At 35.9% G+C, this 72,089-nt stretch overlaps 2 protein-coding genes across 2 annotated transcripts in view; both read left to right on the forward strand.

The window, feature by feature from the left end:
- The first annotated feature begins 21,995 nt into the window (after positions 1–21,995).
- On the forward strand, positions 21,996–47,542 carry LOC114620385 (vomeronasal type-2 receptor 116-like). The gene is made up of 6 exons (XM_028766472.1): positions 21,996–22,213; positions 32,248–32,542; positions 32,870–33,661; positions 34,376–34,591; positions 37,195–37,318; positions 46,605–47,542. Exons 1-6 carry the CDS (start codon positions 21,996–21,998, stop codon positions 47,540–47,542), a joined length of 2,583 nt encoding a protein of 860 aa, XP_028622305.1.
- A 19,661-nt stretch (positions 47,543–67,203) lies between these two features.
- Positions 67,204–72,089, forward strand: part of LOC114620334 (vomeronasal type-2 receptor 116-like) — a 28,617-nt gene continuing 23,731 nt past the window's right edge. The window contains exon 1 of the mRNA XM_028766426.1: positions 67,204–67,421. Within this exon, the coding sequence (XP_028622259.1) occupies positions 67,204–67,421 (218 nt within the window). The remainder of the gene's footprint in view (positions 67,422–72,089) is intronic.

Raw genomic sequence — 72,089 nt, forward strand, 5'->3', positions numbered from 1 at the left:
ACTAATTGCAAAGCCTGATGGGCTGCAGGGGTAAAACTTCTGGGTGAAGAAATATGTGGGTCCCCTTCAAGAATGGTGAACAGAGGCTTAAGTTCTACTGTGGGGATCTTTAAAAATGGCCTGATCCAATTTCTATCTCCCAGCAGTTTTTGGAAATCATTAAGGGTGCGGAGGCAATCTCTGCGGATCTCAACCTTTTGAGGACGTATACAAGTGGGAAAGATAGATGTTCCTAGAAATTCTCCCGTACTAAACAGTTGCACCTTTTCTGTAGCTATTTGTAAACCCCATCGCCCTAACAGGTATGATAACTGTGGATAAACCCTCTTCAGAGTCTGAACCTCTTTATGAGCAATCAAAATATCATCCATATAATGAAGAATAAGAATGGCAGGAAATTGTTGTTGTAAAGGCTCTAAAGCAGCTTGCACAAAAGTCTGGCAGATGGTGGGGCTATTAGCCATGCCCTGAGGCAAAACCTTCCATTGAAACCGTTTATCTGGGCCAGCATGATTAATAGCAGGCAGTGTAAAGGCAAACCGAGGTCTATCTTGAACACACAGTGGAATGGAAAAAAAGCAGTCTTTAATGTCCACTATGAGAAGAGACCAGTCTTTTGGAAGAGCAGAAAGGACGGGGAGCCCTCTCTGCACTTGGCCCAGCAAATTCATCTGTTCATTAATTGCCCGGAGGTCGTGTAACAACCGCCATTTCCCAGATTTCTTCTTGATTGCAAAAATGGGTGTATTCCAAGGCGAAGTGGAAACTTCAATATGGCCAAGGGTCATCTGTTCTTTTATTAATTCTGTGATGGCCTCTAATTTTTCAGAGGATAGTGGCCATTGAGGAACCCACACCTGATCCTCTGTTTTCCAAGGTATGGGCAGGAATCCCTCAACGGCCCCTAGGAAAAACCCAGACCTTTTCTATCTTGTTTGTTGGAGGGTGAAATAAGTTTGACCCTTCCTTGGCTAAACTTGCCCAAACCACTTCCTTGTTCGTATCCCATTCTCGTCATCATTGCTTTAGCCTGTGAGGAATACGAGGTGATATGGGGTGACTCTATAGGATATTCATTGGACAGGGTGAAGCCCATACCTTGTAAAATATCTCTTCCCCAAAGATTAACAGGAAGAGGGAGCACATAAGGAATAAATCTTCCTTTCCTACCATCAGGTGCCTCCCAATACAAAGCAGTAGAACTGATGGTAGGACTAGATTGATACCCTAGCCCCTGTAGGGAATGGGAGGACTCAGTAACAGGCCATGTTTTGGGCCACCATTGTGTGGATATAATACTTTTGTCCGCTCCGGTATCCATAATTCCCTCAAAGCTTTTTCCCTGTACCTTTAGGATTAATTTGGGTCATTCATTTAATGATATCATCAGATAAGCAGAATCATTTCCTGAGGAGCCAATCTGTCTTGTGTCTGTTTCTGTCTCATCTTCCATACCTGGCATAAGCAATAATTGGGCAATACGATCACCCTTGCTGATGGAGAACACTCCTTTTGGGCTAGAGGCCAAGACTTGCAATTCAGTAGAATGTTGAGTGTCTACTATGCCTGGCAAGACTATCAAGCCCTTTAGTGTAAGTGACGCTCGGCCCAATATAAGTCCCAGGGCCCCAGGGGTTAACATTACAGGTTCAACTGGGACTGGCTGGACTCCCATCTGAGGGATTAATAGGAAATCGGAGGCGGCGCGCAGGTCCAATCGGCACGGTCACCCTGGGAGGACTCTGATCGTTCTCTCTCCTGAACTTCCTGGGTTTTGGTCCAACGGATCCCATATCTTTGAGGGCCCTGGGTCCGAGGGCCCGCCACTCCGTTTTTTTTGTCATCTAAAGGAGGGAGAAGCCGGCCCTTCATGTCTCTAATGGAACGGCATGAACTGGCCTTATGGTATCCTTTGCCACATCTGTCACAGAGCGAGGGAACACCTGGTTTCCTGTTAGCCGTGGGGCAATCTCTCTTAAAATGACCAGGCTTGCCACACCTATAACAGACCTTAAGATTAGTTTTATCAACTGGGCGTCTCTGTGACTGGAGAATGGCTGCCGCCAATCCGGCGTTAGTAAGGGGTCCACCAAGCTCGCGACAAACCCGCAGCCAGTCTTGTAACCCCTTATGTTTTCGTGGGGCAATGGCTGCACGACATTCTTGTGTGGCTTGCTCAAAGATTAATTGTTGAATCAGAGGCTCCATCGGACTAGTATCTCCAAAAATACGCCCCGCAGCCTCTGTCATTCTAGCCACATAGTCTGAGAAAGATTCTTGAGGCCCCTGAACTATCCTGGTAAGTTGTGTGTTGCCCTCTCCTTTCTTGGAGAGTGCCTTCCATGCCTTAATGGCTGTAGCTGCAACCTGAGCGTAGGCTCCCCAGTGGTAATGGGTTTGGTCTGCAGCATAGGCTCCCTGGCCTGTCAACAAGTCCATTGTCCATTCCCTCGGTTCAGGAGTGAGAGCGACAGCGTTGGCGCGAGCCTGTATTTGTGCGGCTTCGTACCATAACGCCTTCCATTCCATGTATTGACCCATGCTGGGAAGGGCTGCTTGAACAATCACTTGCCAATCTGCGGGAGTTAAGGCATTGCTGGCAAGTCTATCTAATTGTACCAAAGTAAAATTGGCGTTGGGCCCATATTTACGAACTGATTCGGCCAATTCTTTTAGTTGAGTAAAGTCTACAGGAGCGTACACTCGCCCTCCATTTTCTGTTTCAAAAACAGGGAAAGCTGTCCTGAGCTTCTTCCTGACTTTCTCTGAGAGCAGGGAATATCCCGAGTGAGGAGCGTATGGGGGAGGAGGAATTGAGGGGGCCGAGGGAACCGTTTTCTTAGGGGGCTTCCTCAGAGGCTTTCTGATTCTACGCTCATCAGGATGGTATCTCTCTGCCTCGTACTCTGCTGCTTCCTCGTCTAACTCCGCCTCCTCTGTAGAATCTAATGACTCCTCACTGGAGTCCCCAGAGGAACTCTCTGCACTGTCGATAGTCAGTGCCTCTAGGTTGGGGTAAAGCGAGCTTTTCCCATTAGGGGGTATCTCTCCTTTTTTAGGAGGGTTCTTTTCTTCAGCTGAAAGGTGTTCCTTTTCCTTTTGTTTCGGTACCTTTTTCCTATGCGCGCCCATCCTCTCACTGCGTTTGGTTTCTGACATGCTATCCTGAACATCTTCTAGCGTAGCCTGTCCTTTCCTTATGGCTATCTTACAGTTTTCATCTTGTAGGCAGTTCTTAATAAGTTTCCAGATCGCAACTGTGCCGTTACTCAAATCGTTGTCATCGCGGTGCCTAAGTCCTTTCCCAGTTTATTCCAAGAGGGGAGAGCCAAAGACCCAGAGACGGCAAACCAGGGGGCAACGCGATCCACCTCTTTTATGAAGTTCCTCAAAGTCCTGTTAGCAATTTTAATATCCCGCTGTTTGAGTACGGCCTCCAAAGTAGTGATTACTGACTGTGATGAACCCATGACGGCCGCGGCTTATCTACGTCCGCCTTAGTACCGTCTCAAAAGTGAAAGTAACAGCGGCCCAGCCCGCGGCTTATCTACGTCCGACTAACGGCCGGGAGTCAAGAGGAACTTTGTCCCACCTTTATCTACAGGAGGGAGAAAGAGACAAGACCAGTGTCACTGGCTATTTACTTCAGACTACTTTGCTACTAACAATGGCCACCGCGAAGACAGAGCAAAACAAGCACCATGAAAATGACAGCCAAGCACAACCCGAATATTTCAGGAATAGACATACCTCTCCGAACTCACCCCTGCAGTTCTGAATCCTCCTCTATCGAGGGGTCCTCCAAGGTGCTGACGATGGCAAGGTCAAGTGTCCCGGGTTTCTGGCACCAGTTGTCCCGCGCAACCTCCCGCCAGCAGGAAAGACGCGGCACACTCAGGATCCTTCTGCAGTATAAGCTTTAATGCATCTTGAGAGGGAGAGCATAAGCTTCACAAACGAGGAGGGACCCCAAGGGCCTAAAACCCTTCCCTTATATAGGAAGCTAAGCTCGCCTGGGACGTGGCAGTCTCTGATGGGCTCCTGTTGCCTCAGGCCACATGATGTGTTCCAACTGTCAGATTAATAAAGGCGGGAAAACCTTCCAGCGCATGCACACAGACTTGTTAATGGCAATGATGTGATAAGGATAGCTTCCCACAAAAAAGAACAATACAAAGTGCCCCGGCCCCACGAGGATTCGATGAGACCCTAGGAAAGGGGTGAAAGAATGAAGGGAAGGAGACACAAGAATGGACAGCAAGTCTGGGGTTCTGATCAAGCTCTGAAATTTTAATTTGGGGTGCAGGTTATAAAGACACAGCAAACCAGGAAGTTTGGGTGAGGGTCATTGCTTAGGGCTATCCCACTATTGAATGCTTATTGCCCTAGACCATCCCACTGTCATATGCTTATTGTCCTAGACCATCCCATTGTCTTAACCAGCTCCCAGGAAATGCCAGACTTTCTTTAAGTTCCTGGGGCCTGAGACCTAAGAATGTCCTTTCTAAACCTTGTACTGACTAGGCTTTCTAGAACAGCAGGTAACTTCTCGGTTTTCTTAGGGAAACAGGTAGTCTCCTGGGTTTAGCTCCAGGCAACAAAGAATCAACTAAACAATAGGTTGGTTCTTTGAGAATGTCAACTAGATACATCAATCCTTACTCAAGTTAACTAAAATTAGTAGAGAGAAAATGAAAACTAACAAGATCAGAAATGAAACAGAAAAAGGAACACAAAGGAAATCCTAAGAAACTTTGAGTATTATTTCAAAAACCCGTAGTTCAGACATTTGGAATATATCTACAAAATGGGCAATTTTCTTGGTAGATAAATCTGATGGTTTGTATATGCTTTGCTCAAAGAGTGGCACTATGGGTGTGTCATTGATGGCTTGAGCTTTAATACCCTAGTCCTAGCTGCCTGGAAGCCAGTATTCTTGAACTCACCCTCAGACGATGATATAGAACTCTGTTTTGCTTGAATCATGCCTCCCTAGATGTTGTCATGTTGCTTTCTTAACGATAATGGACTAAAACTCTGAGTCTGTAAGGAAAACCCAATTAAATGTTGTTTTTATAAGGGTTGCATTAGGCTAATATCCAATTTTCAGTGAGTACATACCATGAGTGTTCTTTTGTGTCTGGGTTACCACATTGTAATGGTTTGTGTAAGATCAGCCTATAGAGTGACACTATTAGAAAGCATGACTTTTGGAGTAGGTATTTCACTGTGGCTGTGAGCTATATGACCCTCTTCCTAGCTGCCTGGTAGCCAGTATTTTGATAGCAGCCTTTAGATGAAGATGTAGAAATCTCAGCTCCTTTTGTACCATGGCTATCTGGGTGCTGCCATGTTCTGACCTTTATGATTATAGATTTAACCTCTGAATCTGTAAACCAGACCCAATTAAATGTTGTTTTTATAAGAGTTGCCTTATAAAAACCTCATGGTATCTGTTCAGAGCATTAAAACCCAAACTAAGACAGAAGTTTGTTTCAGGGATTGGGTTATTGCTATGATAGGCCTGGCCATACTTATGTCTAGAAGAATGTCTCTTTTGGAGCTTTGAATTTGGAAAGCAGTGGAAAGCTTTAACTGAGGGTAAATGTGCTATTCAATTAAGAATATGAAAGACTTTGTTGCTGAGATTGATTTGAATGACAAAGATCTGACCCAAGGGTGTTCAGTAAGGAAGAATTTATTTATATGACCTAGTAACTCTTTGTGTGTGTGTGTGTGTGTGTGTGTGTGTGTGTAATTTTGTTGAATAACTTGGCTAATTTCTGACCTCATCTGAGGAGTCTACCTGAGACTAAGCTAAGACATTTATATTAATTGCATTATCAAAAGCAATCTTAAAAAAAGACAAACAGAAACTTTGTTCTCTCCTTAAGTCTCATGAGGAGCATTTTGAACAAGCATAGAAAGCCTAGAAAGTAAAAATAATAAATATATAGTGTGAGTGTTAAAAGGGTACCAGTAAGTGAAAAGAAATCCTGTACTCTGGGATATTTAATTAAAGTAAGTATATGGTGACCTTGGGGCAAGATTCCCACCCAAGTAAGTTTAGAAACAAGAAGGGTAGTACATGGTTTTATTTCTAGGAGACAGAGGAAAGCAGATGTGAGGTCAAAGTCTCTCTAGGACTAAGCAAGTTTTAGATCCAGGCATAGTAGTACACACTTTCAATGCAGAACTTAGAAGACAGACATGAGTTCAAAGTCACTCTACAAAATAAGTTCCAGCACAACTAAGCTTAGTTAGTGATGAAATTGGAAAACAGAAATCTTTTGATAATGTAATATAATAAGGGGACCATACTCCAGCCCCAGGAAGCAACAAAACTCTGCAGCTTTGCTCATTTGGCTCTGGCTTTGTAGTCAAGAGGAGAAAGAGACTACTGGTACAGTTGATGCTTATTAGTTGGAGATAAGAAATTAGTGCTGATTAAGTAGAGATTAGCATCACTCAGGTGAAATCTTCATGGAAGTATTTTCTGATAAACCAAAGAAGGTGTGTTCCAGAAATGGCCAAGTTTGTACTTTGTGCTTCAGATATACAGGGTAATGAGTAAGAGTCATGTAGGTGTTACTGGATTTTAAGGCATCAAAGAGTCTCGAAGAGGAGCTGAGGCTCAGCATTGCAAGAAGCCATCGAAAGCCATTGGTGAAGGTGCGGCCTCAGTTGCAGTTGATGATCAAGGACTGAAGGGTTAATGCAGAGAAAGTGGTTGCATATAAAATTAACTCAAACAAATCAGTAGCCTTCCACTACTAAAAGAATAAATAGGTTGAGAATGGAGTTAGGGAAATGACACCATTCACAATAGTTACACATAATATAAAATACCTTGGTGTGACTCTAACCAAGGAAGTAGAAGGCTTTTATGACAAGAACTTCAAGTATATGAAGAAAAATATTGACAAGGATCTCAAAAGATGGAAAGAACCCCCATGCTCATGTACTGTAGTGTCCCATGGCTCCAGCTGCATATGTAGCAGAGGATCGCCTTGATAGACATCAAAGTGATGAGTGGCCCATGGTCCTGGGAAGCCTCCATGCCCCAGTGTAGAAGAATTCCAGCATATGGAAGAAGTTGTGGGTTGGTGTCTGGGTGAGCACTCTCGTAGAAGCAGGGGTAGGAGGATGGGATAGGGGATTTCCAGAAGGGAAGTCGGGAAATATAAATAAATAAAATAGCCAGTTTTTTTTTTTAAGAAGCTGATGTTTAGAACTGCGAATTGGATTTCTGATTATCTATTGTTGAAGCATAGTTCCAGCAGAAGATAACAGCTTATTGTAGATGCCAGTACCATGTGATGATCACCAAGAAGAGCAGCAGCAATGGAGTGGATCAACCTGAATATAGAGTGCTACAGAGGGCAGAGCTCAAGAAGTGACACCATGTAGCTCCCAGTCACTAAGAGTCAACTGGGTTCACCTGAAATAGGGCTGGGAACGGAAGGTGGACACAATGTGAAAAGAGATGAAGCCAAGGCAAAGTTCTCTGATCAAGGCTCAATGTTTTAATGTCCAGCTTCTCAATTTAAAGGTGAAGCTGTAGAGTGAAAAATTATAGACACTGGGTATATAGAATCCTTTTTAGACATATAAAATATTCTTTAGGCTTTCTTTATAAGGACATGGAAAATTTTCTGAGAAACCGAGCCATAAAAACAAGTTAAGAATGTGGAAAGGCCAGTCACTGTTACTGGAACCAACCAACCTCAAAGGAGGAGGAAAACGAATGCAAGTTAGTTAGGTGGAACCGAGAAGTTGATGACCACAATGATGGGGCAGGGCTGTAATGGCAGGGCACGAATACATTCTTGAGAAAGAATAGTCTGTAGAATGTTTCACCTGACCCTGACTCATGTAGGTTGAGTTCCTTTGGAAAGTTCCGCTATTTTTATGTTATGCCACCTTAGCAACCCCTCATCGCCCTCCCCATTCCTTGGTTTGTGGTTTTTCCCTTTAAAAACCCCTCTCAAACTGGCTATCGGTGTCGATTCAGCTCCTGCGTGAGCAAACGAATTGACCGGCAGCTAGCTGTCACATGCCAGAATAAACCTCGCTATTGCTCCAGTTCATGGTGTCTTGAGCAGATTACTGGGTGATTTTGACCTTCTGAGACTTGAGTGAGGGTCTTCCCTCTGTGGGGGTCTTCAAAGCCACAGCCTGAACCCTTCTGAGTATCAGCAAGCGAGATGGGTGGAATAATCAGTTCTTGGTCACAGATCGCTGCTGGAGATGTCTCAAGGCAAGCTCAATAGAGGACACAACAAGAGAACACCATATGTGGATCCCAAGGTTTTTTTTTTTAAAAAAAATAGCTCTAACACTGAAGTTGCCTAGGAGACATCAAGATGTTAGAGATGCCAGATTTGTGGGTTATCTGCTGAGGAAAGCTGCTAACGTATAGTGAATCTAGGCCAGGAGAGAGATGTGTGTTGTAATAAAAAAACTGGAAATAGAGTTTGTTGTTGAAAGACTGCTTTGACATCAGACAAAGATATTCAGATTCTGGAGTATGTCCAGTTGGTTTCCTGTTTTGATTTGGGGATTACAGTGATTGGATGAATCTCAGAAGAGACTGAACTTTTAGCATTATTGAGAATAATTTAGACTATGGTGACTTTTGGAATTAAATTCAGTGTATTATGCATTATGCTATATTTAGTTATAGCCCCCATAGACTAATGTTTCAACATGACAGTGAGGACCAGGGAGTTGAATGTTATGGTTTAATTGGGCCAGGGAGTGTCTCTATTAGGAAATGTGGCCTTGTAGGATTAGGTGTGGCATTTTTAGAGTAGGTGTGTCACTGTGGGCTTTGGCTTAAATACTCTAGTACTAGCTGCCTGAAAGACAGTATTCTGCTAGTAGCTTTCAGTTGAAGATGTAGAACTCTCAACTCTGTCTGTACCATGCCTGCTAGATAATGTCATGCTCCTCCATTAATGATAATGGAGTAAGCCTCAGAACCTTTAAGCCAGAATGAATTAAGTGATTTTATAAGAGTTTTCTTTGTTTTGGTATTTGTTCACAGTAGTAAAACCCAAATTAAGGCAATCACAGTTATGAAATATAAATCAAGATCATCTTGTCAGAACCACCTATGACTTCCTCATTTGGGTTTATGAAATAAAAAAGAGGAAGAATTGGAGAGCTTTTGGGGCTCCCTGGCAGGAATCTGACATTGGCCAAGGACAAGGAAATGGGCTGATTGGAAGGAATCTGACTTTGGACAAGGACATGGAAATGAACTGCAGGCAGGAATCTGACTTCAAGTTAGAACAAAGAAGTCATTTCAGGCAGGAATCTAAATCCTAGGCTAGAACAAAGAAGTAATTACAGTCAGGAATCTAAATCTTAATCTAGAACAAAGAAGTAGGCTTCAGGCATGAAAACAACAGTGAGCACAGACAGGAAAGTATTCTCAGATATTTTGGTCATCCTGATAAGCCCTTAGAAATAGTAATCAAGGGAGTGATCTTGGAACTCTGTTTATTGTCCTGCTTCTTCTTCGACTATCTGGGTTTATTGTCTTGCTTATTCCTTGACTATTTGCATCTATAGTATCGCTAGTTTCTCAACCTAGAACTGACTTAAATACTGGCATGTAATTTAAATTACATAAAAGCAAAAATAGGGGAGAAGAGATGGAATAGTGGGTTAATGAGGGGGAAATGGGGAAAGGAGACAACAATTGAAATCTAAATAAATAAAATATTGGAAAAAAATCAAAGTAGTTATTAAAAGTCTGACATCCAAGAAAAGACCATGACAAAATTGTCTTAGCACACATTGCTACCTGACTTTCAAAGAAAACCTAATACTATACTCCACAAATGAAAAACAAAGTAGAAACCAAAGGAACACATTGCCTAATTAATTATATTAAGGCACATGTACCCTGATATCTAAAGCACACAAAACACAAGAAAAAAAGGAGAGTTTCAGATCAAGTATACTTATGAATATTGACCCCATAATACCAGAAAAACCTGATAAACAGAATCTAAGCACATAACAAAAAGATAATATAACATGATCAAATGTATTTTCTCAACACAGAGATGCAAGTTGAAAAACAAATGTCTCTCAATTTAATCCACCATATAAACAAACGTGAGAAAATGACCATCTCATTAGATTCTGAAAATGGTTCTGAGAAAATCAAATCCACTTAGTGATAACCTTCTTGGAGATATCAGGGACAAATTATATATACCTCATCTAAGGAAAGACAATACAAATAAGGCCATAGTGAATATCAAATTAAAAAGAGAGAAACTTAAAGATCTCCATAAAAATTAGAGGTTTATCCCTAATTTTCACAAGTCTTTTCACTCTCTACGAATTCAATATTGAACTTTAGTTTTTTTCCTAGATTAATAAGACAAGGTGTTGGTATAGGTCCAAACTCAGTGTGTCATCATCCTCATCTGTATAACTAGGTGGAGCTTCCACGAGCTCTCTCTCTTTCCTCTCCGCCATCTTCGGTCTCCTGTCTCCCGCTCTCTCTCTCTCTTACCCTCTATCTTTAATAAATCCCATCTAAATATTATGTTCTATATACTTGCTTTCTTTTTGCCCAGATAGAAGAGTATTGGTCTTTTCAGATACATATACTAGGTTCACAGACCAAACACTTCTTCTACCAACACTAGTTCCTACAAACAAGACCCGCAGGATTCCAGCTGTGGCGCTTCAGAACTGATGGGTGCCAGGTGTCCTGACAGCTAAAGAAGGTTATTATCTCTCTCTCTCTCTCTCTCTCTCTCTTCCTCTATCTTTAATAAATCCCATTCCTATGGAACCAGTCTTGATGCTTCTTTTCCCATGGAACTGGTAGCAGATCTTGGTCGCAGATCTTACATAAGGGGCATAAGAATTGTAAAATATAAGTCAAAATACAAGTTGCAGATGGTAGAGTAGTATAAATAAGCAAAAGCAAAAGTTGAACAAGGAACTCCCTCATCTGAGAAATGTTTTCATCCCAGTAGACTGATACTAAGTTATCTCAAAACTATTAGTAGCTCTCCTTTTTTCAATTGATTAATGAGCTCTAAACAGAATCAATGAAACAACAGCCTTCACAGTAGCCACAAATAATTTAAAAATATCTTGTATCTCTAACCAAGGGAGTATTAGTCCAATATGACAAAATCTTCAAGTCATTGAAGAAAGTAAAGATATCAGAAGATTAAAAGATATTCCATCATGGTTTGGAAGGATTAACAGTAATAATCGACAAACTACTGAACACAATATACAGATTCAATTCATTTCCCATCAGAATCCCAGCACAATTTATTATACCATGAAAGAAAAACTCTCGGTGTCATATTGAAAATAAATATCTCAGGACATATAAAATAGTCATGTACAATAAAAGATCTATAGGTATCACTATCCCGATATCATGGTGTTTTACAAAAAAAGAATAAAAGAATTACATTGTATTAATATAGGAATATACATATTGTTCAATAATATCAAACAGAAGATCCAGAAATAAACCCATATATATAGGGACACTAGATTTTTGACAAAGAAGCCATAAATATTCAGTGATGAAAAAAAGCATCTTTGACAATTTGTGCTAGTCTAATTGGATCCCTGCATGTTAAAGAAAGAATACAGATTCATATTTATCAAGCTGCAGAGAACTCAAGTCGAAATTGATCAAAAACATCAAGATAAAATGTGATACAATAAATCTGAAAAATTAGGGAAGACCCATGGATATATTGGGATAGGAGACAATTTTCTAACAGAGCATAAACTACACAGTCAGTAAGATCAACAATTAATAAATATAACTTTACAATCTCAAAATCTTTTACTAAGAAACAGACAATGTCAAAAGTCCAAAATGGCAACATAAATTATGGGAAAAAGCATTCTTTTTCTCTTTTTCTTAAGTTTTATTTATTTATTTATTTGGTTGTTTATTAACTTATTCACTTTACATACTACTAAGTGTGCCCGCTAGGTAAGATCCTCCTAAAATCCTTCTCCCCATTCCACCTTCTCCTTCTACTCCGAACATAAGTTTGCCCCCCACTTAATATCCCACAACCCAGGCATAGCAATCTGACAGACTATGTCTATCTTCTCCCATGGAGGACAGTCAAGTTAGTCTAGTTAGAAGAACATTTTTGCTATCAGGCAAAAGCTATTGGGATCCCTCTCTCCAATTGTTCAGGAGTCACAAAAAGATTAAGCTGCACATGTACTCTAGATATGCAGGTAGACCAACAACTAGACCCTGTATCTTCTTTGGTTGGGATTCAATCTCTGAAAGCCACATTGGTCCAAATAATTTTACTCTATTGGTCTTCCTGTGGAGTTCTTTTCCAGTTGAGGGGCTCCCCATCCTCCCTTCTATTCTTCCACAAGAGTCCCCAAGATTCATCTACTGTTTGGCTGTAGGTTTCTGAATCAGTCTAATTCACCTTCTGTGTGGAGCCTCTCACAGGACAGGGAAGTGAGACTTCTGTCTGCAAGCATAACAGAGTATCATTAACAGTATCAGCTATTTGTACTTGTCAAGGGGATGGGCATCAATTTAGGCAAGTCTCATTATTCTCTATGTCTCTGCACCATTCTGCATCCATGTATTTTTGTAGACAAGATTAACTTGGAATGAAATGTTTTATAGGTTTTATACCATGAGAAGATCTAATCTAAAAATAATTGGAGAAGAATCCCAGATCCAAAGCCCTAAAATTAATTTCAACAAAATCAAAGAAGAAATTTTTTCCAACCTAAGAAAAGAAATGCCTGTAAACTTTGGTTTATAGAAAACCAATTATGTTGGACAAGAAATGACAATTTCTGACAAAATAATAATAAAATAATAACAAAAAACCTTCACAACAAAGGAAGACTATTTAAAAAGGTATGGGGAAAAGTCCAGGTAACATACAAAGGCAGATATATCAGAATTACACCAGAGTTCTGAAGTGATACTCTAAAAGCTACAAGGTCCTGAATAGATATTTTTTAACCTCTAATAAACCACATGAGATATACTATAATACTATATTTAAAAAACTCTCAATCTCCATACATAAAGACAACAAGGCCTTTTAAGATAAATCCAAAGGCAAACAATATTTATACACAAATCTAGCCCTACACAAAATACTAGAAAGGAAACTCCAACCCAAATAAGATAACTACATCCAACAAAATACGGGAAATAAGTAATTATATACCAAGAAAATCAAGGGAAGCATACAGGTACATACACACACACACACACACACAAACTCACACACACAAACTCACAGACACAAACTGACACATACACATGCACACACACAAACACACACACACACAGATGCATATACACTCACACACATGCAAACATAAAAATACAAACACACACACTCATACACACACACACACAAATTTGAATTGACAAGCACTGCTCATTAAAATCTTTGGACATGAATGGACTCTATTCTTCTATTCTTCAGTTAAAAGACATTGGCTAAAAACTCAGATATGAAACAGAATCCTTCAATCTTCCACATATAAGAAAAAAAACAGCAGCAAAGATAAATGTATCCTCAGAGTAAAGGGGCTAGGAATTTTCTTTTCAAGCTAACAAACACAAGAAGCAAACTGGAGTAGCCACTCTAATCTCTAATAAATTAGACTTTCAATCAAAACTAATCAAAAGAGACAAGGAAGCTAGCTTTATACATATAAGAGTACAAACTACTAAAATGATATGTCAATTCTGAACATCTATGCCACAAAGATAAATGTAAATACATTTGTAAAAGAAATATTGCTAAAACATAAATTGTTCATCTAACCTCAAACAATAATAATGGGAGGCTTTAACACCACAGTCTCACCAGCAGACAGACCTTTCAGACAAAAGCTGAACATAGAAATAACGAAAGTAGTAGACATTAGAATCAAATGGAACTAAAAGACATCTATAGAATATACACAATCCAAAAAAGTATATACGTTTTTATCTGAGTACTTCACGGTCCTTTCCAAAAATTGATCATATTGACTGTCACAAAGAAAACTTCAAAAAACTTAAGATATTTAAAATAATTCCTCGTATCTTATCAGACCCCCCTGGATTATAGGTGGACTTCAACAACAACAGAAATTTCAGAAATCCTGAACACTCATGGAGAAATATTTTCACTAACTACACATTTACACAGAGTGATGATTTAAAAAATGTATAATGAACTCAAGAAAATAGACACACACTAATGAAATAACACAATTTTTGAATGAAAAATTATAAATGGCCAAGCAAAGACTGTGTAAAAGGTAAGAGGGAGAATGGAAATTACAAAATTGATTTTATTTGAAAACTATCATAAAACTCACTCATTTATTAAAGCCACCAAAAGTGTCTAAAAATGACAGGAATAGCCAGCAATATGGCTCAGCTAAGTTAGAGCACTTGTTTCTAGTACAGTGATAGTAGCACTTACCTATAACCTTTAAGAAATTTCTAAAGGATCTGAAGATTTTTTTCACCTGTACTGGTATGTATGCTCATGATACAATTACATTTACCAAGTAAATCATTCATGTACATGAAATAAATATGAGATTTTTTTCAGAAAAAAAAATAATTGAGTAGGATAATGTAGCTAATGAGTTAAAATCATTTACTTGTAAGTCTGAGCACAATTTATTGTTAAACAAGACACACAGAAGTAAAAAACTGTCTCCAACTAATTGCTCTATGATTTCTATAACAAGGAACACACACACACACACACACACACACTCATATAAATAAATTAAAATAAAAAACAAATTATTTCATTTAAAATGAGTCTACAAGGATAATTTCCCCTCTTTTTGTAAAACTGAGAAAGTCACAAAATCAAGTACTCAAACAAATTTGTTCTCCCTAGAAAAATCAAACAAACAACAAACTGAAACTGTAGAGCCATTGAGAAAGATATTTATCAGTAATGTTTGGCTTATACACAAATGTAAGAACAGTATTCATAAATATGCATAAATAGAAAATGAAATGAAATAAAACTGGGCAAGCTACATATTTAACATTATGTTAAAACTTTTAAAAAATGTTTGTAAATTTCAGAAAAATTGAGAGAAAAATATTTATAGGTCCTTTTAGCATTCATATACTCCCACTCAGTACTATAGTCATTTACTAAAGAGCAGTCCTTCACTTGCTTTGCCTTATGGGGACTCATAGTATGCCTCTTTACTTGTCTATTGTTATAGTTGAAGAATAAGTGACTGATGATGGATGATGGGTAATTCTTGATTATTTTGTGCAATGGAGAGTCAGATCTTGACACTCTTATATCAGATTACCTTGACAGGGTGGTGTCCCATTATTTGCTGCTGTCAAAAGAAGCATTCTAGCCAAGTGGCATAAGGGAAAGGTATTTATTTGGTTTAGAATTTCGGATTATAGTATATAATGACAAAGAAATTAAGAAACCATATCCTAAAATAATGATGTCTGCAGTCAAGAGTACAGAGACATAATTGTACTACCACAGTACTCTTCTCTCTTGCCTTAGATAGAATCTCTTGCATAGACTGTCTACCTTTCTCTTGTACTCATCACCTATAGGTCTACCACAATTTGTTTCCAATGACTTGACAGGCAGAACAATTGACTTTCATTGGTGTATAATATCCTTCCTCTTTTTCTCCAACCAGATGTTTTTGTAATGATATGCTGTGCAGCAGAGAGTCCAATTCTCTCAATACATCTCCCATGATTTCCATATAATCAACCGTCAACTTCAAGTAGAAAGAGTGTGCAGGACAAATATTATATGATGAAATAATAAAGTTAACACATAAATATGTCATCTTCCCAATATGTCCTTGTGTGCAATCTTGAGACACACAATATATATATCATTGTGTTGTGAAAGATGAGTAATAGATATGTATCTAAGTCTAATGGATTGAAAAGGAAAATTTTAAAGGTATGAGGAAACAAGTATTTTGACTAACTTCTATAAATGATTGGGGAACTATGTTGAAATTAAAATTAGTTTAACACTTTGAAGCCCTATTGGATATCAGGTCAGATATATAAACAACTTCTCAGGGGTATTAGTATCCATCTTGGCTTCTTCAAAATGTATCTTTACAACTGTTAGGGATTGTCACAGGAAAAAAAAATGATGTGTCTTGTTGAGACATACAGTTCTTGAGGTATTTATAGATAAACAGTGTTCAGTTGCCCCATAGATAAGTGACAAACTAAAATAATATTATTTTTATTAGAACCATATCAGATACAGACCATATAACATGTAGTTTCATGTGAATAATTCTTTCTACTCTACTGGTTTGAATAACCTTGCACCAGGGAGTGAAAGTATTAGTAGTTGTGGCCTTGATGGAGTAGGTGGGGCCTTGTTAAATGTGTCTGTCATTATGGGCATGGCCTTTCAAACACTTACCCTAGCTGCCTAGAAGTCAATCTTCTTCTAGCAGCTTTCAGATGAAGAGGTAGAATTCTCCAATTCTCCTGCATAGTGCTTGCCTGGACACTGTCATGCTCCCAACTTGATGATAATTAACTTAATCTCTGAAACAGAAAGCCAGTTCCAATTAAGTGTTCTCATTAGAGTTGCTTTCGTCATGTTGTCTTTTCACAGCAGTAAAACCCTAACTAAGATAACTTTATTGCAGTAGTTAGAAAACAGTTTTTTAATCTCTTGTCTGATAATATTTTTGTATAGATGTCTCCATGTTTCATTTTTTCACAACACCTAAGGGCAATATAAACTCTAGTTTTAATGCAAAGAGAAGTTTACAGGAATATATGAGACATGAAAAAGGCACACAGAGCTTATGAATGTGTTCATCAGAGAAATATGAGGAAATTCCTTAGTATTTCAAACAGCCTGGAAACTTTCTTCTGGATCTGACAAAAATGACATGAGCTATTTGTTCGCCATGCATCATAGAGAAGCTATTCAGAGAGCACCTTGAAAAAAATAATGCCTGATATGACAGACTGATGTGCTCTAAACAAAACTATATGTGACCCATTTGACAAGGACAGAGCAAATCTAATGAGTAGAAAAAGAGATTTAAAGGTATAGAAAAATATTTTGGCAAACTCTCAATGCTCTAAACATCTGAGACCAAAGTTAAAATTACAATTAGATGGAATTGGGATTGAAGTTCTACTAAATATTAAAGCAGATGTAATGATAATTTTAACAGACTCTTGGGATTCAATTTGGACACCACAAAATTATTTATGCTTTAGTTGGGGATTGCTACATTTTCTCAGATAAAACAGAGACTAAATAGACTTAATGTATTGAACCAAAAGGTTAGGTATTGAGATGAAAGTTATATGTGGCAGATATTGACATGGAATTATGTGGAAGTAATCTATAACAGTGGAAAGAACAAACAAATGTTTCTGCAACTTCATGAAAAAAGCCAGAAAATAAGGCATATTCTTGATAAAGATTGAAAAATGTTATAAAAATAATTAAAGACTATCCATTATCAGGATATGGGATATTTTGACTCTCCAAATGTGTGGAGTGGGTCACTTCCTTATTCCATTCAAATGGTTAACTTATAAACATTTGTCATGTAGAACAATGACCATTAACTAAGAAAAAAATTACAGGCCAAGAAGTAGAGAAGACTGAACATATAGAAGAGTTCACCTGATCTTAGAAGTATTTATATATCATTTAAAAATTCAGAAAGTTGTAAATTTTAACATATTTAAGAGCTATAATTAAGGTAATTTAGCCTATTTTTTCTGTGTAAATAGATTGTCCTTAATATTTTTTGTACAAATCACAGTATATCTTAGTGATTAATTTAAAGATTGCTTTTTTTAAGAACAAAATAAGAAAAATACTCTCCACTGTGCCCACATTCCTTAATAAAAGATTCTACAAAAAGATATCAATAAAAACCTATGGCATAAGGAATATTTAAATTAATTTTTTGTTGGTTATTTTATTTACATTTCAGGTGTTATTCCCTAAACAGACTTGCCATTTCTCAATAATTTTTAAAACAGACACAAAACCAGTAAACAGCTTTCCCACTCTATAATTTATCATGAAATAGGTGCTATAATTTTGACTAATCCCAATACTGATACTTTAAAATATATACTAATTGAAAGAAAACAATTTTGCCTTGTTGGATTTTACAAATTGTTTCAGGAAAAAAATACAAAGAGTAGAGTATTAACTATTTAGAATATAAGAGAGGTCTACAGAAAAGTCAATAACAAAAAGTACAGTTTAGGCATGATCAGTTATACACTGTTATTTATTACTGGGAGATATTATATTATTAACATTTTTCTTACTTAAGTCACAGTATATCTTAGGGATTAACACTAATCCTTAGATCACCATGGAATTAAGTTCTCAAGAGGTATTTATGACTGTCATTGAAAAAACTTTACACATGAAAACTGATAATGGCCTGGTTTATGTATACAGTAAAATGAAACATTTTTTAAATATTGTAACATAAAACATACTATGGCATTCTGTACAATCCTACAGATCAAAGAGTTGTGAAAAATCTAACTTATTCAAATAAAATAATAATAAAACTGAAGAGGGATATGCAATCTCCTAGACATGGATTACTTAATGCTTTAATAACTTAAAAATTTTGAATGTCAGTAAATCAGTCTTAAATCTCTTGACTCCTGACATGGAAAGTACAACGGAGGAGACCCAGAAGATAGTAAAGCAGAGGAAGATGTGAAAGTTGATCCCCTTACATGCGAACAGCTTGAAGAGAGGTGAAAAAACCTTTGAGTACTTATTACCTCTTCATGATTATGATATTTGTGGTAATTATACATATAACAGTGGTCAAATTTTTTTTCCTGAACACCTGCAACTAGCCATGGAATAAGTGGAGGAGACATAAATGTCTCTCCAGTAGCTAATAAAGCTTTTTGGCAACACTGGATTACTTGATTTATTGTTGCATGTCATCCATTCATAAAGCATTATTGTGGATATGAACCAATATTACAGTTTCTTTATGTAGTCCAAAATGCGTTAAAAACATGGACAGGTGTTACTCATATGCTCATGCATAGACAGACCCAACATTTGCAGTTAGTGCACAACACAAATTTTATACTATATTAATTTTAAAAAAGTCCCTACAATGTGACTTTTAAAATTTTGTGGATTTTCAGAGCAAACCCACCAGACACAAATAAAGTTAATATCATCCTGAAAGATTTATCTTGAAGATGATAAGTTCAACATCTCTTCCTCTGAGTCTTGCCTGGTACTAGTATTTCCTACAAACCTGCATATAAGGCAGCTTCAAAGAGGCTAACCTTAAGTGTTCCAGCCTCACAGAGTGGACCAGGTAGGCCTGCAGTTTACTAGTAACAGATGGTACCCAAAAGCCTGTATATTGAATGAAAAAGCCAGGTTTCCCAAGAATTAACCAACATCTCAATTTAAGTTTGGTGTCCAAACATATTGTTGCCACCAGACAACAGGAAGCTTTCCTTTGAGAGGTGGTGTGAATGGTTCCTGTTGTTAGTTTTTGGTAATATAGGAAGTTTTGTTGCAAGTTCTTAATGTTAAGGGATGAAAGAAAAAAATATATTCAGGGATCTGTTTCTCTCTCTCTCATTTCTCTTTTCTCTTCTGTCTAGTGTTAGGGCATGAAATTGGGGGAAATTATGTGGTAAAAAGGAAAAGGAGGGTAAAATATTTAGAATAATAAAGTGACAAAAGTATGGAATATCTTAAATTGGTAAGGATTAATAAAAGATGGCTAAAAATTTAATATTATAAATACCTAATTGTAATAACAGTAATTAATTTAAGACGTATGTCTAACTACTTGTCTTTGCTAATTTCTCATCACCAAGCTGTTAAATATATGTTTGTTGGTATCCTCTTTCTCAAGGTTGGTGATTTATACAAAAGACCCAATCCATCAGAAGTTTGAAGAAGGTGCCGGTTTGCTAAAAAGGGAGTAATTCTCCTTATTTCTGGGAAGAGGATCTCATGTCCTTTCCATTAATGTAGGACTGGTACTTGTTGCCATGTGAAGGTTAATGCTGGCTACTAGGACTTCTCCATGATTTTTAGGAAGACAGTTTTGTCAAATTAGTGTTATCCTATTTCATTTTACCCATGGAATGATTATTTAGGTTACTTCATTATGTATGTTCTCACAGTCAGTTAAGTGGCCTATCTCCTTATGGACTGTCCCTAAAACATTTGCTTTGATAAAAAAGAGCTGTATTTTAAATTCCTTATTTTAAATTTCTAGACATATAAAAGCTACTATTATAAACTGTTAGTAATAATTAAGAAATTCACATTGGAAATCAGTAACTTTATAAATAATAAAATCCTTTAATGCATTCATTAAATTAAATCCATTGTAATTATGCTCTGAATTGATGCACTTAATTAAATGAATAAGCCTTACATTGTCTTTTCTATGTGTGTTCCAGCTTAATCTTAGGAAAATTAACAAGAACCAAGCAAATGTTTTGTATTTAGATAGACTTTAGATTATATTGGTAGTTCTTACACACTTTAGGAATCTTCAGAATGTGACATTTAAAATAGTTTAATTATAAAAAAAGCTATTTGTGATAGAGAGATACATCAAGTTATAGATGCACTCTGAATCTTTTCATAAGAAGATGATGTGTTAAAATCAGTCTACACTTTGTGTTTGCTACGAATGTGTCAAAACTGGTCACTTGGCTATAAAGTGCCCTTTTCCTTGATGAATGACAGTAGAGGCCAAATGGTTGACAGACAAGATACTAAATAGTCAGTTTCCTGAAGTCCCCTAGACAAGGTAGGACACTCTTCCAAAGTTTCTGCTTCAATGTCAGGTCCCTCAGAACTTCTTTCCCTGGCTGTCAAAGATGGATGTCTCTACTGCTATTGATAAACTTTTGTTGACTGTCCAAGTATCTAGTAAATCTCTGTCATTCTATTTAACACAGAAGGTCCTTGGTTACCACATCTTGCTTACTAAGGTATCATTTATCCCTCTCAGGTCTTTAATTGGTTTGCAAAATAGAATAATGATAGACTTCATAAGTTCAGAACTCAAAATTTATCATTGAAGTTTTGAAATCATAGTTATAGTCACTAGCCCCAAATCTAAAATTTCGTCTGTTTGCCTTCTAAGTATAAATTTTTAATGGAGTTTTTCATGTGCTTGTTAGACACAAACCCTCTACAGAATTTAGGATTCAACAAGATAGAATAGAGTGCAGAAGCACTATGTTGAAAGTTGTTAAATACAAATGACCTTGGCACTGTAATAATAATACTTACACTAAGACTTCTCATGTTTTCTTATTGTATATGTTTACAGATATTAGAGATAAAGTCCTTTTCTTGGACTAAAAACAGGAAATGTTGGGATAAGTTACACCAATGAATATTGTATACAGTGCCTTGGACATTGTTTCCTATAATTCATACTTGTTTGTTGTCATTAAAAAACTTTGCAATGTATTAATTTTTATTGTTTGTTTTATTTTACCTGCAATGCTTTCTTTTTAGCCTTTTCCTTTTTCACTTAGTTGGCTTTTTATGATGTAACCTGTGAAGATGAGCTTAAATTGTTTTTCATATTAAAAGTTTCTTGCTTCATATCGTTAGCCAATTCATCCCAAGAGAAGGTCAACCCTCAGCTCGTGCTGTTTATAGTCTTTGCTGAAGTTATACTGCCTTTGGCTAGTGAGGAATACAAAAAACCATATTTGTGAACTTGTTGTTCACTTGAATAGAGGGTTCATCAACACAGTCCACAAGAAAGGGTAGTTTCAAAATTCCCAGTGGCTTTTCCAATCCCGAAGAATGATTAGTGTGACAGACTGAGTCATCAACATATTCAAAACATACATGGTCAAAAAAACATGAACAGAGTATATCTGTGCTGGACACTATGTTCTGCAACAAGAAGACCAATGTACTAGTAGGATGTTCTCCTGGATTTTTATCTTCTGGCTCCTGCAAAATCCAAAATTTGTTTCTGCTATTATGTTTAATATCAGTAGATGTTATTACATAATCACTGAAGAGTTTCACCATGAAAGAGATGTTATGATTGGTGCATTTTTCCCTCTTCATACTTTCTACACTGGGAAGAAAATACCACATTCAACTTTGCCATATGAATATTTAGACAATTACATACAGTGAGTACAGTTATTTAATTTTTTGAGTTCTGAATTCTTATGATTTAGAGGGTATAGTCATTAAAATTTGCTTATTATTTATTTTTATTTTGGCAAATTTACTCAGAATTTTTAATACATTTTTAACAATTTTATTTTGGTATTGAGTTATATTCCTCACTCAGTGGGAAATGAAGTATTAACATTAACTGTATTCATTTTAGTAAATGATTGATAACAATAACATCTTATTTGCCATACTTGTTATGCCCCAATGTCTGAATAGTTTTCATTGTTATGATTTCAAAGAAGGATGATTTATTATATGTCTGATATTGTTCATAGCGTTTTGGAAGTCCTGACTGTGCCTGTGATATTAGATGTTGTTATTGAATGCAATAAGTTCTGAGTGTTTATTGTGATTCTAGAGTGAAGAGGCCATGTGTGTTACATACAGCTGATTCCACAGTTAGCAGTGTCACAGTTAGAAGTCGTGAATAGTTCTGTTCTACTTAGATATAGTATTTATCTCATATTTTACTATAATTGTTTGATAATTTAATTTTTATTCTCAGACAGCTTTCCTGTGTTTACCTATTTACTCCATTGGTTTGCAGTATTTATTCTTCTTTTTATATATGTGTCTAGCATAATATAGTGAGTATGAATGTTTCATCTTGGTGCTTTTTCTTAACTTGAGTTAAATAACTCAGGCTAATGGATAATGTAAGACAAGTATTGATTAGTAAATATTCATGTATGTTTCTTAATAAAGTAAATAAGATGTTTTTATCTAAACCAGGCCTTCCTTTCCCTAGAATATTTTCTTATATCTGTATGGATATAGGCCGTATGCCATGGAAATAGAACAAATGCACTTATATATACCTGAAATACAAGAAGAAATGTGTTGGAAATCAACAAGTAGAAAATGACCAAAAATACCAATGAAAAATTTTATAATCTCTAAAAGTAAATTTGTCAAAATAACTTTAAAAAAATCAAAGAATGTTTGAAGGTAAATTATGCTCTGTATGACAATTCTCTGTGGTTGGAAAAACATTTCAAGGTTTTAAGGCATTACATCAAAGAGAGTGGAAGAAAAAACTTTTTAGATTTAATTAACACTTAATGGTTTATTTCTTTGACAGATATATTTTGAATTTTAAAACATCAATCACGGTTAGATAAAATATCTTATTTGGATAAAAAATTTCATGGTATTTCTACTTTTTTAATAAGTCAAATTTTGACTCAAAGGAAAAAATATTTTCTCACATGCATAATAGATGGAATAACTTTTGTTGTTGGGTGGGGCCTCTTTTACTTCATTATAATTAATGGTCCTTATAAATCCTAATGGATATTTATGTAAACATTCACTGTTGTAAACTTATATTTCAATTTATGGTTTCATTTTATGTGTGAACCTGTGGTGAAATTTTTAACACATGATCATCATGTATCCTGAATGATGGATAAGCACTGAGGACAAAGAGAAGAGTCAGAGGAACTGAACCAAGGACAACATTTTTAGATAGAATACCTTGTAAACAACGAGAAACTAAAAAATTTCCCCTTGCCCCTCTTAGGATCTTTCTGCTTTTCCCACTTTCCTTAGATAACTTTCATTGGAAACATTTGACAACTTAGAAATGAAATCTCTAATTACTTTGCAAAGTGTTCCTTTTTCTTCCTGAGACATTCAACTAGCAGACTGAAAGTTATACCTGTGAAATTCCTACTGAGATAGATCAAAAGCCACATTACTTAATCCCTATTTGCCAGGTTACAGATGTCAATCTTCTAAACTAGAAGATTCTTGCCCTCAGAAAGAGCTAGAAAGCTTTTAGCACTTTTAAAATTTATCACCATCATTTCAGTATAGGTAGAGAGCTAGAATACTCAGAGACCCTAAGAATTTAAAGCCACACTAGGGTCCTACTCTGTGCCCTGTTTGTACTCACTTCAAGCCAAGAAGCTCCTGGCATCTAAATTTGAGCCTGGTAACAGAGATTTTCCTGGAAAATGGAAAGTAAGTCCACAGAGATAGGACTTTCAACTGGGTCTTGCAAAAGCCTCTGGCCATGGACTGCATGTTTAGATGTGTGAGACATGAGAGCTTATATTGCCTACTGCCATCAGTAGAGGCTGATATTGGGTACCATCAATACCTGAATTATGCTGGGAGCCATCAGCTCTGGGTTGAATTGCTTGCTGCCATCAGGCAGTTCTTTCTTCACTTCTGTTGGAAGCTATCATCACCAACCTTAGATCAGGAGCCATCAGCTCTGGGTTGTGTGCATTTTATGTGTATCTCTCAAGATGGGACAAATTGAATCTATTGACAGAAAGTTCTTTAAAGATGTTATGAAGCATACATGTATGACAGGCCTATTGCTGAATTTACGCCTATGGCTGATTTTAGGCCTTCAGTGTGTAAGCAAGGCTGCCCCTGACATCTCCCTTCTCTAAGTATAGAAGGGCTGTGGCAATTCTAAACTTGTGAAGGCGGGGATAGAGGCCTGACCTCCAGTATTTGAAGGGGACCTGGTAATGACTACAGTCCCCCTGTCATTGTCCAGTGAGGCATGAGGGCCATCCCCATGTCTTTTTCCTGGAGAGGGGATACTTTTGACATCAACCCCTATGCAGTCAGGCTTGTCCCTCAGGGAACCCAGATAGATATTTTTATCTTTTATTTATATTCCCTTGCAGTGCTTAGCCTCACAGCCTAAGCAAGAATTCAGATCTCCTGACAGAGGGGGCTCTGGGTGGCCCATCTCTGCTTGGTCTAGGGGAAGAAGTTCCCCCTTTTAGGTTGGGTGGAAATGGGTTTTGGAAACACCCTGTATAAAGTAACAACCTCATCTTGAGTCTCGTGGTCCTCCATAGCTAACTTGGGTCTCAGTGGAAAAACATTGAAACAGATGGCTATAAGCTAATGTAAACAGGCAGCTTTTGTGGAAATTTACAAGCCTGAGTAGCCATAGACCTGGTAAATAGGTAGCCTTGGCAGATAATACCAACTTAGATAAGGACAAGCGAGTCATAGGCAGAGTCATAGTGAATTGTCCCCTGAACCTTCACCCAGCCGATACCCGGTTCTGAAGTTATCTGTATTCCCCCTGAACACCCACACTCCAGTGTCATTCCCTTCCCCACATCCTGTCTTTCTGTGTTTATAACCCCTGTATGAATGAACTACGATTTGAGAAAAAATAAATTAAAAAACAGTTGTAAATAAAAAAAGATGTTATGAAGCATACTCTTTTTAAAAAGGGAATTAAGGCTGGCATTAGCAAGCTGATTGACTTTCTTACGTTTGTACAAATGGTTAGTCCTTGGCTTCCATGAAGGAGAATTGTTATGTTATATATCAATACATGGGAGAAAATAGGGTTAGATATTAAAAACTGGTTTACAGAGAACTGAAGATTAGCCTTTGCTATTTACAGCCTTTGCTATTTGGACTGTGATCAGGAAGGCATTGGCAGATTGCTGGAAAAAAAAAAAACAAAAAAAAAGAAAAAGTAAAAGAAAAAAAGCCATATGTGCTAAGGGGATATTAGATTCACCTCCTTGTGAGGGGAATCCCTTACTATTGTCGCAATCAGGATCTAAGAACAATGTTTATTCCTTGACATAAACATCTGAGAAAAGTAGCTCAGGAGAGGGTAGTAATAAATCAAAAGAAGAAAAATCAACCTCAGAGGAGGAAACTAACTCAGGAAAGAAAGTAACAAAATATGAATATAAGTGCCCTACTCTGAAGCATTTAAATATAAGTAATTTCATAAGATACCCTGAAAAAAAAAGGAAACCAAAGTGGCCTATTGGATCTGCTGCTGTTGTACTCCCAACTCAGCATCAGGGTAAATAATTAGGTTGTTTTCCAGTGAGTATGAAGAATAACAAATAGGATAAGGATCCCTTTTAAGAACCCTTGCCATTTAAATTGCATATGAGACTTCATGATAAATTTGAAATAACCAGTGCCTACCTAACTAAAGATGAAGTTTTACTATGTCTGTATACATATAAGAACTTGGCACGAACAGGGTTATCTAAGATATCTGAAAGAAAAGAGAAGAATGAAAGTGTTAACATATAAAATGTTTATGAGTATAGGGAATGGTTTGAAAGAACAACTCATTGACAAATGAAAAAGGAAATTCTAACAAAAATAGTAACTTGAGCTCTAGAATCATGGAAATGCTTGTGTAATAGAGATACAAATACCTAAAGGCTTGTTAATGTAGTACAGAAACAAGAAAAAATGTTTATGACTCTGTTGCTCAGCTGATAGAAGCTCTGAAGGAAAAGATGTTGTTTTAAATCTGGCCTTTGTGAATGCTGCACCCACTTGTCAATCTTTTCTGAAGACAACTGAAAAATCTGGAAATTAATTTTAAGCATGTGCTGAGGTTGTTACTTCATATTTTCAAGGTGAACTCATTACAAAAATCTCACAAGGCCAGAAGACTACTCAAAATCTTACTAAGGTTTGATTTTTCTGTGAATTGTTCCTTCAAACCATTCCCCATATCCATAAACATTTCACATGTTAATACTTTCCTTCATCTCTATTCTTTCAAACATCTTAGATAACTCTTTCTTTGGTATTTTTTATTGGATATTTTATTTATTTGAATTTCAGATTTTATCCTCTTTTTCTATCTCACCCCCCACCCCATTAAACCCATATCCCATCCACCATCCTCCTTTCTGCTTTTATACCATTTTAATTTCATCAATTATTAAGGTGAGTTCTAGGTTGAGGAACTAGTCATACAGTAGATACAAATAGTCAAGGAACAAACAGTACAATAAACACCAATCATCACAGAACATGCAAGGCACTAAACAGAGTTCCATGATCATGCCCTTGAACACAATGTCTAAGGGCTTATCAGGATGACAAAAATATCTGAGCCTACTTTCCTGTCCTATCCCAAAGTGATTTTCATTTCTTAAGCTTATTTCTTTTTTCTAGCCTAAAATTAGATTCCTGTCTGAAATTACTTCTTTGTTCTAGCCTAGGATTTAGATTCCTGCTTGAAATTACTTTGTTCTAACCTAATGTCAGATTCCTTCTAAGCAGCCCATTTCCTTGCCTTGCCCAAGGTCATTTTCTTGCCAGGAAGCCCAAAAACCACTCCAAATCTCCCAATTTTCTATTGCATATATAAGACTGAGTCTGTCTTAGGTAATTCTGACAACCATGCTTTTCTTACCCATTTTGGAATATGCATTATCAAAAACAGTGCTCTTGTGTCTAAGGTTGGTAAGGCTTTGTGCAGAATCTTACTCGTCCTTGGTTTCCCAGCCTATTAAATTAATAATATTGTCTGAGGGTATATTTTCTGTTTCAAGTCATCCACTTCAGTTGCCAACATGTTGATGTTGTTGAAGACAAGCTTTAACAGGAGAGGCAGTTATAAAAGTAATCTCAGGCTGAAAAGGACTAGCATCATCAAGCAATATGTTCCATTATTGAAGCTTACATTGTATGAATAAAGCAGGAGGTACTATAAATTTCAATGCTCCTGACCCCACTCAGAGAAGAAATCCAACCAGTTGTCCTCTTTGTCTGAAAGGGTACCAGTGGCTTAAGAGTGCTAAACTTGCTTTTATAAAAATGACACTACCTTTTATTATGCTAATGTAATCACTAATAATACAGCAATCTTATTAAACCCTGGAAACTGTGTAAGGAACCTACCTCAGGCCCCTCAAACAGAGGTAATTAAACAACCTACTGCAATCAACCCATTTTTCTTTATGTAGAATTATCCAACAGCTGCAGCAGGCAACCACTGGCAGTACAGGACCGAATCTCCACAAAAATATTTACTGATGACACCTTCTCAATCAGGTTACCTTAATTATTAAGATCTTAAAACAATTTTCATCACACAAGAAATCTTTGCATAACAAATGGAGCTAATGACAATACTTACTGGCTTTTAAGTACTAAGGAAAAACCCCTTTTACAAAAATCTGTGTCACTGATTTATAGCTATTTTACAACTTTAGCCTCCATTATTAAAATTATAAATCTTGCTTCAGTTTTGAAATTATCTTTTCTCTATTGGACATGTTCAAGTTCATTCTATGCTTTTTGGTCCTATGAGTGAAAGTAAGGGTAAATTTAATTCATTGAAAATAAATTGTTGCTTTTATAGGAAGGTGAATTAGCAAAATCTTACAACATCATCAAATCAGCTCTGCACTTAGAGAAACTGCTTCTGATGAAGTTCAATACAATTCTTAACCAAGTTAAATTTGTGTTGCCCAAGTACCTTTCAGGTTGCGTTCACCCTAGAATATTATTTGTCTAGAAGAAATCACATTATTGAAGAAACCTGACTCTTCTTCCAGAAGTTATCAAATGGAAATACTTTTGTGCTTTTAGTAGAAATGGACCCCATAGACTCATGTGTGAATGCCTTACTCATGCTGAGTAGTCTTTTGGAGTAGGTGTGACCTTGCTAGAGTTAGTGTGCCCCCCTATGCAGGGGTGGTCTAGAAATCTAAGAAGTTCAATTTTGCCCAGGGTTTTCAATTCTGCTGCCTGTGGATAAAAATGTAGAACTCTAAGTTCTTTGTGAAAGAGCATTTCCTACTGCACATGGCAATGCTTCCCACCATGATGAAAAGGACAAAGTCTCTGAAATTGTAAGTAAACTGAAGTTAAATGTTTTCCTTTATGAGGCATGTTATGGTCATTGTGTGTCTGAACGTCTACTAAATGCAAGGAAACACGTTTATACTAGAGAAAGGTTAATTGCTGTGATAGGCTTTGCTTTGTATTTGGAGGAATATTGATTTTGGGACTTTTTTTAGGAAAGCAGAGAAATCCTTTTAGTGCTGATTAATGAACCAACTAAAGAAGAATGTGGAAAAAAAAGTGTTACTGAGTATAATTTGAATTCTGCATTCCTGGTACAAGTAGACACAAGGAGAAGAATGTTAGTATGTTTCCTAGAAATTGCACTTGAGATATCTTGGTAAAGAGTGATGCTGCATTTTGACCTTGTTCAAAGAGTGTGCCTGACGTTACAGATTTATTCTATTGGCAAAGAAAATTTCAACACAGTCTTCTTTTGTCAATGGCATAGGGTCATTATTGTTTAATTATATGAAGACATAGAGAAAATTACAAAAAAAATTACTGAAAGACAAAAATACAAAATATATAGATTGAGGACAAAAAGAGTACTAAATCCCACTCTTAAACTATTTGCTGTATTCAGACATATACAGAGATTAAAAGAAAGTCTGATGTTAAATGCAATAAAAGGAGTGAAAAATCTCTGGGCAAAATTCCACCCAGCTATGCTACCAATTTGTGAAAAGTAGTTTAAGGCCACAAGCTTTGTTTACAAATTGTGTTTCAGGATATCCAAAATTAGAATGTAAATGAAAGTAATAAAAACAGAAAACCAGTGCAGATTTAATTTTATGAAGGAGCCATCTTCCAGCCCTAGCATGCAACATAACTTGGCAGGTTCAGCCATGTGGTTCTGACATTAAGAGTCAAGGATTGAAGAAGGTAGTTAGGGCATCTCTCTTTGTGATTGAGGACATCTGTTAAGTCCAGGATTATATCAGTGATGTCTGTAGAAAGAGACTTAGAGGAGCCATTATGTCAAACACCAAAGGAGAATCCTAGATTTTACTGCAATGTTTAAGATGTCATAGGCATGCAATAACTGCCAATAAGCACTGCTAATGGGAATGAAAAAGCCCGAGAGAAAGATGTGGTTTGAAGTCAACAGAATTGAAAGGTATTGGAGATTCAAAGAACATTCTGAAATGTGACATGGAATTGCAGAGTTTGGAACTTGCTCAGGTTGTTTTTCATCTTGCCTTTATCCAATATTTTCTGACTATATTACATTTTTTCTCAAATTTTAAATAGTATTGTAAATTCTGTGCTATTACATTTTGAAAGTATGCGATCTACTTTTTTAATTTTATTTTCAGGAGACTACATTGCACGTATACATTAATTTCAGAAGAGACTTTGAATTTTGAGCTTCAAACAAACTTGAGGCTGTTTTAGAGTATGGGAAATTAAATTGGACTAAGTTCATTTTTCACTAGTATATGGCTAAATCCCTATCATGGTCCAGTAATGACATGTAGTGGTTTGTATAGAAATCATCCCATAAACTATTCTCTTTAGATGTTTTGACCATACTGAGTGACCCTATAAGGATGTTTGTCCTCATTGGAGTAGGCATGGATATCTTATAGGAAGTGTGTCACTCTGGTTGTCAGGTTACACTTCTAAGAATAATAAGTCTAGCTGGTGTGCCCCAGTTCCTACTTTTGCTGACTGTGTATTAAGATGTAAAACATTCAAATACATTTTGAAGACCATTTCTACTTGTATACTGTCATGGTTCCGACCGTGACAATATGACTAAACTCTGAAAATGTAAACTAGCCCCAGTTAAATGTTTTCCTTTATGAGGGTAACAATGCTCATTTTGTATCCTCACAGCAAGGAAACTTTAATTGAGAATAATTCCCTCTTATATAGGGGTTGAACTTTGTGCTGATCTTCACTCTCCTTGCTGGTTTTTTGTTTACTTGAACATTCACAGATCATTACATGTTATTATATTTAGGATAAGATCATAAATATAATTTTCCTCTTGTCTTCAAAATTCACTCTTTCTCTGAGGCTACTGATAACCTTTGGTTCTTAATTTCTTCCCACTGCTTTTTAGCTAAATCTTTAAGCATTGAAAGAGAAGAAAAATATACACTATGAAACCTTAATGCCTTTTGTTGTTGTTGTTCTGTTTTGTGATCAACTCACTTTGACAGAGAAATTAAATGATACTTTTAGTCACTGTGGATTGGGGGCCTTTTGGAGTAAAATATTTGTTCCACAATATTTGTTCAACAGATGAAGAGATGTTTCAAAGAGTAGAGCATGTCATGTGTGAGGAACTGAGTTCACATATTTCAAAAGAATATGGATACATACATGTAATCCTGTGATCATATAGAGGGTAGGAGACAGAAAAAAACATAATCTCACAAGTTTGCTGTGTAGAGATCCAGGCATATGTGATAAAAGAAAGAGAAGGATTCCAGCAGGTAGATATGCTGGTGGAAGACTTTAATCCTAGTAGTCTAGAGAAGGAGACAGGTAGGTACTCCTGAGTTCAAGACCAGCCTGATATACACAACAACTTATAGTCAAGTTATAGACTCTGTGATATTGAGTAAATGAAGCAAGCAACTGAACATTAAATGAATAAAATGCATACTTGCTTAAATAAATACATAAATACACAAACCAAAAAAAAAACTATTTGTAAATATGGTGAATAGCTAGGAATCAATCTTGGGTTGTCTTGGCTCGAATTTATATTTCCTGAACTCCTTACAACTGCATATACTAAGAGAGAAACATACAAACAGTCACATGCATAAATAGCAAATACACATAATGATAAAAATGTAAAGTTCATGGTGATACATTCTTTTTAATCTCATGTAGTAAGATACACAAGTCCTTTTTCCTATGCTTCTTGTATGACACTAGTCACTCCAGGCCACCATATACAAAAAGATTTGTCAGAGAAATACCTTCAATGGCCAAATATGCAAATACATTTATTTTGGAATATTATTTAGTTAACATATTATGTTTAAAAAGTGGTTGAGTTGTTAATAAAATGGTGAAGAGTCATAAATGAAGACCCCAGAAATCCAAAATTCTAGATTCTAACAGATCTGTTATTGGGGTGAAAATGATTCATGGTTTGTAAACTGAATGTGTAAAGAATCCGCATATAGAATATAAATAATATAACCTTTGAGGATCGATAATTGATAAGTAGTAATGGTAAAAGATATTTAATAACCCTAAAACGTTTGCCTACTTTAGTTCATCTATTCACAGTAAACAAATTAAATTACATGTTTTGTATAATCAAAATTTAAGTATAAAATTTACTGTACAAAATAGGAAGATATGCATGGTATACATGATCATCCTCTTGTGTATATCTATGCCACTTACACAGGTATAACTTTAAGAACTACCAGTATATTTTGGCTCTGCGATTTGCCATTGAAGAGATCAACCGGAACCCCAAACTTTTACCCAATATATCTCTTGGATTTGATTTCTACAATGTCAGATTCATTGAGAAGGAAACACTTATTAATACTTGTATGTGGCTTACAGCTCATCTGCAGAGAAAGGTTTTACCTAATTACAATTGCAAAAAGAGAAATTTCACAGCTGCACTCACAGGAACATCATGGATAACATCTGCCCAAATTGGAACATTGCTTCACCTCTTTAAATTTCCACAGGTGAGGAAATTTGGATTGTGGGAACTGAGAGTCAGTTCGTTTGTTCATATTACAGGTTTCTTTAAACTCAAAGAGTGATTGAACAATTATCCAAATATGAAAGCAATACCCAGACAAATGGAGTTCATTCCAGATTTCTATTGCTTGTAAGAAGAAGGTTGGTGTAGTAAATGAAACCAGATAAGCCTATGAAACTTAAAGTCTTGCCAGAAACTTCTGTAAAATGTAGTCAATGGAATGTTCCTTTAAAATGTTCTATCATCTTTTGTCTCAGGAATGAAATTTTTTGATGTTTATATTCTTTCTCTTCTTTCGAATTTGCTTCAGATTACTTTTGGACCTTATGATCCTCTCTTGAGTGACCATGGTCAGTTTTCTTCTCTCTACCAGATGACCCCCAAGGACACATCTCTTTCACTTGCCATTGTTTCTTTGATGGTTCATTTTAAGTGGTCCTGGGTTGGTTTATTTCTCCCAGATGACCACAAAGGAAATAAAGTTCTGTCAGATTTTAGAGAGGAAACAGAGAGAAAAAGAATCTGCATAGCTTTTGTAAAAATGATCCCAGCCACATGGACTTTATATTTTAACAAATTCTGGGAAAATATGGATAAGACAAATGTAATAATTATTTATGGTGACATTGATTCTTTAGAAGTTCTTCTGCGAAATATTGGGCAGAGGTTATTGACATGGAAAGTCTGGATCATGAACATTGAAAATCATATTACTGAAATTAATGATTACTTCATGTTAGACTCATTCCATGGAAGTATAATTTTTAAGCACAATTATAGAGAAAAAAATGATTTTACTAAATTTATTCAAACAGTTAATCCTAATAAATACCCAGAAGACATTTATCTTCCCAAGATATGGTATTTGTTCTTCAAGTGCTCATTTTCTCATATTAATTGTCATGTTTTGGACAACTGTCAAGCCAATGCTTCTTTGGATGTATTACCTAGTCATATATTTGATGTGGCCATGAGTGAAGAGAGCATTAGTATTTACAATGGTGTGTATGCTGTGGCTCACAGCCTCCATGAGATGAGACTTCAGCAACTTCATATGCAATCATTTGGAAATGGAGAAAAGATGGAGTTCTTTCCATGGCAGGTAATAATCTTTCTACTGTATTTTATTGTCAGTACTCAGACATATGACGTTTGTAACAACACTAACTTAGGTATTTCAAAATTCAATTTATGTTGTCCAAAATCATAGAATTATTTGTGTTTCTAACCTTATCTAGAAGTCAAGGTAGGTTCAAGTGTATGATGTAGTGAAATGGCATGTAAAAAACCAAGAGCAAATATGCTTAGTCACAATCTAGGTCATGTCATCAATATCTAGCTATACAATCTTCTCCTGGTAATTGTTGCACTTAAAAAATCAGTACTTTATATATTTTTTACAAGAGAAATTAAAACAGGGACATTTAAGTAAACAATGATGGTTGGTTTATATATAAATGATGCCTTTTAGTTGATTTCTGGACATCAGCATCCTCCTTTTAGATGCTAGAACTCTGAAGATATTCTCAAAGCAAATGAGTCTTGCTAGGTTTCAAAAAGTTGATCTTTTCATAGTTCAGTTGTCATTGATTGGTTACTTGAGCTTGGTTCAAAGTTTTCACTTAAATATCTGAATAATAATTCAGAAGCAGAATGGTATTCTCACATTCAGGGTTTCACTTTCTCATCATTAATAAAATATTCATTAATGTTGATGTTCACAGCTGAAATTAAGAACAATAAGACACATACCAAAATCCACATTTTATTCTACCCCTTCACCATAATGTAATATCAAATTGTATTTCTCTTTCAGCTTAACACTTTCCTTAAGGACATTGAGATGAGAGACAAAAGGAGTTTAGATTGGAGACAAACAATAGATGCAGAATATGACATTCTTAACTACTGGAATTTACCAAAGGGTCTTGGACTGAAAGTGAAAATAGGATCCTTTTCTGCAAATGCTCCCCAGAGTCAACAGTTGTGTTTATCTGAACAGATGATTCAATGGCCAGAAACATTTTCAGAGGTGGGTTACATATTATCTAAATGCTTTGTGCTTGTATTACTATCACAATTATGTTTTCTGATATAATGATGTATAGCTCAAGTTCTATTATACTTCTGGTATCATTAAAGAATTCAACAAAGTAATATTAGTATACTAGCTTTCCATTTTCCTTGATTCAGATCAATGGAAGTATATAGTCTTCAATAAGTTTCCCATTGCTAACTCATATGAAGATTAGGCTTCCTCCATTTGTCAAAAAGTAGGGATGGGACATATGGTAAGATAAAATTTTTTATTTCCAAACAACTCATCTGTTAAATGTGAAAGTGAAAAAAATCTCATTTTAGATTAATATTATGAAACGATATCTAAATTTATTTATTATTGTATGGTTAAAATGTTGGTATCAGACCCTGAACACATTGACATCAATCTAGGCAACCCCCACATTGTTGCCAAGACAACTACCATACATTCCCAGAATCCACCTGGCTACCTCACCTTTACCTGGGAGAGGCTACATCACCACCCATATAAAACAGGTAGAACCCCTTGACCTCTCTTTTTCTTACATCTTCTTCCTCTTCTTCTCCCCTCTCCCATCTTTGCCCTATCTCCTGAATAAACCCCACTTGGAATCCTTTAGTCTGGTGTGGTCTGTTCTAAGTCATACACGGACTTATTTCACAAAAATCCATGATCAAAATGACTTTTAAAAGAAAGAATGTATTTTGCTATATGGCTCCAGAAGTATCATCATTTACCAAGGATAGAAGTATTACAACAAGTGGTCATACTGGCGACAGGCATAGGAAATGGAAAGAAAATATCTATATTTTACATATATTAATCGTAAACAATATTAGAAAACTGGAATGAAGGAAACATTATAATATTTCAATTCCCAACCAATGCATCATAATTTTTTCAGACTATCTGAATCCCTGAAAGTTTAAATAACTTCCCATATTATTTCACAAAAAAGGAAATAAACATTAAAATGCTTTAGCCTATAAGGAATATTTTTCTTTCAAAATAACATAAAATCACTCCATTAGCATCTCTTAATTGTCCTTTCATTCTCAATATGTCCTATCTAATTCAATGTTTAATAATATCTTGAAATAACTGGCAGAAAGTTTGAGTGTGCAGGACATTGTATTTGAAAACACATGATTTTCAAATGTAAGAGGGTGCTGGTGGTATATTGTCCTCTGAAGGCAGGTGGCAATGAATACTGCAGCTCTCCCCTATTTCCTCTACAATTGTCACATTTGTATAATAAATAGTGACATCTAAATTTTAACTGACCCCTTTCCTGTTAGCTAAGTTTATCTATATATTTCTTCCTACAAATGTACATTTATTTGCTTTCATGATAATTATGAATTCTCTCAGATTGACAGTCAAGATTCACAATTAGGATGGAAGTTAAGATGCTCAACACAGGTGTCAGAAACTACAAAGTTAGTGTTAGACTAGATGAACCCCATGGCCTTCTATATCATGTTCCTAATCACCAATATTTCACAAACTTGTCCTAAACTCTTGAAGATTCCAAAATTTTTAACACTATGATAATACTCGGACAAAAATTTAAGCACATTTGCCTTCTCGAAGGCATAACCTTTTATTTCTTCTTTTTTAAATTTATTTTTAAAATTTTTATTGCTTATTTTATTTATTTACATGTTAAATGTTATCCCCTTTAATTGTTTATCTTTTGCAAACTTTCTATCGCAACCCCCTCTCACTGTTTCTATGAGGGTTCTCCCCCCTCGCCCTGCACTCTTGCCACTCTGACCTAGCATTCTCCCATGCTGGACATCACACTTTTATAGGTCCAAGGGCCACCTGTCCTATTGATGCCTGATAAGGCCATCATCTGCCACATATGCAGCTAGAGCCATGGATCCCTCCATATATGTTCTTTGGTTGGTTTTTTAGTCCCTGAGTGCTCTACAGGACCTGGTTAATTGTTCTTCCTATGGGGTTGCAAACCCCTTCAGCTCCTCCTGTCCTTCCCCTAACTCCACCATTGGGGTCCCCATGTTCAGTCAGATGGCTGTCTGTATCTGCTTCTGTATTAGTAAAGCTATGGCAGAGCCTCTCAGTAGACAGCTATATCAGGCTCCTGTCAGCAAAGACTTCTTGGCATCAGCAATAATATCATGGTTTGGTCAATGCATATGGGATAGATCCTTAAGTGGATCAGTTTCTGGATGACATCTCCTTCAGTCTTTGCTCCACTCTTTGTCCTTGTAATCCTTTAGACAGGAGCAATTCTAGGTTAATATTTTTGTGTTGGGTTGGTGGCTCGATCCCTCAACAGAGGCCTGCGCCTAACCTATGGATATGATCTCTACAGATTCTCTCTCTCCCCTTTGCTATTTCAGCTATTGTCATCCCCCTTGGATACTGGGAGTTTGGCTTTGCTGGCATCTGTTAGTTTCTGGTGGCTACACCATGTTCCCCATCCCCCATTACTACAAATAATATTTTAAAAAAACTAGGTATTAATAACAATACTTCATCCTTCAGGGCATAACATTCAAAAACTCTGTTTTATGATTTTTCATAAAACCCTAAGCATTAGATAACATTCTTTTCATTCTTCTCAGATCCCTCAGTCTGTGTGCAGTGAGAGCTGTCGGCCTGGATACAGGAAAGTCGCCCTGGAGGGCAAGGCCATCTGCTGCTACAAGTGCACTCCTTGTGCAGACAATGAAATTTCTAATGAGACAGGTAAATTGAGTTTTATTTCTTATTTCTGCACTACATTCCAAATTGCTAGCAAATGAAAATGATCTGAGTAGAAGTCAGATAAAAATCTTTTTATTCCTTTTGTTAGGAATTTAAATATCATAATTCATCATCATTCTCTTGAAATATCTCAACACAGCCATTAAAATCATACTTGATTTATATCTTTAACGTAGTGCCAATATTGATATTGGAAGATACAATATTTTGCCCTGTACCTCTCAATGTTTTTCATTTCACTGTGCCATTTAGCATGTAATAATAAAGTATCAATGATTGTTTCTCAAAATGTATTTCAGTGATTTTTAAGAACCATATATTGCTCAGATCTATTGCATCTTCATAGGTATTAGTAACAGTTCATTTCTCATATTTAGTTGTTTGATAATTTCATACAATGTGTTTTCATCACTTTCACCACTCAAAGTCTACCTTGATTTATTCCCTTTCCCTAACTTCAAAAATTTGTAATTAAACTAACTAATATATTTCATAATACTCATCTGTACTTATGTGTGTGCATGTTACTTAAGGATTGTTAACCCACCATGTGCTGTACATTGAAAAAGAAAACGGATTCTCCTCCCAGTAGCTATCAACTGCTAATACCTCGAGTGGAGGTGTTTTCATGGCTAACTCCAATATCTATGCTGAATCTTGGTCTGGGATTAGCCCACTTGCATCTATCATATTTTCTCATGTGTTATGAATTTATGAGAACCATTTTTCTGTGTTCAGAAAACAGTGTTGTTTTGTAGTTTTCTTTACAGTGAAGGTCTTGCTAACTTTCTGGCTTCTCTTGGATTAGAGTTTTACAGAACTTTTTATTTTGTGACTCGACCCATTAGGAAAGACTAGTGGTTGTAGTCTTTTAGGGTTAGGTATACAGAGAAGGTCTGGCTTTAGGTTTCAAAAGTCCATGTCACATCTGCTCTCTATTTATACTGCAGTCTTCAAATCAAGATTTAAACATTCAGCTTATGTTCCAGTGTGATCTATCCCTGGCTGCTTTTATGCATCCTGCTATAATAGAAATGAGCAAATATTCTAAATCTATAAGCTCACACCACAGTTAATGATTTTATTAACTTATTTATAATCAGTCATGGTCCACAATCTGTGGTCACCCTCTCACATTTCCTTATTCTAGTCCTTCATCCTCCTATCTTGGCTTGTCTGCTTCTTAAAGTTCATACACTCTAAAAGATTGTATCCTATGTGCTCCTTGCTTTTTGTCTATCAACTTATTAGAGAGTTCATATAATATATGTCCTTTTGGTCTGTGTTATCTCACTCAGGATATTATTTTGTAGTTTTATCTATTTTCCTTAAAAACTCATGATGCCTTTGATCTTAATAACTGAGTAATATTCCATTGTGTAAATGTACCACATTTTCTGTATCCGTTTTTCAGTTGGAGGACATCTGGGTTACTGCCAGCTTATTACTCTTATAAATAAGGCTACTATGAACATAGCAATGTGCCCAGTGGGGCAACTTTTGGGTACATACCCAAACATACTTTAGCTGGCTGTTCAGGTTGATCTATTTCCAATTTTCTGAAGTGCCAGAGTGATTTCAAGATTTGTTGTACCAGTTTGGAATCCCAAATGCAACCAATGAGTGTTCCACTTTCTCCTTTTTTTTTTTGCCAGCGTGTACTCTCAAGTGAGTTTTTTTTTTTTATCTTAGCCATTCTAGTTGGTATAAGGTGGCATCTCAGGGTCATTTTGATTTGCATTTCACTGATCACTAATGAATTTTTTTCTTAACTGTTTTTTAGCCATTAGGGACTCCTCAGTTGTAAATTATCTGGTTTATACTGAGTATTTTGATACACTGGGACATGAATTTTGTGAGAAGGTAATAAATATAAATTTATTTTCAAATTTTTTTTGTTTTTTTGTTTTTATTTATTTACATATTTATTGTACCAAAAGCATTTTCTAGAGAGGAGTTTAATGTTTTATTATTGGCATCTAACCCTTTCAGACACCTGAGGAATAAATATCAGAGTCTTGAAGGGGCTCAAGGTGTCATATCTGACAATCCACTCATTTCATTCCCAGGTTGGGTTATTTGAAACATCACATTTCTTTGATATAGTGTTGACTCTGTCTTAATTTTGATCCTAATTCTTTTTTTTTTGAGTTTTTTTTTTTGAACATGAAACGCTTTTTGATAGCATGTTTTACAAGGGGAGGGGGTAAGAGGGTCCAGGTGGTGGAAAAGTACAAAATCTTCTTGGCCTGTGCCTTGAAACATGTCATGGTCTATATGGTACACTGCCTTGAATTATGATCTACCTGCTGTTCTTCAGAAGATATGGTACACTGCTTGAGTTATGGTCTCCCTGCTATTCTTAAGAAGACATGGTACTCTGATTTGAGTCTATCTGCAGTTGCTAAGCAGGATCTTGCAGTTGCCAAGCTTCAGAGGACATTGTGCAGGTGGGGAAAGGTAGGGGGTAAGGGTAAGGGCGAGGGTCCTGGCTTCTGGCATCTCCCCCTTCTCTGTTTAGTTAGAGAAGGCGTCTTATGTTCAATCCCAACTATGTGAGTTTTGAATTTGGATGTCTAATTATGGGGGGGTCTTAGACAAGTTCACAACCCCAAAACACTGATGTGAGACGAGTCACATCGATGGTCGAAGGCTTTAGGCTGTCGACGATGGGCAACGTCAAGGGACTCTGATGTGGGTGAAAGGAGGGTGAGAGCCCTGTCTTAGGCCATGTAGGCTGCCCCCACTCCCAGCACCACGCACTCCTTTTCGGCTGCATTGGGTGGGCCCCTGGGAAGTGGACCTACAATAATCCCGTCATTGGGCTAACTCACAGCCATCCTAGTCTCTTGTAAATGTTCAAGTTACCAACCATTTGTCAGTTTGGGGTGTAATATTGTCATAAAGGAAGGCTCCCCAATGTTAGCGGCCATATCAAGGGTGGCCTTGGTTTAGGAAAAAGCCAATTTTTGTTGTGGTGATCAAGAGGCCAAGCTCTCTAGCGAGAGAAATGAGGGCAAAGCCAGGCATACCAGGAACCCTTCTGGAGGGTGTGGAAGTCTAGGGGTCGACCGTAGGGGGAGGCAGGGGAGCTGACAGCTGTGTCAGTCTCCTGCGGAGTCACTTCTGGATCCTCTGCAATTTTCAGCTGATGGTAATGAACTTCAACTGCCTTCTTGATGGCAGCATCAACCTGGTTCCGTGGACGACAGGTCACGGGCGATGATCTCTGTCTTGCTCAATCTTGATGTCGTGCGCACATCCTCTCAATGAGGGTCCGTCCGGATGGGTCCGTGCCTCGAGCCCACGTCTGGGTGCCACTTGACCCGACCGTTGGGTCCTGGTTATTCGTGGGGGCGAGGAGGACTGCAACCTGCTATTCTTCAGAAGATATGGTACACTGCTTGAGTTATGGTCTCCCTGCTATTCTTCAGATGATATGGTACACTGCTTTGAGTCTATCTGCAGTTGCCAAGCAGGATCTTGCAGTTGCCCAGCTTCAGGGGACCTTGTGCAGGTGGGAAAAGGTAGGGGGTGAGGGTAAGGGCGAGGCTCCTGGCTTCTGGTCCATCTGGGTTAGAACTTCTAATAGCAGGCATCACGGGTGATTCAATCTTACCTGGGATGCTGCCTGAGTTCAAGCTCCTCGGAGTCCCTGTTTTTCTTGGTTTTCTGCAGTTGGGTAAGGAGCTGCTGCCTGCGACCTGCTCTAGGCTCGGTCCCAAACCGGAAGTCCCCTATTTTCAAATTTTTAAATACAGACTATTAGTAAGTCCAGCACCAATCATTGAATGTGTTTTTTTTTTTCGATTGTATTATTTTGGCTTCTTTGTCAAAGTTACAGTGTCCATATATTTGTGGGCTAATTTCCGGGTCTTCATTTCTATTTCATCGTTTGACCTGTCTATCTCTTTACCAATATAATGTGGTTATTATCACTAGTGCTCTGAAGTACAGCTCAAGGTCAGGTATGATAATTATTCCAAAAGTTCTTTACGTTTTAAGAATCATTTTTACTATCCTGAGCTTTTTGTTTTTCCATATAAAATTTAGAATTGTTTGTTCAATGTCTGTGAAGAATTGTGTTGGAATTTTGATGGAGATTGCACTGAATCTGTTGATTGCTTTTGGTAGGATGGCCATATTTACTATGTTAATCCTACTTATCTTTGAGCATGGGAGATGTCTCCATTTTCTGAGGTTTTCTTCAATTTCTTTCATAAAAGACTTGAAGTTATTGTCATACAAATTTTCCACTTGCTTGGTAAGAGTTACACCAAGATATTTTATACTATTTATGCCTATTTTGAAAGGTGCTGTTTCTCTACCTTTTTCTCATCCTGTTTATCCTTTGTTTAGAAGAAATCTGCTAATCTGTTTGAGGTAATTTATTGAGCCACTTATCTGAAATTAATTATTATCTGTAGAAGGATTTAGTAGATATTGGGAGGTCACTTATATAAACTACCATGTCATCCACAAATACTGATGCCTTGACAATTTCTTTTCAAATTTGTGCTCCTTTAATCTACTGATGTTGTCATATTTCTATATGGAGAGAGTGTGCATCCCTGTCTTGTCCCTTAATTTAGTGGGATTGCTTTAAGTATCTCTTTATTTAATTTGATGCTGGCTGATGGTTAGCCATATATTGCTTTTACTATGTTTACGTAAGGACATTTACTTCCCGATCTCTCAAAAACTTTTAATATGGAGATGTGCTATATTTTATCATATACATTTTCAGCCTCTAATGTGATGATAATGTCATTTTTCATTGAGTTTTTTTAATATAATGTATTTCATTTATGAATTTTTGTATATTGAACAATCTTTTCATGCCCAAAATTCTACAGAGAATTACTACAGCTAATGTAATCATTCAAGAATGGGGTTGAATACAAAATTAAGTCAAATAAGTCAGTACCCTCCTATACATAAGCAATAACATGTCTGAGAAGAAGTTAGGGAAACAATACCATTTACGATAAACAGAAATATCTTCAACATCATGTATCTCTAACCAAGTGAGTGAAAATCAGTATGACACAAATTTTAGGTCCCTGAAAAGAGACACTGTGGAAGATATCAGAAACTGGAAAGATCTAACTTGTTTATGGATCAGTAGAATTAACACAGTGGAAATGGCCATCTAATCAAAAGCAATTCCCAGATTCCACAAAATTCTCATCAAAATTACAACACAATTTTTCACATATTTTGAAACAATTCTCAACTTCATATGTAGGCTACTGATTCTTATGAAGTGTCCACATTCTCTTCTTTTAATACCAATTTTCAATAATAATAACTTTTACTCTCAAAACTTAATTCAAAAGAAATCTGTCAACACACACACACACACACACACACACACACACACACACACACATTACTTTTTGAATGTATCCTGTGTATGCACTATAACAGTCTAGGAACAAATCTGGCCAGTGTCTGTTAATTAATTATATTATACAACAGTATGCAGCACAAAGAAATGCAAAATACTGTGAATTTGAAAATATTGCTGATAGAAAGTTGAACAGTAAGGTAATACTATCTTTTATGTGTTAAAATATCACTACAATATTATTAATTAAATAAAATTGACACTCTGGTTATCAATTATATTTTAAGAAATATAGAATTGTTGTGTAACTCACTGTCTTAGTTAGGGATTTACTTCAGTGAACAAAAACCATGACAAAAGGAACTTCTATAAGGACAATATTTAACTGGGGCTTCTTTTCTAATTCAGAGGTTCAGTCAATCATCATCAAGTTAGGAACATGGCAACATCCAGTCAGGCATAATGCATAAGGAGCTAAGAATTTTCATCTTTTTCTCAAGGCTGCTAGTAAAAGAATGGCTTTGAGGAAGGTAAGGATAAGGTCTTAAAGACCATTCCCACAATGATACATTTGCTTCAATAAGGTCACACCTACACTCTGTGCCCCATAGTCTTGTTTAAATACTTGAGTTTATGGAGGCAATACCTAGGCATAGAATTTTTAAAAAGTATATTTTGTCTGACTTTTAAGATCCACATAGTCTATAACTGTTCCAACAATGACAAAAATGCAAGTTCACAGTGCCTTCTGACATCCATTGAACTCTTTACTAGAATGTCCAAAGCAATACACAAACCAGCTAGGCAAACTTCAAACTCTGGATCTCTATGTCTGATGTCAAAAAAAATCTTAAGATTTCTACTCCTTTTTGATCTTTGTTAAGTGTAACAAACTTCTTTCTCCTGAGTTTATCCCAATCCCTGTTAGCAGCTCTCCTCAGCAGATATCCCATGGCTCTGGAATCTTGAACATTTTGGGGTTTCCAAGGTAACTTCAGCATTATAGCTTCTTGTTCTATGTGTAGGATCCACACATAATTTTTAGGCTTCTCCAAATGCTTGCATTACTTCTCTAGCTCCGCCCTTTGTAACACACTAGGCTCTGCTTGACTCCACTCTGCTGTTGCTGGTGACTTTGGTGATCATCCTATGCTATAGGCATCTCTAGTACATTTGAGTCTTCTACTGTAGCTAGGCTTCACCAATAGCCTTTCATAGGCTCCCTTCATGCTGCTGAGCCTCACCTTATTTGCATGACACCTTCGGTCCTATGCCATCAACTACAACTGAGACTTTTCATTGACCGATGGCATTTTCTGGCTTCTCATTGTGCCAAACCTCTGCTACTCTCTATAACCCCTTCATACTGTTAAAATCAGTACTAACTGGGTGACTGTAAGATCAAGTACAGTTGTAGCCCTTAGTTTAACTTTGGCTATATCTGCAAAACAGCTTCTTTGTACTCTCAGAAAACACTTAGCAGATGATTTCACCTCAGTAATGCTGGTTTATCCATGATTATTGCTAATTTCTTAGATTCAGCTAACCAGTATCAATTTTTCCTGTAGTCTCCTTCTCTTATTGACTTATAAGCCAGAGCCATATCGCCAATGCTGCTGAGTTCGGCTACTTACTGGAGCTGAAATATGCCTCCACCTCATTCTATTGCCTGCTTTTTTTTTTTACAACTCTCTAACTGTATAAGCTTGACTGTCCTGGGACTTGCACTGTAGATTGACCTTGAACTTAAAAATATACATGGCTCTATCTATGAAATGCTGAGATGTAACGCATGTACTATCACACCTGGATTTAATCTTTTCTCTACTTAGAACTTGCTTTGTCACAGGGTGGCATTAAACTCAGACATCTTTGTTACCCGGATTAAAGGAGTGTACCACTATTCATTGGCCTAAGATTTCATGGCTACTGTTCCCCATGATCAGGGTGAAAAGCCTGTGTTTTCCATCCTCACGATCTGAATCACAAATTTACACTCTATTTCTAGATTGTAGTTCATTCAAGATTAAAACACAAAAATTATTCCTTTTTCAACTGCAATTGAAACAATAAGTTTGGTTGGGCTAGATCTTGCCAAAAGGTCACAACTCTCTTAATTCTTTCTATCTTTGTAGATATTTCATTTCCAGGTACCCCTTTATTTTTACTTGAACCATAACCTTTATATTTTTCCTTTTTATGCTTGCTAAGATTGTAGGAAAATGTTCTTCATGAGACTTAACAAGTGATAAAGTCTCTGCTCAGCTTCATGGGGTTCCATGGTCAATTAAGTTAATATAAATCTCTTTATCTTATTCTCAGTTAGACTTTTTAAACAAGGGCAAAGGCAGCCACATGCATCACCATAGTACCACAAGAACAGTCCCATATAAAAGTTCTTTTCTGCACTTACCTCTAGAACTAGGCTTGAACAGTTCAAATCTCACTCAGCAACAAAGGCTTCCCTATTCCTACAGGGATAACCCGTTAAGTCCAACTTAAAGCATTTTACTGCTTTCCCCATCCAAAATCTCAAAATCTATTTTCTTCCAACCAATAACATGGTCAAATCTACCATAGCAATCCCAAACTCGTGGTAATAACTTATGTGTTAGTTAGCATTTTACTGCTGTGAACAAACACTTTGAGAAATTCAACTTTTATAAGGACATTTAATTGGGACTGTATTACAGGTATAAGTTCAGTAAATTATCATCAAGTTGGGAGCATGACATCATCCAGGCAGACATGGCATAGGAGGAGCTGAAAGTTCTACATTTTTAGGTGAAAACTTCTAGAAAAAGAGTGACTTCCAGGCTTGTAGGACGAGGGTGTCAAAGCCCACTCCCACAGTGACATGCTTACTTCAAGAAAACCACATGTCCAAAGAGTCCCACTGTCTGTGTCAAGCATATTCAAAATATAGTACAGAGATAATGTAATTTATTAATCTTTGTCCATCTATTTTATGTTAATGATAATGTGTACAAAAATTTCAAAAGTTCTAGAGCAAAATATTATAATGTTTTTGAAAACGCTCACATCTTCTAAGAATATCCTATTTGAAAATACATGCTTACTATAAAGTTATGAAGATATATTATTGGGTCACTTTTGTGTAGTATCTAATGAAATAGGATCTCTTCCTTAAACTCCAGCAGAGAAGGAAGAGAATTTCAAAACACAAAGAATTTTAGTGAGAAAAGTAAATTTAGGATTCATATATAGGAAAGTATAATGTGAAAATTTTGAAACATTACTTTTTTTACTCTAGATTTCACATGTTTAAATTAAATAGGATATGTGAATTTTGAGTACTTTCAAGGCCACAGTAGGTTTTGGCAATGTAATTTAGTATTCTAACTACTTTCAAAAGAGTTAAAGCATTTTCATTAAAGGTTGTATATATGAAAAAAGAACAGTCATTTACCTAGTACAGTTAAAATTACAACTTAAGGAAGTTACTGGAAGTTGATGGGTACCTGAGAATATGCAGTATTATCCTTAACAAATGTTGAGCTTGAAAGTCTGCACATGTTTTCCCACTGAAGCCATTCTGAGTTATACACACACTTGTTCTACTGTATGGACTAACTGGTTATTAAAATGTAATGGTAGATATAGAGAGCACATTGAGTTGTAAGTAAAAAAAAAAAGGGGAAGGGAAGAAGTGTGATGGTACTAGTTACATAATGATAGGATCAAATCCTATTGTGAAAATAAATATGAAAATAATATATAAGGAACAAATTTAGTATATAAATCTAAACTTATGCACACTAGTGTACTAATTACTTTGCCCCTGACAAAACAAAGTACAGTGACATCTGTGACAGTCCCTGTAGTTAGAAATGTCTGAAAATAAAAGGAATCAAAGTTGGCTGGACTCCTGATATTATAACTTATATTTCTGACTAGATGCAGACCAGTGTGTGAAGTGTCCAGAGAGTCACTATGCAAACACCGAGAAGAACAACTGCTACCAAAAATCTGTGAGCTTTCTGGCCTATGAAGACCCCTTGGGGATGGCTCTTGCCAGCATAGGTTTGTGCTTCTCTGCACTCACTGCCTTTGTTATAGGCATCTTTGTGAAACACAGAGACACTCCTATTGTCAAGGCCAATAATAGAGCTCTGAGTTACATTTTGCTCATCACACTCACCTTTTGTTTCCTATGTTCTTTGAACTTCATTGGTCAGCCCAACACTGCTGCCTGCATCCTTCAGCAAACCACCTTTGCAGTTGCATTCACTATGGCACTTGCCACTGTGTTGGCCAAAGCTATTACTGTGGTCCTTGCCTTTAAAGTCAGTTTTCCAGGAAGAATGGTAAAATGGCTAATGATATCAAGGGGTCCAAACTACATCATTCCTATCTGCACCCTGATCCAGCTTCTTCTTTGTGGAATATGGATGGCAACTTCTCCACCATTCGTTGACCAAGATGCTCGTATTGAACCTGGACACATCATCATTTTATGCAACAAGGGCTCAGCTGTTGCCTTCCACTCTGTCCTGGGATACCTCTGTTTCTTGGCCCTTGGGAGTTATACTATGGCTTTCTTATCTAGAAATTTACCTGATACATTTAATGAATCCAAATTTCTGTCATTCAGTATGCTGGTGTTCTTCTGTGTCTGGGTAACCTTTCTTCCTGTCTATCACAGCACTAAAGGGAAGGTCATGGTGGCCATGGAAGTGTTCTCTATCTTGGCTTCCAGCACAGCACTCCTTGGCTTCATATTTGGTCCCAAGTGTTACATCATCTTATTGAGACCAAAGAAGAATTCATTTAATCATATTAAGAAAATAACACATTGTAGAAGTAAGAATTCTCCTAATATACAGTTGAAATGATAAATTTAGCTTTTATGTTAACAACTTCATAAAAGGGATCATTCATATATCATTTTAAAATATACAATGAAAGAATGAATGTAATTTTATCTGGTTTTATTCTTTATCCAACTATATTATAGTATTACAGTATGAAGGCAATTCATTTTCCCTGTTTGAAAACCACATTTGCTCTGGTGATTCACCTTCTCTGAGTCTAAGAACATATGTCTCCATTACTAGGTCATGTAAATTGTGTGTATCTTTCCTTGATACAAAATCTTCCATATCATTTATTGTTTTATTTTTTTTGAACTTCATTATTATTCTTCATTCTTCCTGAAATAGAAAAAAAATTTAGTTCAGAAAGTCCATGATAATTTAATTACTTAATGTTTATTAATTAATCATACTAAAAAATTTATTGGCATGTAAGTAATAGGTAAATTTATTATATATTTCATTTTCAATATACCATGCTTGAAAATGAACAACATAACACATGTGAAGCTCTCAAGGCATTTAATTAACTTATAATGGTCTGCTTCAATTTATTTATTTATTTTGTAGCTACTAATTGTCATAATTTAAATGGAATCTTTTGTAATATAGTAGAATTCTAGTTTATGCCATTATGCTTTGTCTACTAATTTAGTATAAAGGTTCATTTAGAAATATATTTTATTACCCAAAGTGAAATATAAGTCAATCATAACAAACAACTTGGAGCCTATATTGGTAATTTGATAAAATTTGTGACAGGTCCAGTTATTGAAAGTTTCTGTCACCTAATTTTTTGTAAATTGGTATAAATTCTCAGTCAAAATCAAAATTCACTTACAGCCTTCTATTTTATTACTACCTATTTCTCCATGATTCATTATTATTTTGTGAAAATAATAGATATCATACTAAAATAATCTTTTTCTATCTCCATTGTTATATGAAAGAAAACAAATATAATATTGTTACAACTATAGAATGTGACTTTTTTCTTAGTTTTGGTCTATCTTTGCTCTTATAACTATATACTTGGCTATATCTTTTTTAGATTTTCTTGGTAATTTTCCTATTTCTCTGATGGCCAATCAACTCAAGGGAAACCATGTCTTTATTGGAAATCTTCATAGGAAGTCTACCCAATGGCAGAAATACCATGCACCTTGGACAGAAACATATACCTTCCATATTACTAATATAATATTGGCACACCCATATCTAATGGGAACAGTGAAAGTCAAAAAGCCAGCACAACTGTTTGATAAAGATCCCATAATACAGACCTACATGTTAATCATGATATACTGTTTTTCAATTTTTTTTAGATCTCTTCATGTTTCAGGCTTGAGGGAGGCTTTTATTATTTGTAAAACTTGAGAATATTTAATTGGTGGAAAATTTCTTAAGAATCTTTTATTCCACCTTTCATGTGTACTTTTCTACACTTCCCCAGAAATTTCTTAAGTATATTACCTATCCTTCTTTAGGAAGATATCCTTATCTGGGTCTACTTAAAGATCCCTTTTCCTTGTGGAGGTTGTCATACACCTAAATATGTCCTAGATTTCCCTATGATAAAATGGTTTCAAGATATTTTAGGAAGATCTGCTTTTGGACTTACAAAGGAAGAAAATAATCAGAACAAAATAAATATTAAAAAATTTAAAAAGATTGATAGGCTTCAAGTAGGTTCACCAAGATAAAAATATAAGCCTTTTCTTACAATGCCCTCAGGCAATTACATGGCATATGAGATCGGGGGTGTCACATATGGTATGCCTCTCCAGTAAAAAAATATATCAACGATGTCAAAATGGCTGGCATTAATACGTGCCTATATAGGGCTTATACTGATGGGAAAAATGATCTGGAAGAATGATTTAAAAACAAACAAACAAACAAAACAACAAAATATCAGGATGTCTCATTCTTAGAGAAGTTAGCTAGTGATACAATCTATGTTTAGGAAAAAAAAATTTAGTTAGCTCCTGGGTGGAACCTCTCAGAGAACAACATGCTCCTGTCTACAAGTACAACAGAGTATCTTTAGTAGAGTCAGGGACTGGTGCTTACCCATGGGATGGCTCTCATTTTGGGCTGGTTGCTAGGTGGTCATTCCCCTAATCTCTGCTCCATGACCCATTTCTGCATTCCATGTAAAAAGTATATAGTTTGGTTTGAAAGTACTTGTGTTCCAGCCTGAGAACTGGAGGTAGCCTTTTCAAGTTCCCGATTCCAAATTGAGTGAGTCATATATAAGATAAACCTCATTGATTCTTGAGTGTTCCTGTTGTTCCAGGTCTGGTTCCTTCCTGGAGATGACACTCCACCTCCTCAACCCTATTGGTTCCATTTTTCTATTCATTTTCATGGCCATCTAGCTATCTCACCTGTCTTTCCAACACAGTGATATTAAAATCCACTTTTCTCTCCTCATCTCCCTTGTGTTTTGCTCTGAAGGTTTACTCTCCACAGCTGACACACACAGATACAGTGGATGGAGATTGGGGACTCCTATGGACAAATAGGAGGATGTACTGCAAGCCTCAAGGGGATAGGAACTGTACAGGAAGACAAATGGTGTCAACCTGGATTCATGGGGTTCTCAGAGAATGAACCACCAACCAAAAAAATGTACAAGGCCTTAACCTAGGCCTCCCAACATATGTATAGTAGTTGGGCAGCTTGGTGTTCATGTGAGTCTGGAGTGATGAGAACAAAAGATGTTGGCTATATTTAGGATATATTATTCTAGGTGGACCACCTTGTCTGGCCTAGTAGAGACTTAAAATGCTAAGGTGGCAAGATAACCAGGGTGCTCACAACTCTGCAGAAGAGAATGGGAGGGTGAGTGTGAGAGGGATTGTGGAAGAGGGTGACTGGGAGGGTCAGTCAGTAGTATCTATAGTGAATAATTAAAAATTAAGACAAGATAAATTAAAAGAATGATAAACAAAACAAACACACAAACAAAAGAATCCATCTCTAACTATAGAGTTTCATATTATTAAATTATAAATGAACTCTGATTGCCAGGTAGTCAAGGTTGCAATATTCTTACGAATACAGTGTTTAACTCACTTATTTATTTCATCCTTATTACCTCTTTTTTTTGCTAAATACTGTCAGCTAATGGGGCTTGCCCTAACACAAAATTTTTATTAAATTTTTTAAATAGTGAAGTTCATGTTCTCACATAAATCTTGTTTCCTGTACTCATCAAAGGAATGTATCTTTGAAACAGATCCAGATCATTAAAGAAAAAGCAACTACTCGGAATGCAGAATTATGAAGATCAAATTAAAACTGATATATTTGCAACACACTAATAAACAAAGGCTCATAGTTAATTGGTAAAAAGAGGGTAGAAAAATTTAAGAGCCATTAAATCAGGATGTTTTGTAAGAGTTTGTAACTCTAGACAGGAAGCAGCTACCTGTAAAATATAAAATGTCATCAACATGACTATCTTCATATGACCTGCACCAGAGCAGCAATATATAGATGCTGCTGTCAATATAAACAACTCAGGAGACAATGAATAAAGAACTACAGACAATTAAATAACTCTCAGAAAGCAATAAACAGTCATATTAGTATATTTAATCTATGTTTAAGAAAATATATCCTGCTAAAAATTGAATGAAAATAGAAAGTGATAAAGATTATTGTTCATTAAACCACATGTGGACATAAAAATTGAATCTATATTACTTACTTTCTTTTGTGCATATTTAGAATACTATATGTACTTTCATTTTGACATATTCTCTGTATAGCTCTGTGTGTGCCGATTTTTAAATTGGGTTATCTGTTTTGTTGTTATTTGACTTTTCAAGTTCTTTATAATTTTTGGATATTAGCCCGCTGTCACATGTAGGTATTTTTTTATTGGATTTTTTTTTTTTTTTACATTTCAGATGTTATCCCCTTACCTCATTCCACCCCTGGCCAGGAATCCCCTATCTCATGGCCCCTCCTCCTGCTTCTCTGTGGATGTTCCCTACCTTCCCCCTACTCTCACCTCTCCAATCTCAAATTCCTCACACAAGGCATACAACTTTAATGGGACCAAGGATCTCCTCTCCCACTTATGCCTGACAGGGCCAACATCCCTTACATACACACTTAGAGCCGTGGATCCCTCCCTAAGTACTCCCAGGCTGGTCATTTACCCCCTGGGAGATCTGATTGGTTGATATTGTTACTCTCCTCATGGGCCACAAACCCTTTCAGCTCCTTCAGTCTTCACTCTAACTCCTTCATTGGGAACCCCTTGATCAGTTGAATGGTTATCTGTGAGCATCTGGCTCTGAATATGTCAAACTCTGGCAGACCTCTAAGGTCACAGCTATATTAAACTTAGACAGAAGTTTGTTTCAGGGATTGGGGTATTGCTATGATAGTCCTGGGCATAATTTTGTCTAGAAGAATGTCCATTATGAAACTTTGAATTTGGAAAGCAGTGGAAAGCTTTAACTGAGAGTAAATGGCTATTCAAGTAAGAATATGAAAGACTTTGTTGCTGAGATTGATTTGAATGACACAGAGCTAATCCAACAGAGTTTGGTGAAGAAGAATTTCATTACATGACCTAGTAACTGTGTGTGTGTGTGTGTGTTTGTGTGTGTGTGTGTGTGTGATTTTGTTGAACAACTTGGCTGCTTTCTATCCTTATCTTAGGAGTCTACCTGAGACTAAGGGAAGACATTTACATAAATTGTATTGACAAAGGAAATCTTAAAAACAACAAGCAGAATCTTTGTTCTCTCCTTAAGTCTCATGAAGAGCATTTTGAACAAGTAGAGCAAGCTTAGAAAAGAAAAATAATAAATATATGGTGTGAGTGTTAAAAGGGCACCAGTTTGTGAAATCCTGTATACTCAGGGATATTAAATTAAAGTAAGTATATGGTGACCTTGGGGCAAGATTCTACCCAGGTAAATTTAGGAACAAGAAAAGTAGTACATGCTTTTATTTCTATGAAACAGACGAAAGAAGATGTGAGTTCAAAGTCTACCTAGGACAAAGCAAGTTTTAGATCCAGGGATAGTATAGTACTCACCTTTAATGCAGAACTTAGAAGACAGGCATGAATTCAAAGTCACTTTACAGAGTAAGTTCCAGTACAGCTAAGCTTAGTTAGTGATGGAATTGGAAAACAGAAATTTGTTCATAATGTAATATAATAAGGGTATATAATATAATATTCCAGCCCCAGGAAGCAACAGAACTCAACAGCTTTGCTCATTTGGCTCTGGCTTTGTAGTCATGAGGAGAAGGAGACTACTGGCACAGTTGATGCTGATTAGTTGGAGCTAAGAAATTAGTGCTGATTAAGTAGAGACTAGCATCACTCAGCTGAAATCTTCTTGGAAGTACTTTCTGATAAACCAAAGAAGATGTGTTCCAGAAATGGCCAGGTTTGTGCCTTGTGCTGCAGATGTACTGAGTAATGAGTAAGAGCCACACAAGTGGTACTGGATTTTAAGGCATCAAAGAGTCTTGAAGAGGAGCTGAGGCTCAGCATTGCAAGAAGCCACGGAAAGCCATTGGTGAATGTGCAGCCTCAGTTGCAGTTGATGATCCAGGGCTGAAGGGGTAATGCAAAGAAAGTGGTTGTATATAAAATTAACTCAAACAAATCAGTAGCCTTCTACTACTAAAAGGATAAATAGGTTGAGAAAGGAATTAGGGAAATGACACCATTCACAATAGTCACAGATAATATAAAATACCTTGGTGTGACTCTAACCAAACAAGCAGGAGATTTGTATGACAAGAACTTCAAGAATATGAAGAAAAAAAATTGATGATGATCTCAGAAGATGGAAAGAACTCCAATGCTCATGTACTGGCAGTATTAATGAAGTAAAAATAATGACTATCTTACTGAAAGCAATCTACAGATTCACTGCAATCTCATCAAAATTCTAACTCAATTCTTTCTTTGTTTTTTTTCTTTCCATTTTTTTAATTGGATGTTTTATTTACATTTCATATGTTATCCCCTTACCCCATCCCCCACCCACCCAGGGACGCCCTATCCCCTCACCCCTCTTCCTGCTTTTCTGCAGATGTACCCCTACATACCCCCAACTCCTACCTCCCCACCCTCAAATTTCCACCCCCTGGGGTGTCCAGCCTTCATGAAGTCAAGGATCTCTTCTTCCACCTATGCCCAGAAGGACACTCCACTCTTACATATACAGCTGAAGCCATGGATCCCTCCCTAAGTGCTTCCAGGCTGGTGGTTTAGACCCTGGGATCTGTGCTTGGTTGGTATTGTTGCTCTCCTCATGGGGCCACAAACCCTTTCAGCTCCAATGGTCTTCACTCTAATTCCTCCATTAGGAACCCCATGATCAGTTCAATGGCTAGTTGTGAGCATCTGCCTCTGAATATGTCAGACTCTTGTAGGCCTCCGAGGAGACATCTATATCAGGCTCTTATCAGCATGCACTTCCTGACTTCCACATCAGCATCTACCTTTGGTGACTGCACATGGGATGGATACTCAGGTGGAATGGTCTTCAGATGGCCCCTCCTTCAGTTTCTGTCCCTCACTTTGTCTCCATATTTGCTCCCTTGAGAATTTTGTTGCTCCTTCTAAGAAGGACCGAATCACCCCCACTTGGTCTTCATTCTTCATGAGCTTCATGTGGCCTGTGAGTTGAATCTTGGGCATTTCAAGATTCTGGGCTAATATCCAATAATCAGTGAGTGAATACCATGTGTGTTCTTTTGTAATTGGCTTACTTCATGAAGGATGATAATTTCTAGTTCCATCCATTTACCTAGGAAACTGTTGAATTCATTGTTTTTAATAGCTGAGTAATACTCCATTGTGTAAGTATACCACATTTTTTTAATCCATTCCTCATTTGAAGGACATCTGGGTTGCTTCCAGCTCCAGGCTATTGTAAATAAGGCTGCTATGAACATAGTTGAGCTTATGTCCTTGTTATATGTTAGAGCATCATCTGGGTATATGCCTAGGAGTGATATAGCTGGATCCTCAGGTAATGCTATGTCCAATTTTCTGAAGAACTGCCAGACTGATTTCCAAAGTGGTTGCACCATCTTGCAGTCTCACCAAGAATGGAGGAGTGTTCCTCTTTCTCCACACCCTTGCCAGCATCTACTATCACCTGAGTTTTTAATCTTAGCCATTCTGAATGGTGTGAGGTGGAATCTCAGGGTTGTTTTGATTTGCATTTCCCTGATGACTAAGGATACTAAACATTTCTTTAGGTGCTTCTCGGCCATTTGAGTTTCCTCCATTGAAAATTCTTTGTTAAGCTCTATACCCCATTTATTAATAGGGTTATTTGGTTGTCTGGAGTCTAATTTCTTGAGTTGTGTTTATATATTGGCTATTAGCCCTCTATCAGATGTAGGATTGTTTAAGATCTTTTCCCAATTTGTTGGTTATCGTTTTGTCCTATTGACAGTGTCCTTTGCCTTACAGAGATTTTGCAATTTTATGAAGTCCCATTTGTCAATTCTTGATCTTAGAGCATATGCAATTGGTAGTCTGTTCAGGAACTTTTCCCCTGTGCCCAAGTATTCGAGGCTCATCCCCACCTTCTCTTCTATTAGTTTCAGTGTATCTGGTTTTATGTGGAGGCCCTTTATCCACTTAGACTTGAGCTTTGTACAAGGAGATAAGAATGGATCAATTTTCATTCTTCTACATGTTGTCCTCCAGTTGAACCTGTACCATTTGTTGAAAATGTTGTCCTTTTTCCACTGGAGAGTTTTAGCTCCTTTGTCAAAGATCAAGTGACCATAGGTGTGTGGGTTCATTTCTGGGTCTTCAATTCTATTCCATTGATCTTCCTGCCTGTCTCTGTACCAATACCATGTAGTTTTTATCATTATTGCTCTATAGTACATCTTGAGGTCAGGCATGGTGATTCCTCCAGATGTTCTTTTATTGTTGAGAATAGTTTTTGCTATCCTGGGTTTTCTGCTATTCCATATGAATTTGAGAATTTCCTTTTCTAACTCTGTGAAGAATTGAGTTGGGATTTTAATGGGAATTTCATTGAATCTGTAGATTGCTTTTGGCAACATTGCCATTTTTATTATATTAATCCTGCCAATCTATGACCATGGGAGATCTTTCCATCTTCTGAGATCTTCTTCGATTTCGTTCTTCAGGGCCTTGAAGTTCTTGTCATACAAGTCTTTCACTTGCTTGGTTATATTCACACCAAGGTATTTTATATTATTTGCAACTATTGTGAAGGGTGTCATTTCTCTAATTTCCTTTTCAGTCTGTTTATCTTTCATGTAGAGGAAGGCTACTGATTTGTTTGAGTTGATTTTATAACCAGCCACATTGCTGAAGTTGTTTATCAGGTTTAGGAGTTCTCTGGTGGAAGTTTGGGGGTCACTTAAGTATACTATCATATCTTCTGCAAATAGTGATATTTTGACTTCTTCCTTTGGTATTTGTATCCCTTTGACTTCTTGTTGTTGTCTAATTGTGCTGGCTAGGACTTCCAGTACTATATTGAATAGGTAGGGTGAGAGTGGGCAGCCTTGTCTAGTCCCTGATCTTAGTGTGATTGTTTCAAGTTTCTCTCCATTTAGTTTGATGTTGGCTACTGGTTTGCTGTTTATTGCTTTTACTATGTTTAGGTATGGGCCTTGAATTCCTGATCTTTCCAAGACTTTTATCATGAACAGATGTTGAATTTTGTCAAATGCTGGAAGATTACCTTTTTTTTTTTCTAGGCTGTAGTTTCCCTCCTTGTGTTGGCATTTTTCAATCAATTATCCTTTGAAGTGCTGGGTTTGTGGGAAGATATTGTGCACATTTGGTTTTGTCATGGACTATCTTGGTTTCACCACCTATAGTGATTGAGAGTTTTGCTGGGTATAGTAGTCTGGGCTGTGTTCTCTTAGGGTCTGTATGATGTCAGTCTAGGCTCTTCTGGCTTTTATAGTCCCTGGTGAGAAATCTGGTGTAATTCTTATAGGTCTGCCTTTATATGTTACTTGACCTTTTTCCCTTACTGCTTTTAGTATTTTTTCTTTGTTTTGTGCATGTGATGTTTTGATTATTAAGTGACGGGAGGTATTTCTTTTCTCGTCTAATCTATTTGGTGTTTTGTAGGCTTCTTGTATGTTTATGGGCATCTCTTTCTTTAGGTTAGGGAAGTTTTTCTCAATAATTTTGTTGAAGATAATTACTGGCCCTTTAATTTGGGAATCTTCATTCTCATCTATACCTATTATCCTTAGGTTTGGTCTTCTCATTGTATCCTGGATTTCCTGGATGTTTTTAGTTAGGAGGTTTTTTGCATTTTTTCTTTTTTTTTGACAACTGTGTCAATATTTTCCATAGTATCTTCTGCATTTGAGATTCTCTCTTTTATCTCTTGTATTTGGTTGGTGATGCTTGTGTCTATGACTCCTGATCTCTTTCTTAGTTTTTTTTTATCTCCATGGTTGTCTCCCTTTGAGCTTTCTTCATTATTTCTATTTCCATTTTCAGATCCTGAATGTTTTTGTTTAATTCCTTCTTTGTGTTTTCTTGCATTTTTTTTATGGATTTCTGTGATTCCTCTATAAGGGCTTCTACCTGTTTACTTGTGCTCTCCTGTATTTCTTTAAGGGAGTTATTTATGTCTTTCTTATAATCTTCTATCATCATCATGAGAAGTGATTTTAATTCTGAATCCTGATTTTCCAGTGTGATGGGGTGACCAGGGCTTGCTATATTGGGAGAGCTGGGTTCTGATGATGCCAAGACTTTGGTTTCTGTTGCTTATGTTCTTGCGCTTACCTTTTGTCATCTGGTTAATTCTAGTGTTACCTGCCCTCACTGTGTAAGACTGGAGTCTGTATTTCCAGTTATCTTGCTTGTGACAGAGCTCCTCAGAATTCAGATGTCTCTGTGGTCTTATGATCCTAATCTCCTGGGTGGAAGAACTCCTGTGACTCAAGCCAGCTCTTGGATCTGGAAATCCTTCTGCTCTGGGTGCAGTGGTTCCTCTAGGATGGCTCAGGGTATGATGTCTCCCAAGTTCAAACCAGCTCAGTGTCTGCTGCTCTGAGTGCAGTGGCTCCTCTAGGATGGCTCCTCATTTAGTATCTCCACAGGAGAAGACCCACTCTGTGTCTTCCCCAGCCCAATGGACCAGGCAGGGGTGGTAGGGAAGTGGAATTCCATAGGGGCATGGTTTGGGTAGCTGGTGGGTCCTGAATGTCCCTGGCTCCCAGATGTATCTCTGGGGCTTAGGGAGTGAGATGGAGCTCTTACCGGCTGTTCTGAGTGCAGTGGCTCCTCTAGGATGGCTCAGGATTCAGTATCTCCACAGAAGCAGACCAACTCTGTGTCTGCTCTAGCCCAAAGGCCCAACTCATATCTTGATAGAGATAGAAACAGCAATTTACAAATTCATTAAGAGTAACAACAGCAACAACAACAACAAAAAACCCATCTTAGCAAAAATAATTCTCAACAAAAAGAAAATTCTGGGTGAATCAGCATCACTGATCTTAAGCTATATTAGAGAGCAATAGTGATAAAAACTGCATGATATTGTTTAAGAGACAGGCAGGTAGATCAGTAGAACTGAATTGAAGACACAGAAATGAATCCACAAATCTATGGTGTCTTACTTTTTTGACAAAGAAGCCAAATACCATCCAGTAGAAAAGACAGAATTTCCAACAAATGGTACTAGTTGAAGTGGAGTTCAATGCAAATTGATCTATTATTATCTTTTTTATAAAGCTCAAGCCCAAGTGGATCAAGGACCTCCACATAGAACCAGATACACTGACACCAATAAAAAAGAAAGTGGTGAAGATCTTCATACACATGGGCCAAAGGAATAACTTCCTCAAAAGAACATCAGTGGCTTATGCTCTAAGGTCAAAAATCTACAAATGGGGCATCATAAAAGTACAAAGCTTCTGTAACGCAAAATAACATTGTCAATAGGACAAAATGGCAACTGACAGCTTAGCACAAGCTCATTACCAATCCTACATCATACACCCAATTGACTTTTGTTTCTCCAGCTCTGCATCCCCTGTGACTTGTTTAGCAAGCTAGCTGACCTGCAATTTTAACTCACTGTATCTGAACCAAGGCTCTCTGTTATATCATTGATCTCAACTACCTCAAAGTTCATTTTCATTTGGAATAAGAAAATTTCATCCTGAATAAGGTTACAAAAGGATACCTGTGGTATGTACAATTGATAAGTGGATATTCATCTAAAATTTTGTACTACCCAAGATACAATTCACAGACAAAGTTAAGATCAAGAAGAAGGAAGACCAAAGTGTGGAGTTAGGGTGAAGACTGTAAAAGCTGAAAATGTTTGCAGCCCCATGAGGAAAGGAACTATACCAATGAACCAGAGTTTTCAGGGTCTAAACCACCAGCCTGAGAACACTTAGCTGGGGATTCATGGCTCCAGCTGTATATGTAAGGGAGGATGGCCCTGTAGGGCAGAGGTGAGAGAAGAGATCCTTGGTGTTATGAAGGCTGGACACCCTAGTGGGTGGGAATTTGAGGGTGGGGATGTGGGAGTGGGGTGGTAGGTAGGGGCACATCCGCAGAGAAATAGGAGGGGATGTGATGGGATACATGTTTCCTGGGCAGGGGGGGAATGGGGTAGGGGAATAACATATGAAATGTAAATAAAACATCCAATAAAAAATAGAATGAAAAATTAAAGGCGAATGTAAGTAAAAAAAGAAAAAAAGAATCAATGTGAAACAGAATTCTTCAATCTGCCACATATAAGAAAAAAACAGCAGCAAAGATAGACATTTCCTAAGAGTAAAGGGGCTAGAAATTTGCTTTCCAAGCTAGCAAACACAGAAAGAAAGCTGAAAGAGCCACTCTAATCTCTAATAAAATAGACTTTAAATCAAAACTAACATAATGAGTCATGGAATGTGACTTCATACATATAAGAGTATAAACTCCCAAGATGATACTTCTATTCTGAACATCTATGCCTCAAACATAAGCACAACCACATTTGTAGTAGAAATATTGCTAAAAATTAAATTGCTCATCTAACCTCAAACAATAATAATGGGAGGCTTTGACACCACAGCCTCACTGACTGACAGATCTTCCAGACAAAAGCTGAACATAGAAATAACAAAACTAGTAGACATTAGAATCAAATGGACCTACGTGACATATATAGAATATATACACAACCAAAAAAAGTATATCCCTTTTTATTTCAGTACTTCGTGGTCCTTCCCCAAAATTGACCATATTTTCTGTTACAAAGCAAACCTCAACAAACATAAGACATTTAAAATATTGCCTTGTATCTTATCAGACCTCCACGGATTACAGCTGCACTTCAACAACAGAAATTCCAGAAAACCTAAACACTCCTGGAGAAATATTTTCACCAACTATAACATCTACACAGAGAGGTGATTTACAAAATGTAAAATGAACTCAAGAAATTCGACACAAACAAGTGGAATAACCCAATTTCTGAATGAAACATTATCAATGGCCAAGCATTGACTGTGTAAAAGGAGAAAGAGAGAATGGAAATTACAAAATTGTATTTATTTGAAAACTATTGTAAAACTCACTCATTTATTAAAGCCACCAAAAGTTATCTAAAAATGACAGGAATATACAGCAATATGGCTCAGCTAAGTTAGAGCACTTGTTTCTAGTACAGTGATAGTAATACTTACCTGTCACCTTTAAGAAACTTGTAAAGTTTCTGAACATTTTTTTAACCTGTACTCGTATGTATGCTGATGATAATTACTTTTACCATGCAAATGATTTGCTTACATGAAATAAATATGAAATATTTTTTCAGCAAGAAAATAGAATAGGGTAATGTAGCTAATGAGTTAAAATCATTTGCTTGTAAGCCTAAGCACAATCTGTTGTTAAACAAGATACATAGAAGTTGAAAACTGCCTCCAACTTATTGCTCTATGATTTCTATAACAATGAACACACACACACACACACACACACACACATATAAATAAATTAAAATAAACAAACAAATTATTTCATTTAAAATGTGTCTACAAGGATAATTTCCCCTCTTTTTGTAAAACTGAGAAAGTTACAAAAGCAAGCACTCAAACAAAATCGTTCTCCCTAGAAAAGTCAAACAAACCAACAAACTGAAACTGTAGAGCCATTGAGAAAAACATTTATCAATAATGTTTGGCTTATACCAAGTGCTAGAACAGTAGTCATAAACATACATAAGTAGAAAATAAAATGAAATAAAAGTGGGCAAGCTACATATTTTATATTCTGCCAAAACTTATAAAAACTGTTTGTAAATTTCAGAAAAATTGAGAGAAAAATATTCATTGGTTCTCTTAGCATTCATATACTCCCACTCAGTACTATAGCCATTTCCTAAAGAGCAGTCCTTCTCTCTCTTTGCCTTATGGAGACTCATAGTATGCTCTTTACTTGTCTGTTGTGAGGGTTGAAGAATAAGTGAGTGGCGATATATAATTCTTGATTTTTTTGTGCAAAAGAGAGTCAGACCTTGACACTCTTATCACAGATTACCTTGACAGGGTGGTGTCCCATTATTTGTTGCTGTCAAAAGAAGCATTCTAGCCAAATGGTGTAGGGGAAAGGTGTTTATTTGGTTTAGAATATCGGGTTATAATATATCATGACAAAGAAATTAAGGAGCCATATCCTTAAATAATGATGTCTGCAGTCAAAAGCACAAGAGATTATTGTGCTACCACAGTACTCTTCTCTCTTGCCTTAGACAGAATTTCTTGCATAGACTGTCTACCTTTCTCTTGTATTCATCACCCATAGTTCTACCCCAATTTCTTTCAATGACACAACAGGCAGAACAATTGACTTTCATTAGTGTATAATATCCCTCTTCTTCTCCATCTAGAAGTTCTATAATGATATGTTGTGCAGCAGAGAGTACAATTCTCTCATTACATTTCCTACTATTTCCACATAATCAACTGTCAACTTCCAGTAGAAATAGTGTGCAGGACAAATGTCATATGATGAAATAATAAAGCTAAAGCTTAAATTTGTCATCTTTCCAGTATGTCCCTGTGTGCAATCTTGAGACACAAAATACATATATCATTGTGTTTTGATAGATGTGTAATAGATATGTATCCAATTCAAATGGGTTGAAAAGGATATTTTAAAAGTACGAGGCAACAAGTATTTTGGCTCACTACTATAAATGATCAAGGAACTATGTTGAAATTAAAATTAGTTTTAAGACTTTGAAGCCCTATTGGATACCAGGGCTGATGTAACAATAACTTCTCAGGGTTATAAGATTCCATCTTGACTAGTCAAAATGTGTCTTTACGACTGTTAGGGATTGTCACAGGTAAAACAGAGATGTGTCTTCCTGATACACAGTTCTTGAGGTAGTTATAAATAATGTCCAGTTGCCCCACAGAGAAGTGACAAACTAAGGTAATATCTTTAGCAGAAACATATCAAATATAGACAATATAACATGTAGTTTCATGTGAATAATACTTTCTATTCTAATGATATGAATATTCTTGCATCAGGGAGTGACAGTGTTTGTAGATTTGGCCTTGATAGAATAGGTAGGGCTTTGTTGAAGTATGTGTGTCATTGTGGGCATGGGTTTTCAATAACTTATTCTAGCTGCCTGGAAGTCAATCATCTTCTAGCAGCTTCCAGAAGAAGACGTAGAACTCTCCTATCCTCCTGCATCATGCTTACCTGGACACTGCCATACACCTAGCTTGATGATAATTAACTGAACATCTGAAACAGTCAGCCAGCCCCAATTAAGTGTTCTCATTAGAGTTGCTTTGGTCATGGTGGCTTTTCACAGCAGTAAAACCCTAACTAAGATATCTACATTGTAGTAGTTAAAAAAGTTTTTTAATTTCTTGTCTGATAATATTTTTTGTAGATGTCTCCATGTTTCCTTCTTGCACAACACATTAGGACAATATTAACTCTAATTTTATTGCAAAAAGAAGGCTTACAGGAATATATGAGACATGAAAAAGGCACACAGAGCTTATGAATGTAGTTCATCAGAGAAATATAGGGAAATTCCCTAGTATTTCAAAACAGCCTGGGGGCTGGAACTTCTGGACCTGACAAATATGACATGAGCTATTTGTTCCCCAACCATCATGGAGAGACTATTCTAGAGGGACCCTTGAAAAATTAATGCCTGATATAACAGACTGATGTCCCTAAACTTAACTACATATGACCCATTTGACAGGGGAAGAACAAATCTAATGAGTAGAAAAAGAAATTTTAAAGGTATGGAAAAATATTTTGGCAAACTATAAATGCTATAAAGGATCTGACACCAACGTTAAAATTAAAATTAGATGAAATTGGGATTGAAGGCCTAAATATTAGTTTAGATGTAATGATAATTTTAACTGAGCCTTGGGATTCAATTTGGACACCACAAAATTATTTATACTTTATCTGGGGATTGGTACATTGTCTCAGATAAAACAGAAACTAAATAGATTTAATATATTGAACCAAAAGCTTAGGTACTGAGATAAAAGTTATATGTGGCAGATATAGCCTTGGAATTATGTGGAAGAAATTTATTATAACAGTAGAAAACACAAACAAATGTTTCTGCAACTTCATGAAAAAGCCAGAAAATACAGTATGTTCTTGATAAAGATATAAAAATGTTATTAAAAAATAATTAAAGACTATCCATCATCAGGATATTGGATGTTGTTTTAGAAAAAAATACAAAGAGGAGACTATTAACTATTTAGAATGTAAGATAGGTCTACAGAAAAGTCAGTAACAGAAACTACAGTTTAGACAAGCTACAAACTGCTAATTATTACTGGGAGATATTAGATTTCCTTAATATTTTTCTTGTTCAAGTCTCAGTATATCTTAGTTATTAAAACTAAGCCTTAGCTCACCACTGAATTAAGTCCTCAAGAGGTATTTATGACTATCATTGGAATAACTTTACACTTTAAAACTGATAATGGCCTGGCTTATGTATACTGCAAAATGAAATATATTTTACATATTATAACTTAAAATGTACTATGGGTATTCTGTATAATCCTATAAATCAAAGAGTTGTGAAAAATCTAACTTATTCAAATAATGTACTAATAAAACTGAAGAGGGATATGCAGTCTCCTAGAGATGGATTACATAATGCTTTATTAACTTAAAAATTTTGAATGTCAGTAAATCAGTCTTAAAAATCTTAACAGACTTATGTGCCTAAACTTAACTACATATGACTCATTTGACAGGGAGAGAGCAACTCTAACGAGTATAAAAAGAGATTTCAAAGGTATGGAAAAATATTTTGGAAAGAAGAATGGCGGAGACCCAGAAGAGAGTAAAGCAGAGGAATATGTGAAATTTGATCCCGTTACATCAGAACAGCTCAAAGAGAGGTAAAAAATCTTTGAAAAATTACTACCTCTTCATGATTATGAAATTTGTGGTAACAATGGTATACATATAACAATGGTCAAAATTTTTTCCTGAACAACTCCAACTAGCTGTGGGATAAATAGAGGAGAAATAAATGTTTCTACAGTAGCTAATGAAGCTTTTTGACAACACCAGATTTCTTGATTTATTGTTGCGTGTCATCCATTCATAAAGCATAATTCATGATGTGAACCAATAGTACAGTTTCTTTATGTAGTCCAAAATTCCTTAAAAACATGGACAGGTGCTATTCATATGCTCATGCATAGAGTAGAGCCAACATTTGTTGTTTGGTGCACAACACAAATTTTATACTATATTAATACAAAAAACGTCTCTACAATGTGACTTTTAAAATTTTGTGGATTTAAAGAGCAAACCCACCTGACACAAATAAAGTTAATATCATCCTGAAAGATTTATCTTGAAGATGGTAAGTTCAACATCTCTTCCTGAGTCTTGCATGGTACAGGTGTTTCTTCCAAAACTACATACAAGACAGCTTCAAAGAGGCTAGCTTAGGCGTTACAGCCTCACAGAGTGCATCAGGTAGGCCTGCAGTTTCATAGTAACAGATGGTCCCAAAAAGCCTGTATATTGAGTGAAAAAGCCATCTTTCCCAAGACTTGGCAAACATCTCAATTTCCATTGGGTGTCTAAACATGTTGTTGCCACCAGACAACAGGAAGCTTTCTATAGAGAGCAATTCTCTCTTTTCCTTGAGAGATGGGGTGAATGGTTCCTATTGTTAGTTTTTGGTCATATAGAAAGGTTGGTCGTGAGTTCTTAATGGTAAGGGATGAAAGAAAAAAATATATTCAGATATCTGTTTCTCTCATTGCTCCTTTCTCTTCTGTCTAGTGTTATGGTATGAAATTGGAGAAAAATATGTGGTGAAAAGGAAAAAAAGGATAAAATATTGTATCTACTTTTAGAATAAGAAAGTGACAAAAGTCTGGAATATCTTATTGTTAAGGATTTTTAAAAGATGACCGAAAATGTAATGTTATAAACACTTAATTATATTAACAATAATTAATTTAAGATGTATGCCTTACTACATGTCTTTGCAAATTGATCATCACCAAGCTGTCAAATAATCTAGATAAGTAACAACATATGATTGTTGGTACCCCAAGAAATTTCTATTTCAAGGTCAGTGATTTATACAAAAGCCCCAGTCCATGAGAAGTTTGATGAAGGCGCCTCCTTACTAAAAATGGAATTAATCTCCTTATCTCTGGGAAGACAAACTCATGTCCTCTCCATTAATGTAGGATTGGTACCTATTGCCATGTGAAGGTTAATTCTGCTTACTAGGACTTCTCCATGATTTTCAGGCAGACAGTTTTGTCAAATTAGAATTATCCTATTTCTCTTAACCCATGGAAAGATTATGTAGGTGTCTTCATTATGTATATTCTCACAGTCTGTTAAGTGGTCTATCTCCTTATGGACTGTCCCTTAAACATTTGCTTTGGTAAGAAAAAAATAAAAGAAAAAGAGCTTTATTTTAAATTCCTTATTTTAAATTTCTAGACATATAAAAGCTACTATTATAAACTGTTAGTAATAATTAAGAAATTCATATTGGAAATCAGTAACCTTATAAATAATCAAATTCTTTAATGCATTCAGAACTACCATTGAAGTTATGCTCAGAATTGATGCATTTAACTAAATGAATAATCCTAACATTGTCTTTTCAGTGTGTATCCCAGCTTAATCTTAGGAAAATTAACAAGAAACAAGCAAATTTTTTCTATTTAAATGGACTTTACATAGATTGGTAGTTCTTACACACTTCAGAGATCTTCAGAATGGGACATTTAAAATATTTTAATTATAAAAAGCTATTTGCGATACAGTTAAATCAAGTTAAGGAAGTACTCTGAATCTTTTCATAAGAAGATGATGGGTTAAAATTAGTCTTTACTTTGTGCTTGCTACAAATGTGTCAAAATTTGTCACTGGGCTGTAACATGCCCTTTACATTGATGGATGACAGTAGAGGCCAAATTGCTGACAGGCAAGATACTTGATAGTCAGTTTTCTGAAGTCTCCTAGACAAGGTAGGATGCTCCTTCTAAGTTTCTGCTTCAATGTCAGGTCACTCAGAACTTCTGGGCATTAATGCCAAAGATGGATGTCCCTACTGCTATTGGTAAACTTTGGTTGACTGTCCAAGTATCTAGTAAATCTCTGTCATTCTATTTAACACAGAAGGTCCTTGGTTACCACATCTTGCTTACTCAGGTATAGTTTATCCCTCTCAGGTCTTTAATTGGTTTGAAAAATAGAAGAATGATAGACTTCATAAGTCCAGAGCTCAACATTTAACATTGAAGTTCTGATATTGTAATTATACTCACAAGCCCCAAATCTAAAGTTTCATTTGTTTGCCTTCTAAGAATAAACTTTTAATGCAATATTCATTGTGCTTGTAAGACACAAATCCTCCATAGGACTTAGGATTCAACAAAATAGAGTATAGAAGTACTATGATGAAAGTTGTTAAATAAAAATGAACTGGACATTGTAATAATAATTCTTACACTGACAGTTCTCATGTTTTCTTATTGTATAATGTTTATAGATATTAGAGATATAGTCCCTTTCTTGTACGAAAAGCAGGAAATGTTGGGATAAGTTACACCAATGAATATTGTATACAGTGCCTTGGAAATTGTTTCCCATAATTCATACTTGTTATTTTTCACAAAAAAAAAACCTCTGCAATGTATTAATTTTGAGTGATTTTTCCCTACAATGCTTTCTTTTTAGCCTTTTCCTTTTTCATTTACTTGGCTTGGTCTGATGTAACCTGTGAGGATGAGCTTAAATTGTTTTTCATATTAAAAGTTTCTTGTTTCATGTAGTTAGACAATTTATCCCTAGAGAAGATCCATGCTGAGTTCTTAAAGTTAGTAGTCTTTGTTGATGTCATAGTGCCTTTGGCTAGTAAAGAATGCAAAAAAAAACCATATTTCTGAACTTGTTTTTCACTTGAATAGAGGGTTCAGCAACACAGTCCAAGGGAAAGGATAGTTTCAGAATTCCCAATGGCTTTCTCAATCCAGTGGAATGATTAGTGTGACAGATTGAGTCATCAACATATTCAAAACATACATGGTTGCAAAAACATGAACCAAGAATATATATACTGGACACTGTTCTACAACAAGAAGACCAACGTACTAGTAGAATGTTCTCCTGGATTTTTATCTTCTGGCTCTTGCAAATTCCAAAATCTGTCTATGCTATTACCTTTAATATCAGTAGATGCTATTATATAATCACTGAAGAGTTTCACCATGAAGGAGATGTTGTGATTGGTGCATTTTTCCCTCTTCATACTTACTACACTGGGAAGAAACTGCCACATTCAACTATGCCGTACACATATTTAGACAATTACGTACAGTGAGTACAGTTATTTATTTTTTTGAGTTCAGAATTCTTCTGACTTAGGGGTTGTGGTCATTAAAATTTACTTATTATTTATTTTTTATTTTGGTAAATTTCCTCAGAACTTTTAATATGTTTTTAACAATTTTACTTTGGTTTTGAATTATATTCCTCACTCAGTGGGAAATGAAATGTTAACTTTAACTGTATTCATTTTAATGAATGATTGATCACTATAACCTCTTATTTTTCATCTTGTTATACCATAATATCTGAATAGTTTTCATTGTTATGATTTCAAAGAAGGATGATTTACTGTAAGTCTGATATTGTTCATAGCATTTTGGAAGTCCTGACTGTGCCTGTGATACTAGATGATGTTACTAAATGCAATAAGTTCTGAGTGTTTGTTGTGATGCTGGAGAGAAGAGGCCATGTGTGTTACATGCAGCTGATTCCACAGTTAGCAATGTCACTGTTAGAAGTTGTCAATATTTCTGTTCTCCTTAGATATTTTATTTATCTCATACTATATTATAATTGATTGATTTATAATTTAATTTTTATTCTCAGACAGTTTTGCTGTGTTTACCTGTTTACTCCATTGGTTTGCAGTATTTATTCTTGTTTTTATATGTGTCTAGCACGACATTGTGAGTATGTAAGTTTCATCTTGGTGCTGTTTCTTACCTTGAGTTATATAATTCAGGTTAGTGGATAATGTCAGACAAGTATTGATTAGTAAATATTCATGTATTTTTCTTAATAATGTAAATAAGATGATTTTATCCAAACCAGAACTTCCTTTCTCAAGAATAGTTTCTTATATCTGTATGGATATAGGCAGTATGGCATGGAAATAGAACAAATACACTTATATATACCTGTGAATACATTAAGAAATGTGATGGAAATCAAAAAGTAGAAAATGACAAAAAGATATAGATCAAAAATTTTAGAATCTCTAAAATTAAATTTGTCAAAATAACTGTTAAAAAAAAATCAAAGAATGTGTGATGGTAAATTATGCTCTGTGTGAAAATTCTCTGTGCTTGGTAAAAACATTTTAAGGATTTAAGACATTAAATCAAAGAGAGTGGAAGAAATAACTTTTTAGATATTAATTAACACTTAATGGTTTATTTCTTTGACAGATTTATTTTGAATTTCAAACATATTAATAATGGTTATATAAAATTTCTTATTTGGAGAAATTATATCATGGTGTTTCTAATTTTTTAGGGAATCAAATTTTGACTCGAAGGAAAAATTATTTTCTCACATGCATAATAAATGGGATAACTTTGATTGTTGGGTGGGCCTCTTTTACTTCATTATAATTAAAGGTCCTCATAAATCCAATTTTCTGGTGCCATCTCCTCTCAGCAGTTCAGGTAACAACATGTTTCTCTTTATTTTGTACAGCACTAAGTTCTTTCACAGCAAACACTCTTCTTCCAGATATGTGAGCAATTAATTTGGTTTAGTCATTATAAATAACTATCTGATTGCTGTGGAAAACTTTGAGCTTGCATAAAATTCCGAATGTATAATCTAAATTAATGACAATATTCAGTCTCTTTTATTATAATGTATTAAGAGTTTTTGTTGTATAGAGTATTCCTTATGAGTATGGAATAATTTTAAGAGAATTGTGGCATATTTTATAATCATGTTCATGGTAAAGTATTTTCAACCTTGTTATCACATCCATTATTTGCATGGGTGTACATACTTTTGATGTAGACCACATTTTCTGGTGAAGGTAAAAATGTTCAAACAAATGTTCTCATCCTGCACTGTGTGTGCTAACATCAAGATTAGGTACCCAGGTCCACAATAAAACTTCTGAAATCCATAAGTTGTATTATTGGCCAATGTGTTCAATCCTTTGACTGACTTATCTTGAACCTTTCCAAGTCAAGTTGCATATTTTTTCTAGGGATTTATGAGGGTGATATATTTTCCTTCTCATCAAGTAAAATATGGATTTGGACATACATGTCAAAATTAATTTCATCAAATATTAATTTCATCAAATATTTTGTTGCTTGTAGCTTGTTAAAATTTATGTATCCCAGGAATTTAATTCTAAGCAATTTTCTTTTTAATAGACTTTATTATTTTACTGAAGCTAGGCACCATTGTGAGCAATTTTACATATTAAACAACAAGCCAATTTTCTAGAACATTTCTCATATAGGTAATGCCTTCTGGATCCTTTCTATCACGTTTTCCTTCATGATTATTACCAATGACTATGGCTCCATTCCTAACTATATTGTGATGCTTCATTGGCTTTCAGTACAAAAGTATTGACCGAATCTTGAATGCAAACAGAACTCCTTCATGGCCTTATTATCATAATTTTTATTAATTACAACAGCTTTTCCTTGGTGTCTACCCTGTTGTAACCACTGGCCTTTACTTATCCCATTTGCACTTTTCATTGGCAGTAAGTTCTTGTTTGCGAGATTTATTTTTCTCTGTGTATATTCTAAGAAAAAAAAACAATCTGTACAGTTATATTTTATCAGATTTAAAAATACGAAGAAAAGCAGCTCATAGCATATAGTGAACTCTTTTTGGCATAAGTTTGTTTGGCAATTTCTCACGGTGTTAATGGCTGAGCCCCTTTTTGTCAACACTGTAAGGATTATTTTACCATAGAGCATGTGCTTTAAAAAACTGGTGTGTAAAAGAGAATGATCAAATCTCTTTTATTGAAGTTGCCTCTGATTATTGTTCTGTGACTGTTGATTTTGAGTATCTCTGCTCTATTAGTAGTGATAACTATTTAATTACTCACATGTAAGTATTTCTCAAAAAGCATGTGTATCTTTAAATGTTTATATGTATTTATTTGAATATAAATTTATACATGAGAATGTGACATTGATCTTAATTCTCAAATTAAACTTCCTATTATCAATTCTTTTCTTTTGTATTATATTATTTCATCTACACCTTTATTGTCTGCTTTCCTTTAAAGTTAATGTTTTCTAATTTTTATTATTTTTGTTTGTGATATCAAAGAACTTTATTAATCATTCAAATAAATAATGAGTTAATTACTAAACACATGCATGCATTCACAAAATAGCATTATAATTAATATCAAAGATATAGTAAGTAGGTATCATACACAATTTTTCTGTATCCAGGCTTCCAGGCTGTTGTTTATTGTGCTTTTTATATTTCAACACCTATATTGCTTGTTATCATACTAATATTATTATGACTACCTATTTTTTTCTTCTTGTGTGTGTTTGTGACTGTGTTTATGTATGAATATATGAACTTTTCATGTTTGTACCCATTGAGTCCAGTACTTTTATTGGATCCTCAAGATATGGATGTTTGTGATTTTCCTAATATTATTTCTGGGAATGGAACTTGAATGCTGTGGAAAAAATGACCCCGTAAATTGCTCGACAAGTCCTCCTTACTACCACAAAAATTATCCTTGACAAGCTTAAAAATTATAATATATTTACACTTATTAGTAACTCAGTGTATTGATCATATTCCCTAAAGCCCCGACCTAGTCTATTACCCACCCTCTCTGCCCATATCTTTTATGCACAAATTTAGGTTATGTCAGGAGCCTTCACAGTACAAGCTAATAACAAGCAGATGATCTTTCTGAAATGACTATGCTTTAGATTATATTTATGACAAATCTCTAATTGTCGAGGTCTAGGAATAACTCATTTTATGAACAAGTCTTGCTATTAATATTCTTTTTCTGTTATTGTTAAACATATAGAACAATCACTAGGTATTCGCCAACCCTTTTTGAGTAGACGCCTGCAGATCAAGGAAGATGAACTGTCTTGTAGTGATGCTATGTAAGCAAATATGTGACTTCTTATTTCTTAATAATGATCCTATAGAAATAATAAAGCTATATTTTTGTTTATTTAGCTTTTTTTAGTGTGACCAAAATTTGGTCCTTTTCTGAAAGTCAAAGCTGCCTTGAGAACTCTGCCAGTCTCTCATGTGTCACCAGTTAATTTCTTCTAGATAGTAACCAGAATTTTGCCTCCTCTGATCACATTCAAATAAGTTGTACAATTAAGCAAAAGTAATAAAAATGGAACTGCAAGTTACTACAGGTCTTACGACAGAGTATAAAATATTGAATGAGTTTATCTATGCAAAACATCATTAATAACTTATAGTTTTTAACTTGCAATGAACCTGTGTCACTATGACAGGTAATGAATGTTTAGCCAGATAATTACTCCTAATGGACATTCATATAAACATTCACTGTTGTAAACTTATATTTCAATTTATGCTTTCATTTTATGTGTGAACCTGTGATGAACTTTTTAACACGTGATCATCATGTATCCTGAAAGATGGATAAGTGCTGAGGACAAAGAGAAGAGTCAGAGGAACTGGACCGAGGAGAATATTTTTGGACAGAACACCTCGTAGACAAAGAGAATCTAGGAAAAGTTTTCCCTTGCCCTGCTTAGGATCTTTCTGGTTTTCCAACTTTCCATGGATAGCTTTCATTGGAAACATTTTACAACTTAGAAATAAAATCTATAATCACTTTGGAAAGTGTCCCTTTCTCTTGAGACCTTCAACTAGCAGACTGAAAGCTAGACTTGTGAAATTCCTACTGAGATAGATCAAAAGCCACATTACTTAATCCCTAATTGCAAGGCT

The sequence above is a fragment of the Grammomys surdaster genome, unplaced genomic scaffold (assembly GCF_004785775.1).
Source record: "Grammomys surdaster isolate TR1022 unplaced genomic scaffold, NIH_TR_1.0 168, whole genome shotgun sequence".
In the NCBI taxonomy this organism is placed as follows: Eukaryota; Metazoa; Chordata; class Mammalia; order Rodentia; family Muridae; genus Grammomys; species Grammomys surdaster.

What these genes read in the sequence shown, in the direction of transcription:
- LOC114620385 (XM_028766472.1), top strand. Translation starts at nt 21,996, where the DNA reads ATGTTCTCCTGGATTTTTATCTTCTGGCTCCTGCAAAATCCAAAATTT. An exon ending in TATTTAGACAATTACATACA is followed by an intron (nt 22,214 to 32,247) that starts GTGAGTACAGTT and finishes CCACTTACACAG; the next exon opens with GTATAACTTTAAGAACTACC. An exon ending in GGCCAGAAACATTTTCAGAG is followed by an intron (nt 34,592 to 37,194) that starts GTGGGTTACATA and finishes CATTCTTCTCAG; the next exon opens with ATCCCTCAGTCTGTGTGCAG.